Source organism: Panthera onca, chromosome E2 (genome assembly GCF_046562875.1).
Source record: "Panthera onca isolate mPanOnc1 chromosome E2, mPanOnc1 haplotype 2, whole genome shotgun sequence".
NCBI classification, from domain to species: domain Eukaryota; kingdom Metazoa; phylum Chordata; class Mammalia; order Carnivora; family Felidae; genus Panthera; species Panthera onca.
Genome location: NC_138353.1, coordinates 14749478 through 14807607, shown reverse-complemented (window position 1 = coordinate 14807607; position 58130 = coordinate 14749478). Strand labels below are relative to the sequence as shown.

General features: G+C 50.8%; 5 protein-coding genes across 5 annotated transcripts; 2 read left to right on the top strand and 3 right to left on the bottom strand.

Annotated features, from left to right (window-relative positions):
• Positions 1 to 1183: 1183 nt before the first annotated feature.
• On the top strand, positions 1184 to 4580 carry NCCRP1 (NCCRP1, F-box associated domain containing). Its single transcript, XM_060652774.2, has 6 exons — positions 1184 to 1480; positions 2089 to 2151; positions 2236 to 2287; positions 2865 to 2960; positions 3549 to 3687; positions 3820 to 4580. Exons 1-6 carry the CDS (start codon positions 1222 to 1224, stop codon positions 3958 to 3960), a joined length of 750 nt encoding a protein of 249 aa, XP_060508757.1. The 5' UTR covers positions 1184 to 1221; the 3' UTR covers positions 3961 to 4580.
• A 665-nt stretch (positions 4581 to 5245) lies between these two features.
• Positions 5246 to 6644, bottom strand: SYCN (syncollin). The gene is made up of 2 exons (XM_060652775.1): positions 6207 to 6644; positions 5246 to 5377 (listed from the first exon to the last, which is right to left on the bottom strand). Exons 1-2 carry the CDS (start codon positions 6599 to 6601, stop codon positions 5368 to 5370), a joined length of 405 nt encoding a protein of 134 aa, XP_060508758.1. The 5' UTR covers positions 6602 to 6644; the 3' UTR covers positions 5246 to 5367.
• Positions 6645 to 19842: 13198 nt separating this feature from the next.
• LOC132689904 (interferon lambda-3-like) lies at positions 19843 to 36789 on the bottom strand. Its single transcript, XM_081791434.1, has 7 exons — positions 36783 to 36789; positions 35762 to 36010; positions 35545 to 35569; positions 35285 to 35414; positions 35117 to 35200; positions 20083 to 20160; positions 19843 to 19938 (listed from the first exon to the last, which is right to left on the bottom strand). The coding sequence occupies exons 1-7, from the start codon at positions 36787 to 36789 to the stop codon at positions 19843 to 19845; spliced, it is 669 nt and encodes a 222-aa protein (XP_081647560.1).
• Positions 36790 to 38856: 2067 nt separating this feature from the next.
• LOC144614661 (interferon lambda-4-like) lies at positions 38857 to 40556 on the bottom strand. The gene is made up of 5 exons (XM_078439210.2): positions 40173 to 40556; positions 39712 to 39783; positions 39493 to 39636; positions 39167 to 39265; positions 38857 to 39072 (listed from the first exon to the last, which is right to left on the bottom strand). The coding sequence occupies exons 1-5, from the start codon at positions 40338 to 40340 to the stop codon at positions 38974 to 38976; spliced, it is 582 nt and encodes a 193-aa protein (XP_078295336.1). The 5' UTR covers positions 40341 to 40556; the 3' UTR covers positions 38857 to 38973.
• Positions 40557 to 52265: 11709 nt separating this feature from the next.
• On the top strand, positions 52266 to 53564 carry LOC144614685 (interferon lambda-4-like). The gene is made up of 4 exons (XM_078439254.2): positions 52266 to 52433; positions 52822 to 53005; positions 53229 to 53327; positions 53437 to 53564. Exons 1-4 carry the CDS (start codon positions 52266 to 52268, stop codon positions 53562 to 53564), a joined length of 579 nt encoding a protein of 192 aa, XP_078295380.2.
• Positions 53565 to 58130: the final 4566 nt, after the last annotated feature.

The following is a 58130-nucleotide window of genomic DNA, read 5'->3' as shown; positions in this document are numbered from 1 at the left end:
TTCCTCCGCACCCCGACCTCTTGCCCCCACCATCGCCCTACCCCTCACTCCAAAATCCCCAGGACCTCTGAGGAAAGAGGGGTTGGCAGTGCGTAACCCCTGCCCCTGTCCCGGGAAGGGGTACAGGCCCCCCCAAACCCAGGTGGGGTTGCTGCTCCCCTCTCTGCTGCTCTCTCAGGGCTTCCCTGGGGTCCCCCATCTCGTGCCTTCACATCTGTCCCTCTGCATCTCTCTCTTTCTAAAAAAAAAAAAAAAGTTTATTGGGGCACCTGGGGGGCTCAGTCAGTTAAGCATAAGACTTCAGCTCAGGTCGTGATCTCGCGGTCCGTGAGTTCGAGCCCCGCATCAGGCTCTGTGCTGACAACTCAGAGCCTGAAGCCTGCTTCAGATTCTGTGTCTTCCTCTCTCTCTGCCCCGCCCCCCGCCCCCCATTTTCTCTCTCTCTCTCTGTCCCTCTCTCTCTGTCTCTCTCTAAAGTTTATTTATTTTGAGAGAGAGAGAGAGAGAGAGAGAGAGAGTGAGTGCATGCAGGGCAGATAGGGAGAAAGGGAGAATCCCAAGCAGACTCCGCACCATCAGCACAGAGCCCTAAGCGGGGCTCGAACTCACAAACTGTGAGATCATGACCTGAGCTGAAATCAAGGCGCTTACCTGACTCAGCCACCCGGGTGGCCCTGTCAGGGTCCCAAGGGTATGGCCCAGGTGAGGGGGGAGGAGGAAGCAGCAGAGGTAGGACCTCCCCCCACCTCCTACCCTCTGGATGAGAACGGGGTGGGGGCAGGAGGGGGTCTTCCTCAATTGACCTCTGAACCCTGCCATGCCAGGTCTTGATGAGGGCGGGGGAGCCCTGGTATTAGCTCTTTTGTCACACGCTTCTCCCAGGGCCAATGCCTGGGCCCTCGGCCGGCCCCGGGGAAACTGCGGCAGGAGGCTTGGGAAACTGAAGCGGGGCTGGGCGCCTGGACTCCTGGGTCCCGGCGGAGGAGAGGACCCGGACTCCTGGTCTGAAGGGGCAGGGGACTGGGGCCCCGGACTCCTAAGTCTGAGGGCGGAGGGCCTGGGACCGAGGGCCTTTCCCAACACACCCGTCTCTTAAATGCCCGCCGAGCGCCCCGCCCCTCCCGCCCCCAGTTAACCCCGAGCCCCGCGGCCGAGCCCGGCACAGTCGCCCGGAGCCCACAGACCGAGCAGGTGCGCGACCCACACGCGCTCGGCAGCGGGATGGACACCGACCAGCCCGAGAGCCCCCGGGAGCCGCCGTCCCCGCCCCCGCCGCCGTCGCCGCCGTCGCCGCCGTCCCCCGCGCCCCCCGAGTCCCCCCGGCCCGAGCAGCCGTCGGAGGCCTACGCCCGGCAGCTGCTGCTGGAGGAGTGGGGGCCGCCCGGCGGGAGCCTGGAGCTGCCCCCCCGCCTCACCTGGAAGCTGCTGTTCCTGCGGCGGCCGCTCTACCGCAACCTGCTGCGCTCGCCCAACCCCGAAGGTGCGGGACCCGCAGGGCACCCGGCCCCGAGGCCCCGCCTCTTCCGCGGCGCGCGGCACCCTCGCAGCCCTCCGTCTCTCCTTCTCTGCCCTTCTCGCCTTCTCTGCATCCTTCCCCGGCTCTCCCGTCATTGTGCCCCTCTCCGTCTCCTGGCGCCTCTCTTCGTCCCACCTTGCACGGCCCTCTGTCTCTGTCTGTATCATTTGCCCCTGCTATGTCCCCTTGTGTCCCTTTGTCTTACCCCGTATCTCTACCTCTCCCTGCCTCCCTCCGCCTGTATTTCTGTCTCTTTCTCTACGTGCCTCTCTTTCTCTCTCCGTCCCTCTGTCTGTCACACCAGGACGCCCTCCTCCTTCCACCCTCCCTCTTCACCGCACCGTCGCTTCCCACCCCCCCCCCCCCCCCGGACATTCTCAGGGCTCTGGCAAGGCTCTGACTCACACGTCGCTGCCAGGCAGGCCCGGTCTGGCACAGATTCCTGCCCTTCCAGCGGAGCCCTCGGGGGGAGGGAGTCCGGTGGAGGCGGGTAGGGGTGGGACGGGGTGGGTGGGGGGGCGCTGGAGGCAATTTCAGCCTGCCCGAGGCTCCACTCACCTTGTGCATTTCAGGCATCAACATTTATGAGCCAGCACCCCCTACTGGTCCCACCCAGCAGCCCCTGGAGACTCTGGGTGAGTGCTGGTGGCGGCGCCCGAGGGGAGGGGACAGTCCTGGAGAATGTGCTTGTCCTAACGCTCTGCTCCTCCACCTGCCAGGCAACTTCCACGGCTGGTACATTAGGACCGAGAAGCTCCAGCAGAACCTCAGGTGAGCGGCCGGGATGCGTGTGGCCTGCATTTGGTTCCCTGCCCCAGGGTCTGGCTGCGGGACCTAGAGAAACTGACTTTGCCCCTCTGGGCCTCAGTCTCCTGCTCGGTGCACAGGCTTTGGCATAAAAGAATGCTCACAAAACACAAGGGAGGGTCTGGCTGGCTAGGTCCCGCCCGCATGTAGTAGATGTTCAATAAATAACAGGTCTTAGTGTTGTTTTCTCCACTTTTTTCCCCCCGGGAGAGGGAGTCACCAGGCCACTATTGATTCTCCATCAAACCGAGCCTCATTTCTGCACATTAGGGGAGACGGTGTAACTCAGGGCCTCAGTCACACGCGCCTGGGTTGGGATCCCTAAGGCCAGTGACTTCCCTTCTTGAGCCTCTGTTTCTCATCTGCATCCTGGGGTTCCAAAGGAATGGCCCTCAGAGGGGAATAGAGGAAGGCTCAAGGTGCTGACTGAGTGCTCGGCGCCCTTATGTGGGTGCCCTTGATGTCTCTGCGAGGGCGCTAGGACCCCAGCACGTCCCAGGCCTCACCGCCCCCCCCCCACCCCCACTGCCCTGTCCCGCAGCTGGACCGTGAAGCAGCAGTGCGTGGATCTTATGGCCGAGGGCCTCTGGGAGGAGCTCCTCGACGATGAGCAGCCAGACATCACAGTCATGGACTGGTACGTGCCCCTGCCCGGCCAGCCTGTCCCCGCCAGCTCACGGGATGGGCTCCCGGATGTGGAAACCTCACCTTTCCTCCCCTTTGGTCTGAGCTCATCACCAAGGCCGGCTCGCCCGCTGCAGGACCCAGCCCCGCCCACTGCACTAGCCCCTTCGCCCTGAGACTCCCAGCTTTTGAGATGGGCCAGGCCGGAGGCCGGTCCTTCTTTCTGAGATGCTCGGCACCCCCTGTTCTCGAGATAAAGCCCTTATCCTTTGGGGTTCCGTCACGCATGGTTACACAAGAATCCTTTCCTGACTACCCTCGAGCTAGGGCAGACGCATTATGCATTACGTGCCCCCAGACCTCCCCCCTCCCAGCCCCCACCATTCTTGGTTTCACTGGTGACAGGTCTGCCTCCCCCATCAGACTGTGACTCCCGCAAGGGCGGGGTGTGGGGCCATCTTGCTGTGTGGCCAGCACTGCCCGGCCCCGGGTGCACAGAGCGGGTGCCAGTGAGCGTGTGCTGAATGGCCATCAGGGCCAGGGGTTGGGGCCGGGACGTCGGGGCCGCAGTGGCAGCTGAAGGCCTGGACCCCACCCCCAGGTACGAGGACAGCCGGCTGGACACGTGTGTCTATGAGCTGCACGTCTGGCTGCTGGCAGCCGACCGCCGCACGGTCATCGCGCAGCACCATGTGGCCCCCCGGGCCTCCGGGAGAGGCCGCCCCGGCTGCTGGATCCAGGTGAGGCTCTGTCCCCGGCTGCCATCCCCAGACACGTGTTCCTGTTACCTCAGAGAGGGCAGAGGGCAGGGTAGGGTAGGGATCGCAGGTCCCTAACAAGGACTTCTCCCCTAACCCTGGGTGCTGCCACAGGTGTCCCACGTGTTCCGCCAGTATGGCCCTGGCGTGCGCTTCGTCCACTTCCTGCACAAGACCAAGAACCGGATGGAGCCTGGGGGGCTGCGGCGGACGAGGGTGACGGACTCCTCCGTGTCCGTGCAGTTCAGGGAGTGACTGGCAGACTCCGGGCCTGTTCTGACCCCCGGTGTCACTTGTCCACAGCCTTGACGCTTTACCCGATCCCTTGGCACCTCCCTGACCCTTCGGCTCTGTGGCCTTCTCTTCGCACCTCCCTGGTGCTCACCACCACCTGTTCCCTTAATCCCTTCATGACCCCTCAGCTTCTCCTTGATCGCTGACCACCTCCTGGGCCCCTTATTCCTGCCTGGCCCTCGGCTCCCCCCTTGGCATCTTCCCACACCCTTGGACGTCTGACTCGTTGGCATTGCTTCCGCACTCTCTGAGCTCCATGAGGGCAGCGGCCACTTCCTCCTGAGTTAGTGCTCGACAGGCAGTAGGTGCTTCGCGCATCCTTGTGGATCGATGAATAAATGCGTGTGCGCGGGGATGCGGAGTCTTTTCCCTGGCGTTTGCTTCTTCAGAATGTCACTGAGTTCACACCGTGATTTTCCAGCACCCCACAGCCCCTGTGCCCTTCGCACCTCCCTTGACCGCTGATCTCTCCACATGTCCCCAGTTTACAGCCTCTTGGGGCCCCCACCTGCCTCTTCTCTGGCATCTCTTAGTCTCAGACTGTTCCCTTCTCCCCGCACCCCCAAGTTCTCAACCCCTAGAGCCGTCCCCATATCTTTTCCTCCAAGACCCTCATTTCTCCGCCTCAGTCCTCCAGAGCCCCCGAACCCAGCAAGGTATGGTATCCATCCGGGGCCATCGTGCTGGGGACAGTGGCGGGACAGACTGCAAATCTGAACTAAAATTTTTTCCATGTGTTGGGGAAAAAGAGATTGAAAGTCTTTAACCACCCCTAAACCCGGGGCTCTGGCCAGATCACGCAGGAGACCCCGGTCTTAGCCTGGGCAGGGTCCTTGGAGGCCTCCTGCTGTTCCATGCGTGAATCCTGAGGGAAACTGGAGGTCCCTGGCAGGCCAGAACAGTTGGGGGTGGGGCGGGGGGGGGGGGGGGGACATTCAGGGGAGGGCTATCTACCAAAAAGTGTGGGAAGCATTTGAACGTTTAACAGTCAGCCAACGGTACATGTCACACGCGTGTCCTGTGGATGTGTGCCTTTGTGCACACCTAAATCCATGGCAGAATCTATGAGTATGTCCCCACCTACAGCATTGTCCCAAGTATAGGCTGATGCAGGCCTCACCACCCTGCTCTCTCCCCCGACCTACCCCCCCACCCCCCGACCGCCCTTTCCAGGGTGGACTTGGGCCCCAAGCACGAGTAGATGGCAGGCAGGGTAACTTCACAAGCACACTCTATATTGCAGGGAAGACAGGGTGGGGAGGGGGCAGGAAGAAAGTTCTCTCCTCCTGGGACTTGGGGCCTTCAGCATACCCCAGGTGAGGGGCCTCTGCACTCTGTGGGGGTTGGACACGAGGTACCTCTAAGGCATCAGTAACACCTGCAACAGAGTCAAAAATTGTCACCAGCGGGGGATGCCAGGGTCTCAGAGATCCAGGGTGTGGGGGCTTCCGAAAGCCTGAGATGGGGTGGAGGGCTGGGGCTGGGCTCTGAGTTCAGGACCTAGGTGTCCTGGGAGCTCAGGGCGCTCTTGTAGGGGGAGGGACCCAACAGGTGGAGAGAGCTCTGACTCGGTGTAGGGCCCCAGGGTCTGTGAGCTTGCATGCGAGAGTGCAGAGTGGGCTCAGGGGCCTCCAAAGTTGGGTCTGGAGGACTCCAGAACCCTAGCAGGGCCTCCTGGGACTGGTTTCCAGGGCGGAGGGCCATCTAGAGGGTCTAGGTGGATGGGGAGCATGAGGGTAGCTGGGGGCTTCCTGGAACTGGGTTTGGGGTCTTGCAGTGGGTCAGTTTAGAGTCTGGGAGTCCCAGAGTTGGGTCTGGGAGCTCCAGGACCCGACGATCTGGGGGTTGGACGACTGGCTTCGGTTCTGGGGGCTCCAGGGTGAGAGGATTGGTGGCTCCCCATCCCCAAGCCAGGCCTAGGACTGCCAGGCTCTGGACGGATCCGCAGGTGGAGGATTCAGGAAGGTGGGAGGCGGGCTGGAGGGTGGGGTCAGCTGCCGAGTCCGGGAATCCCAGAGCTGGGTCCGAAGGGCATGGCCTTGCTGGGGGCAGGGTGCGGGGAGGGGAAGGGGGTCCTCCGGGATTGGTTCTAGGGATTGGTTCTAGGGAGTCCCCACGTGGGTCGGGGGCGCCGCGTAGCGGGGGCGGGGGGGGGGGTGCGGTTCGCGCTTTGGACGCGGAGGCGGGGCCGGGGCGCGGGCAGGCACCTGCAATAGAGCGAAGCGATGGTGTTGGACCAGTCTCCGAAGATGCCCTTGCGGAACTCTTCCAGGCGCGGGTAGGCGCCGGCCGAGAACTTGCGCGTCTTGCCGGCCTTGCCGCGCAGGGACCACACGGTGAGCTCGCAGCGCGGGGCCACCACGAGCGAGGAGGCGGCGTTGTTCCAGTCGGCGGGCAGGAAGGGCAGGTCGGTGCCCGGCTCCACCGACAGCTCGGCGCCCCCGCAGCAGTTCTCGTAGTAGGGGTCGCTCTTGTCGTAGAGCTTGGCGCACGTGCGCGTCCCGTCCGGCCTCTTGAGGTCGGCGGGCAGCGGGCAGGCGGCTCGGATGCCGGGGACGGCCACCAGGGCCAGGGCCAGCAGCAGGGGGCACAGCGGGGACATGGCGACACTTCGGGCCGCGTCCCCTCGAGCTTTTATGCGCCTGACCCGTGGGAAGGGAGAAGCTGCGAGATAAGGACGCCCTCCCTCGCCTCCCCCTCAGGGAGGCCTTCCTAACCGAGGCCGGAAACCCACAGCCGATGAACACGAGATGGGCAGATTTGTATACAACCTAGTAACTTTCACGTGGCAAACGTTATTTTTAAAAAGTCGATTAACAGGACTTGAGGACGAGTCTCTTGTAACAGGAGGGCAGCATAGCCTTATAGGTATAGGTACGAAGAGCTCTAGAAAACGGACAGGGATTGGAAACCAACCCCCCCTCCGCCCACTTCCAAATAAAGAGAGGTCAACGGAGGGCGGGGTGGGGGTGGGGGGCTGGGTTTCCAGGCTGGGCAAGTCCCCTTGTCAGGACACAGGACCTTGGGAAAGGAAAAGCTGGAGATAAGGAGAGAGTGGCCCTGGAGGGAAGGGAGAGGAGGGGAGGAGAGGAGGAGAAAGATCCCACTCCCCCCAGAACAGGAGAGATTCCCAACCAAGGTTGGAAACCCAGAATCTGTGAATTAGACATATCAGGACAACACTTGGTTTTTACCACCTCAAGGCAAGTATAAAAAGGTTTGGGGGTGGGGGTGGGGGGTGGGAGATCGCAACACGTGGGACAGTGTATCAATGATAGCTATAATATATAAAGAGTGCTTACAAATGGACAAGAAGATATCAAACGACCCCCTCCCCAAGAAAGGCAAGCCTTGGAAGCGGAGAGGGGAGGAACAGGAGGCTGCCACAACCTCCTCCCCATTTCCCAGGAGCCAGAAGATTTGCTTAAGAAGACTGGAAATCTTGAATTTATAAGATAAACAGAGGACCTATTGAGCTGTATAACATGTAAACCTTTTGTATAGCAACAAACACAGCCTAAACAAAAACCTTTTAACCTGGGAAAAAGTAGACAATTCTTGTAACATACAGTAAGCGGTGACCAATCACAAGCAGAAATGACACAAGCCGAAAGGAAACTTAAGGAGCAGCAAAGGAAGGGAGGGTAGGCTGGGACCTCACAGGGGGACAGGGAGCTGGGCATCTGAGGGCCTGGCCAAGACCCTTCAGAGACTTTGGAGTTCCTGGCTGCCTGCCAGGCGAGCACAGAGTGAAGAGTGGATGAACCCATCAACAATCAGTGTTTCAAGTCTGTGGCTCTGTGGGTAAGGCCAAGTCTGGCCTTGGTTTCCTCATCTGTAAAATGGGTGATATTCCGGGCACCTGGGTGGCTGATTGAGTGTCTGACTCTTGATTTTGGCTCAGGTCATGATCTTACAGTTGGTGAGATTGAGCCCCCTGTCGGGCTCTGTGCTGACAGTGTGGAGCCTGCTTGGATTCTCTCTCTCTCTCTCTCTCTCTCTCTCTCTCTCTTTCTCTCAAAATAAATAAACATGAAAAAAAATTTAATGGATGATACATTGTACAATAGGATTGTTATGAAGATTACAAAGGGTGACGGAAAGTACAGGGGGAGGGGGTAAGTGAACGGCCTACAGAGCCAGGCTGCCTGGGGCCAAATCCCAGCTCCTCTTTGAGCAGGGCCCCAGGGGGACAACGATGGGATCCACCTCAGGATGCTGGCATAAGGGGTCAGTGAGTTAGTCCCCGTGACAGCACTAACGGTAGGGCCCTTGCCAAGTGTCCTGTGGGCATTTGCCATCACTGTTACTACGTCGGCCCTGAGCACGGTGCCTGGCACACAGTAAGAGCTCAATAAACACAAAGCAGCACAAGTCTGCTCTTCTCCCCGACCAGCTCGCCCTGCCGCCACCCCCGGGGCCCCCAGATGCTATCTCCCCGCTTTGGCCAGGGTCATGCAGGGGTGAGGAGCCAAAGGCTAGAAACACTTGGAAGTAGGTTCAAAGTTTTCACTCTTGTCACTCTGTTGAGTGACTTTGGGCAAGTGAACTCACCTCTCTGAGCTTTGGTTTCCTCCTACCTTCAATGGGATGATAGAAAAGGACAATAGAAATTTACTATGGGGCGCCCCCGGGTGGCTCAGTGGGTTGAGAGTTCAGCTCAGGTCATGATCTCGTGATTCGTGGGTTCGAACCCCGCGTTGGGCTCGGTGCTGACAGCTCAGAGCCTGGAGCCTGCTTCGGATTCTGTGTCTCCCCCTCTCTCTCTGCCCCTCCCCCACTTGTGTGCTCGCACCCTCTCTCTCTCTCTTTCGCTTTCTCTCACTCTCTCAAAAATACACGTTAAAAAAATGTTTATTTATTTTTGAGAGACAGAGACAGAGCATGAGCGGGAGAGGGGCAGAGAAAGGGAGACACAGAATGGGAAGCAGACTCCAGGCTCTGAGCTGTCAGCACAGAGCCCGACGTGGGGCTTGAACCCACAAACCGTGAGATCATGACCTCAGGCGAAGTCAGACATTTAACCGGCTGAGCCACCCAGGCACCCCTAAACATTTAAAAAAAGAAAATAACTATATAAAGAAATCTATAACTGACATAATTAAATCTTATTCATAAACATTAGGAACAATCCACATAATTTTTATTTATACATATAATATAAATACTTAATCTGTAATACTGAACAAAAACATTATCAATATAAATATATAAAGCACAAAGTACAGTGCCCGGCACAGGGAACAAGCTCCAGAGACGGGAGCAGTTATGACTGTCTTATAATGATGATTTTGAGACCCTGGATCCTGGCCTGGCCCTGCCCCAAACCAGAACCTGGATCCTTCTCCCTCCTTTCCTCCTGTGAGCCCATGAAATCTAATCTCCAGCCGCTAACTTCCCAGCCGGCCTCCTTGACCTCAGGGACACAGAGCCCCCACCCTCCCAGCTCTGCATGGGTCCCTGGACGCAGGGATGGAGACAGGAAAGCATAGTGCTATTGGAGAGGGCCACGAACATCAGACACTGTAGCGACACGGGACAGCAAGGATACCCTGATGGGGAGACAGACCCAGCGACAGGACCCCTGGCTGTGGACCGTAGCACACAGCCAGCATCAGAGAGAACCCACGGAGACCCAGAGCGAGGGCACGGCATCCCCAATCCGGGGACACATACACGGGCAGGGGAGGGGAGGGACACGCTGTGACACAGTCGACCACTGATGGTCACTGAGACTCACTGGTGAGTTCTAGAGAACAGCACGCACTCAGCGCAGACACATGCTTGGACACAGTCGGGGAGAAACTCTGTCCCCGCCCCCGGACAGAAGCACACCCACCATCAACAACAAGCCCCCAGCCCTCAACCACTCCCGCTCTACACCCCATGAAATCTCCAAAGCACAAAAGTCCATGCACATTTCTGATGTCCCAGAGTGAGCACCCACAGGCATCTTCACCCAGAAACAATTTCCTTACTGTTTATTAACACAAACTGGGCAAATAGTAGAAAAGTAAACATCTCCTTTTTTCCTTTTTTTTTTTCAAAAAAAAAAAAAAAAAATGGAAGAATGCCCTGCCCTTGAGGAACCCACGAGCCCTTGAGAAAGTCGATCAATAATTTGAACACAATGTGAAGAGAGTTAAAACGGGGCATTGCAAAGGACTCTGGGAATACAGTGCAAAGAATAGCCAGTTTCCCCCTTAATATCCACTGGTATATTTGGATTTGTATCATCAGGAAAAAATCTTTTCAGAGCTCACAACCTGAATGCCACATTTTTCACAAGACCGTAAAAAAGGAGATTGGTGTGCACGTGAAATTGCCACCAGTAGAAAAAGGAAGTATTTGTCTCAATCAAGGTGGTGCCTGAACACAGACAACATTATAGGTGGCACACCGTTGAAATGAAAATGCTGTCTGTTGCATAAGTACAGGAAAATATTCAGATCAGTACTCAAGTTCAAGTTCACACTGGATCAGGGGAACTCACTACGCTTCTGCAATGATATGTCACTGGTGGGAGTATTTCTGTATAATCCTTAAGGGCTAATATGACCACCCCCCCCCCCCCAAGCAGCCATAATCCTATGGTTTGGAAATAGAGATTCTCAGAAGTGTGGTCCCCGGATCAAGGGCATCAGCATCCCCCGGGGACTTGTTAGAAGTCAGTGCAAATTCTCAGCCTCACCCAAGTTGGATGAATCAGAAACTCTAGGGGTGGAGCCCCACAATCTGAGTGTTAAATGCCCTCCTGGTAATTTGATGCCTCCTGGAGTTTGAAAAAACGCTGGGTAGGGTTTTGGTCTTCTAAGTCTCCGCAGGTCACTGACTTTATTACATCTAGAATTTTCTGTATTGACACCTCAAGTTTTTCAGCTTCTATAAGACGTATTTCACAGAATTTTCCTGATTAAAAAAAAACACGTTAGCCATAGAAAAAGGGACAGGTCTTGGGGGTCCCAGGGGGAGCCTCATAAGGCCGTGCCTGGAACCAAATGCCTCACATGAACTTGAATCTTCTCCAACACAGACAGAAGGTCAGTCATCATCCAACTTCAGGACGTGGCTGAAGACCGTATTCTCAGCTACACCGGCCCCAGGTGAGGCTCCTTGTTTCCAAGCCTCCCTTGGATCCCATGGCCCCCTTGCGGTCTAGGTCAAGGCTACTCAACCTTCACTGCGCCGCAAATCGCTTGGGGAGGGAGGGGGGAGGGTCTTAAGAAACCGATCCAACAGGTCTGGGTGAAGGATCTAGGCTCTGCATTTCCCGCGAGCTCCCGGGTGCCGCCAGGCTGCTGGGGGCCACTGAAGAAGCGTCTCTCCCCGGCCGAGACAGGTGTAGCGAGAATGCAGCTCCAAATATGGAACCTGTCACCAGGAGGTCGTGGCAGGATTTGGGAGGTGGGCAAGGCCAAGTGGACGCCCGGGCAGCGGTTAGATAGAAAGAGAAACTCCAATGAAAGTTCAGGAGGAAGGCTGTGGAGGAAGCGAAGTCCGAGACTCCTCGGGGCTGGAACAGCGTTGGCCCAAGAGTCCCTGCAGCCGCGGGTGCGGGTGCGGGTGCGGGTGCGGGTGCCGGTGCGGGTGGAACCCTGGGCGGAGCCCGAAGCGGGGCGGGGCTTCGGCGGCTGCGGGACGGGTTAGGGGAGGCAGGGAGCCCTCGCGAGGTGGCGCCAGAGCACGGAGATTCACCAGGCAGCCCGGGCGTGCCGGCGTCCAGGTTCAAATCCCGACTCTGCCCTTCACGAGCTCCGTGCACTTGGGCACGTTGAACAACCTCTGTAGACTTCAGCTTCTTCGTGTGTGAAGTGGGGCTAAGACACGAAAGCTAGTTGTAGCTTCTTAGCTTTGAGGCTTGCATGGGACGTTTCCTTTTTATTGCTTATATTCGTCGTTGGTATATTTTTTTGAGAGGGGGGAGGGGCAGAGAGAGAATCCTTTTTTTTTTTTTTTTTTTTTTCAGAGAGAGAGAATCTTAAGCGGGCTTCATGCTCAGCACAGAACCCCAGACGGCCCTGGATTCCACGACCCTGGGTTTATCACCTGAGCCTAAATCAAGTGTTGGTAGCTTAACCGACTGAGCCACCCAGGCGCCGCCACCATTACACTTGCATGGGGACTAGGCATTAGAGCATGGACATCTTGGGGGGACAGTTACTCTGCCTATCGCAGATCAGTATTGAGTTTTACTATAAAGGAGGAGTAGTCTCTCTTATATGAAGAGAGGCAGTCGCCCAAGCTGTCTGGGGCTCCAGTGTCAGGACCCAACCTCCTTCTATACTGTGGCTCCATCGTCAATATGTGGGTTCCTCTTCATGGTCCAAGATGGTTGCTTGCGCTCCATCCTTCACACCCACAATCCCAGACAACAGGTGGACAATGGGAGGGAGGGAGGCAAGAGTGAATGCCTTACCCTTTAGGTCTTTCCCAGAAGTGCCACATGACACTGAACTTAGCTCCAGGGGAGCACATGATGCCACACGAAGATGAGTCTTGACTCGGGTTAGCCATTTGCCTGCTGACAGACCAAGTTTCCTGTTCCTAAAGAAAGAACAAACATTGAAGGATTGTTACAAAGCTTGAGTAAGAGGCAGGTCGAGGGATGGCACGAGAGGCGGATAGGGGACAGATGTCCAGGAGAAGAGAAAAGGGGATCCAGCCTGTCCACAGCCTGGGTGTGGTAGAGAGAAGGCTGACCGCGGTGGGCTGATTAACGGCCTCCAGAGATATTCTGGTACCAATCCTGGAAGCCGTGAATGTGACCTTATTTGGTAAAAAGAGACTTCGCAGATGTGAATGCGTTACAGATCTTCAGATGGGGAGACTGTCCGGGATTACCTGGGTGAACTCCAATCGCAAACACATGTCTTTGTAAGCGGGCAGTCGAGGGAGACTTGACCACAGAGGAAAAGGTGTGACAGCCGAAGCAGAGATTGGGGCGCTGTGCTTCGAGGATGAGGAAGGGGCCCGAAGCCCAGGAATGCAGGCCACCAGTGGAAGTTGAAAAAGACGAGGAAATGAATTCTCCCCTGGATCCCCCCTGAAGAATCAACCCTGCCGACACCTTGATTTTAGTCTTTGAGGTCTCGTCTTTACCTTCTGACTTCTAGAACTATCGGAGAGTGAATGCTGTTGTTGCGGACTACTAAGCTTGTGGCAATTTGTTACACCAGCCATAGGAAATGAATGTGGTGACTCTGCCCTAAAATGTCTCATGTCCCCTAGGAGAGCTAACTGGGGCAAGAGATCCCCTGAGGAATTGGGTGTTGGCTAAAGTCACAGTGATTATGGGCCCAGCAGCTCCACTTCTGGGTATTTACCTGAAGAAAACAAAACACAAATTCAAAAAGGTATCTATGCCCCCATGTTCATCACAGCCCTATCTACGATAGCCAGGTCATGGAAGCACCCTAAGTGACCACCAGTGGAGGAAAGGATAAGGGAAATGTGGTATAGGTACACGATGGGATGTTATTTGGCCATGAAAAAGGGAAATCTTGCCATTTGCGACAACCCAGGTGGACCTTGAGAGCAACATGCTGAGTGAAATAAGTCAGACAGAAAAAGACAAATAGCGTAGGATCTCACTTATGTGTGGCGCATGAAAACAACACACACACGCACACACACACACACACACACACACACGCAAAACCGAACTCACAGAAATAGAGAATTGGTGGTTGCCAGAGGCAGGGCAGAGGTAGAATGTGGACAAAAATGGGTGGAAAGGGGCAAAGGCACTGACTCTTCGTTATGAGATAAATGTCACGGGATTGTAACCACAGCATGATGACCACAGTTAAGAATGCTGCAGCCCATATTTGAACATTGCTAAGATAGATCTTAAAAAGTCTCATCACAGGAAAGAACATCGTAGTAATGTACGGGGACGGATGTTAACTAGACCTAGTTGGTGATTATTCATACGTACCGACGTCGAATCTTTATGTTGTATGGCTGGAACTAATATAATATTCTATGTCTACTATACCTCAAGTCTTGAAAAAGTGATCGTGGGGGTAATTGGCTTTACTAATGAGACAAAAAGACAGTGCCCTTGGGGAGATTGCATTCCACGTGGGGAGACTGGCAATAAGCAAAAGAAAATAAATGAAATGATTGAATGCCACATGGTGTACATGCTACGGAGAAAAGTTAATCAAGCAGCAGGCATGGAACAGAGTAGGAACAATTTTGAATGAGTGGTCAGGGAAGCCTCAGGAAGAAGCACTCGAGCAAAGACTTGAGGAGGGGAAGGAGGGAGCTATGGCAATGCTGGGGGAGGGTGGGGGAGCATTCCAGGGAGAGGGAACTGCCAGAGCAAAAGAATATTTAAGAAATGGTAAGGAATTCGTGTGGCCAGAATGGAGAGAGGTGGGAAGAGAGAGGAGTAGATGAGATCAGGGAGGTCAGGGGAGCAGGTCATGTGGGGCCTTATATGAGGACTTTGTCTTTTACTCTGAGCAAAATGGAGCCAGGAGAGAGCAAGGGAGGTCCTGGCCTGACTCAGGTGTTCACAGGGTCCCTCTGGCTGTGTTTGGGGAACAGACTGGGAGCCCAGGGAGGAGGCTGCTGCCATGGTCCAGGGGGAAGACGGTGGACAAGACTAGGTGGGGGCAGTGGAGAGAGTGAGAAATCGTCAGATTCAGCATATACTTACAATTAGAGCCAACTGGGTGTACTAACCAGATGTGAGAAATGACAGAAAAGAGAAGAGCCAGGGATGATTCCAAGGTCTTTCGCCTGTGGGTCTGGAAAGATGAGCTGCCACTTACTGGGCTGAGAAAGATTATACAAACAACAGGGTTAACATGAGAAGAGCAGGAGTTACGTTTGGGGCATGATAAGTTTGAGAAGCCCATTGGACATCTAAATGAAGTTGTTCGGTAGTCACTTTGATGTATAAGCTTGGAGTTCAGGGGTGAGGTCTGAAGATCAAAATTTGGGAGTGGTATCAGTCACTTTGTGCTGTGTAATAAATAATCACAAATATCTCAAAACCACAATAACCACTTCCCGAGCCCAGCATCTGCAGATCAGCCGGGGGTGGCTCTGATAATCTCTGGCAGATTCCGGCCAGGTTCAGATGGGTGGCTCTGCTTCAAGCTGTGGGTCTGGCTGGTTCAGATCCGAGGCCAGCCTGAAGGACAGCAGCAAGCCAGGGGAGCTCTTCTCATTGCCATGGCCAAAGCCCAGGCAAGTGGAAACCCATGAGGCTTAGCTTAGCTTGAGAACGACACATCATCACTTTTAGACATACATCATTGGCTTTAAAAATCCACATGACTTGGTCCAAAATCGAGAGGCAGGGAAGTAAACTCTGTCTTCAGTGAGGCCATGCCAATGATGTGGATTTGGGGGTGCGGGGGAGAATTTGCAGCAAGAATTCAATCTGTCCCAGGAGCCATGACTGTAGAGGCTGGTTCTGTTCTAAAGCCATGAGAATAGCCAAATCCATCACAGATTGAGGAAAGATAAAGACCAGGATGAGCCCTGGTATATTCCAATGTCTATACGTGGGAGAGGAGGAGAATAATCAGAAAATAAGACTGAGCAGGAGCCACCAGAGAGGTAGAAGGAAAATCAGGCAAGTGGGAACTAGCAAAGAGTATGTTACACAGAACAAAGAATGATCACCTATGTCAACGATTGTGAGTAGATCATGAAAGATTGGACTGAGAATCAACCACTGAGTTTAGCAATATGGAGATGATTGGTGGGCTGGAGAAGAGCTGAATCTGTGGAGTGGTAGGATGCTGTCCCTTTTCTTCCTCTGGATATTGCCAAGAGGATGTAATGTCTGGAACTGTAGTAGCTCCCGTGTGACCATAGTTGGCCTAACTTAAGGGTGAAGCTAAAATGCTGAGAATGGCAAGGCTGAGAGATAGGAAGAATCTGGATTATTGATAACATTACTGTGAGTTCCTGAATTAGCCAACTCTTGGCCTATTTTACCCGTAGACCTCTGGTTATATGAAATTACAAATTCCTGATCGTTTTGAGTTGGGGTTTTCTATTATTTAAGCAAAAAAAAAAAAAAAAAAAAAGTCCTGATAAACGTATTTGCATTTAATACACAATGGTATGGTTCTTTTTGTTCTACAACTATATGTGATGTTACAGTATTTCGTTTAAAAAACAACCGGGACACCTGGGTGGCGCAGTCGGTTAAGCATCTGGCTCTTGATTTCAGCTCAGGTCATGATCTCATGGTTGTGGAATCAAGCCCCATGTTGTGCTCCCCTCTGAGCATGAAGCCTGCTTGAGATTCTCCCTGCCCCCCCCCCCCCGCCCTGCCCTCTGTCTCTCCGCCCCTCCCCCACTGGCATGCACTCTCTCACGCGCTCTCTCTCAACAATAAAAACCACCACCACCACCACCATTACCTATAAGTGCTGAAGATGTTAACAGGCATTCATCAAGATCCAAGGGATGGAAGAAACCACCCTGCTCTGGCAGATAGCGGTGTTCAGAACCATGGAGAGCAGCCAGTGGCGCTGCCTTCAGGGTGCAGTAGACTGGCTCTTAGAGGGGTTTCCGCTGGCCAATCCCTTTCTATGGATCACTATTCAGAAGATGGCAAGGGGACCTTTAGAATTAGAGTTTTTGTTGCTATTGGCTTATGAGGTGGTCCAGTGTGGATCTGAACTTGAGCTGTTTTCTATGCACAAGAACAAAGCTAATTTGTCCCTGTCCTTGAAATTAGAGTTGGAGATATGACTTTAGAATATATTAGACTGCCTTATTCAAATTATGTTCTTACATTTATTTGTTTGTTTGTTTGTTTGAGAAAGAGAGAGAGAGAGCACACAAGGAGAGAAGAGGGGCAGAGGGAGGGAGGGAGAGAGAATCCCAAGCAGGCTCCACGTTCATCATGGAGCCCAATGTGAGGCTTGATCCCACAACCCTGGGATCATGACCTGAGCTGAAATCAACAGTCAGACACTCAACTGACTGAGCCACCCAGGTGCCCCTGTTCTTACTTTTTAAAGTGAGGAATCCATTTATTGGGAGGGAATTAGAAATCTCTGCCCTATTGACCTCAGTCTTGGTTATGTCATTTGTTTTGTCCAATGAAAGTATGTGTACCATTTTGGAGCAGATGCTCTAAGAATAGACCACCATGTACTGTAATCTCTCTACTCTAAGACCAGCAATATCCCAGTTAGGGCTACACCTTTATCCTGGATCCCAGTGAGGAGCTGGGACTCAGCCTACCCATGATAGTCATATTGAATGAGCAATAAACATTTGTTGTTACTAGCCACTGAAATTTGAGAATTATTTGTTACGATAGCATAACCTGGCCTACGTTGACTGATACAAGAGTAATCAGCAAGAAGGTGGTTGGTGAATTCATGTATGTATGAATGTATATCATGTATATAGAAATGTATGTTATAAGTCCAGAGAGACCATAAAGAGGGAAGCGAGAAAAGGGACAGGACTCTGAGAAGCTCTAGTATTTAAGAGGTAGGAAGAAGAAAGAGAACCAGAAAATGTGACTGAGAAACAGCAGCCAGAATTTGAAGGAAGATAAGAAAAGTATAATATCACAAATATCAAAATGGGAGAGAGTTACAAGAAGGAATTGATGAAGAATGGGTTCTATGCTGCTGAGAGGCCATCTGGGGTGAGAACTAGAGAGGCAATCACAGGATTTAGCTGTGAAGAGATTGTTGGTGTTGAGTGGAGCTCTTGGGGCAGAAGCCAACTGTAGGGGCTATGGAGACTGGGGTAGGTAAGGAAGTGGAGCCAATGGAAAAAAGATATGGAGAAATAGTTGGAAAGAAACCTATGGACTAAGAAAGGTGAGCCTGATGATGGGCAAGTACTTGTAAAGAAGGTTTTGAAAAATAGAGGACAAGAGAAAGGTATTTTATGGGGGAGTGAATTAAGAGGGACCAGGATCAGGCACTGGCCCAAGTCAGGCAGAAAGACACTTCATCCATGGGGACTGAGGAGCAAGGTAGGAGAGTGGTGTAGATGATGAGGAATTTCTACCTTGCAGCTTCTGGAAGGTAGAGGGAAAGGTAATCTGTATGGAAAGAGAGAGGAAGTGATGGAGTAGTGAATATGAGAAAGAAGAGATTTGAAAGAGCTGGAGTGAAACGTTCCAGATACAGATGTAAAGAAAGAGTGGTGTCACAGAGATGGGAGTGGGCAGAAGAGCCTGGTTCCCCAGACTGCAGCCCCAGATTATCCATCTTCCTGACTCTCCTCCATGGGTACTGAATGCAAGGATACTTTGGCACTTCATACCAACTGCAGTCCCAGGGAATGATGGTGACAAATAATCCCATGCAGCCAGAATTCTTCAGCTTTGAGGGAAACTCACCTTTCACTTCCACGTGTATCATTAAGGATGTTTTGGCTACAAATAGCAGAAAGTACTAACTCAACTGGCTTAAAAAGTGAGGTGAATTTGTTATCTCTCACACACACACAAAAGTAATGAATATAAACACAAAACTCTTTAACAAAATATTAGCACATAGAATTCAGCAATAGATCAAAGAATTATACACCATGATCCAATGGGGTTCGTCCAAGGATGCAAGACTGGTCAGTATTTGAAAACTAATCAGTATAGGAGCACCTGGGTGGCTCAGTCGGTTAAGCGGCCGACTTCAGCTCAGGTCATGATTTCGCACTCCGTGAGTTCAAGCCCTGCGTCGGGCTCTGGCTGACAGCTCAGAGCCTGGTGCCTGTTTCAGATTCTGTGTCTCCCTCTCTCTCTCTGACCCTCCCCCGTTCATGCTCTGTCTCTCTCTGTCTCAAAAATAAATAAATGTTAAAAAAAATAATAAAAAAACCTAATCAGTATAATCCACCAAAACAGGCTAAAGAAGAAAACTCATGTGATCATATCAATCAATGCAGAAAACACATTTGCCAAACTTCAACACTCACTCATAATTTTTAAACACCTCTTATAAAAATAGGAACAGATAAGAACTTCCTTAAGTTGATAAAGAGCGTCTACAAAGAGTATCTACAAGTTGATAAAGAGTTAACATTACACTTAATGGTGAAAGACTGAAGGCTTACCCTGTAGAAGAGAGAAAATGTGCCTTCTCAGGCCATTCTTATTCAATGTAGTACTACAGTTCCGTCCAGTGCAATAAGGCAAGAAAAGGAAATAAAAGTGTAAAGGGTGGGAAAGAATAAATAAAACTGTTTGCAAAGGACATGACTGTCTGCATAGAATGATGTCCACAGTGTAACATAAATGACTTCTTGGTGACAACTCTGAGATTCCTCCCAAGAGATTTCCACCATGACAACGGTCACTCTGGATTGGGAACCACAGTAGGTTTAGGGGAAGGAACCACAAACACAAGATTGACACATATCCTTAGAAATACTCAGATACAGACCCTAGGTTCATGATAAAGCCCTTGTCCCACTGATCTGACAGCCACAGCCTCCATCCAGACATGTTATGACTTGGCATCACAACTGCTTGTTTAAGTAGCTTGCAATGAAATCTTCCGCTACTTGCAGCTGAAAGCATCCTTAGTGAGCCTGTCACTCCTCACTCATTCTTTCATAAACTCTATCATCCCCTCCCCCCTTCCTTTGCTGCCCCCTCCGCCCATACACACTCAGAGGGCCACAGTCACTTGTGCAATCGTGCAGTCATTTACACAGTCACATACAAACAGGGTCAATGTCACAGACCAATAGTTTATTTTCACACATTTTATGAAAAGCATGAGATAAACATCTTTTGGGGGCTTCATAAACAAATAGGGATCTGGAAGCAATAATCTAGGGGAGATTGTTTGTGTGGCAATAATATCTAAGGGACACGCTACAGGTGGGTCTCAGTGATCAGACACAAGGGTCTTCACTGGTGACACCTTTCAGGTCCCGGATGAGGAGGTAGAAGAGGTTGAACATGACAGAGGCCTCCAGGCAGCTGAGGGACTTCAGTGGGGAGGAAGGGATGGGTCAATGACTATCATCTGGGCTCCCAGCTGTCAGGTTGGGAGGGTGAGGAGAGAGGGGCGGTGAGAAGGAGAAGGGCAAGGGGACAGGTGAGGGCAGGGGTGGGCCTGACTGTCCCCTCACCTGCAGCTGCCGCAGCTCTCGGGGCCTGGGGAAGAGGCAGGGGCAGCAGGTCCAGGCCTGCGGGGCGAGTGACTCTTTCTGGAGAGCAGAGGCAGAGGTGGGCCCCGGCAGGAGCAATGAAGGGGACACTCACAATGGTGTCCTCCCTCTAGGGCCCCGCACCTGGCTGCATTCCCGGCTCCTGAGCCTCTTTCACCAAGAGAAGGAGGAGGCTGCTGCCCTGGGATCTGTTGCCCTGGGGCCTCAGTCTCCCCTTCCGGGTGCCAGCTGCAGCTCTGTCCCCGGTGACGATGACAGTGCCTAAATTTCCACGTCCTCCTGGGAGCTCATTCTTGCCTCAGCTCTGTGTCACACCATGTGGCCCAGACAGACGGGCCATCTGGGCTGACATGGCAGAACACAGCCCAAGGTTGTCTGGGGAGCCAGGGGAAGCCCCAGGCTGGGGAAGCTGGGGGGCAGAGCGGGGCCAGGGGAGCCTGGGGAGGGGAAACGGACACGGGAAAGTGACCTCCTGAGCTGGACACTCCTCAGGGCTGGGGCGGCCTCAGCCCCACAGTCAGGGGTTACAGGTGTCCGGGTGGGGTGGGGAGCTCATCTCTGCAGGCTGCCCAAGCGTGGACAGGAGACAGCGAGGGGATACCCAGAAAGCATCTCCACGAAGGGGCTGGAGGCTTCTGGAGGGAGGCTGCTTACAGCAGAGGGATGACCCAGGGAACCATGCAGGGGGAAGGGTCAGTAAGGCAGAGACAGAAGAGGAAAGCTTCTCTTGGGCCCCCCTTCACATGATACCAATACGAGATGGGAATGAGCATCTGCTAAGGACTTCAGGTGCGGCTGAGGACGTCAAAGGACCCAACCAATTGTGGAATAAAGGCACTCATTCCTTTATTTCTTTGTTCAGTCATTCAGCCGATCACTGAATCAAGAATGTATTCATGGGGCGCCTGGGTGGCTCAGTGGGTTAAGTGTGGGATCAAGGCTCAACGCAGAGCCTGCTTAGGACTCTCTCTCTCTCTCTCTCTCCCTCTGACCCTCTTCTCTGCTCGTGCTCTCTCTCTGTCTCTCTCTCTAAAATAAAAAAAGGTGGGGGGGGGGCGCCTGGGTGGCTCAGTCGGTTGAGCGTCTGACTTCCGTTCAGGTCATGATCTCACAGTTCATGGGTTCGAGTCCCACGTCGGGCTCTGTGCTGACAGCTCAGAGCCTGGAGGCTGCTTTGGATTCTGTGTCTCCCTCTCTCTCTCTCTCTCTGCCCCTCCCCCGCTCATGCTCTGTCTCTCAAAAATAGATAAATGTTAAAAAAATTAAAAATAAAATAAGCTAAATTAAAAATAGTCATAGGTTCCAGGGACTGGAAACACCTGTGGGGGCCACTATTCAGTCCACCGCTCGTCTGTTGCGAATGGAGACAACAGACTACAAGTGTTGGCAGAGCTTGTGACTTTATCACCAAAAGAAATCACAGATGTTTTCTTATTATGTTATTTTCCAACAGGCATCTTGCAATATTATTTATGCTCATCTCTACTTTCAAGTTAAAGTAGCTATTAAAGCTGCCACGAGTAGCTTTCTATTTAATGCATTAGCGAAGAAGCACATAAATTACCATATCACGGGTTTAAAAAATATTTTGATAGCCGCGTTACAATAAAAATTGGATTTCTTTATCCTGTGTCTTTTCCTTTATTTCGAGAAGCTTTGCAAGGCTGTCATGAGGTCCAATGCGTGAAAATGTTTAAGAACGCCTGCCCTCTGCCTGAGTGGCTCAGTTGGTTAAGCATCCGACTCTTTTTTTTTTTTTTTTGAGTTTATTTATTTATCTTGAGAGAGAGAAAGCAAGCAGGGGACGGGCAAAGAAAGAGACAGAATCCCAGGAGGCTCTGCACCGCCAGCACAGAGCCCAATGCGGGCCTCGAACTTACAGGCTGTGAGATCATGACCTGAGCTGAGTCGGTTGCTTAACCGGCTGAGCCTCCCAGGTGTCCCGAGCATCTGATTCTTGATCTCAGCTCAGGTCTTGATCTCAGGGTCATGAGTTCAAGCCCCCTGGTCATGGAGCCTATGGAGGGGGGCAGGGAGTGAAAAACTGGGTCTCTGGAAAACTGGGTAGAGATGTTCTGTCAACTGGACCACGGCCCTCAGGGCTGTAGGGTGGAAGAGAATTATACTTCCGTGGGGTTTTCTCATCCACTGGTTTCGAGAGTCTCTTTGTTACAGCAGCTCACCCTTTATGCAAACTCTTTAGTATGAATTGTCTAGAGTTGTTCTCACTCGTGGGGGCATATCCAGGATTAAGTGGGGCTTGAAGCTTACACCATTCAGGGGCTCCTTTTGAAAAACTGAATGGATGCAGCCACTAGGGAAAACAGTATGGGGGGGGTGTCCTCAAAAAATTAAAAATAGAACTACCATATGACCCACTAACTGCGCTTTGGGTATTTACCCCAAGGATAAGAAGACACTAACTCAAAAGATATACACACCTCTGTATTTACTGCAGCATCATTTGCAATAACCAAGACATGGAAGCAACTTAAGTGTCCATCAATGGATGAATGGATAAAGAAGGTGTGGACTATATATAGCAAGGGAGTATCATTCAGCTACAAAAACGAAGGAAATCTTGCCATTTGTGATAACATGGATGGAGTTTGAGGGCATTGAGCTTAGTGAAACAAGTCAGAGAAAAGCAAACCCCATATGATCTCACTTCTATATAGAAGCCAAGTATATCTATGTATCTGTATCTATATCTATATCTATATCTATATCTATATCTATATCTATATCTATATCTATATCTATATCTATATCTATATCATCTATATCTGTATCTATATCTAGCTTCTATATACAACAAAAAACAAAAAACTCACAGACACAGAGAACAGACTGATGGTTGCCAGAGGCGGTGAGGGGGATGAAGGTGGCCAAGATGGGTGAAGGTGTTCAAAAGGTACAAACTTCCGGGGTGCCTGGGTGGCTCAGTCAGTCGAGCGTCCGGCTTCGGCTCAGGTCACGATCTCGAGGTTTGCGAGTTTGAGCCCCGAGTGGGGCGCTGTGCTGTCAGCATGGAGCCTGGATCCTGCTTCAGATTCTGTGTCTCCCTCTCTCTCTGCCCCATCCCCACTCGTGCTCTGTCTGTCTCTCTCTCAAAAACAAAGAAACATTAAAAAAAATTTTTTTAAGGCACAAACTTCCAGTTATAAAATAAACAGCTATTGAGGGTGTGATTTACAGTGATTGTAGCTAATAATACTGTATTGGGTCTTTGAACATTGCTAAGAGAGTAAGTCTTAAAAGTTCTCATCTCAAGAGAGAAAGTTATAAGTATATATGGGGATGAATTGAGGTGATCATTTCATAATGTATACAAATATCGAATCATTAAGTTGGACACCTGAAGTTAATATAATGCTATACATCAATTTCATCTCAATTTAAAAAAAGGAAACAGAAAGGGAAAATATTTTTTTAATGTTTCTTTATTTTTGAGAGAGAGTGAAAGGGGGAGGGACAGAGAATCCCAAGCAGGCTGCGTGCTGTCAGTGCAGAGCCCAACGTGGGGCTTGAACTCACAAACCCTGAGCCCATGACCTGAACTGAAATCAAGAGTCGGATGCTTAATCAACTGAGCCACCAGGGGAAAAGGTTTTATTTTGCTTACTTTACACAAACTTGTAACCCTGTGAACCTGCGGAGAAGGCCCCGCCCCAGACTGGGAAGGGCCATGCAAAGGTGAGGCCCTGAAGCTTGGGCTGTGTTGTGAATACGAGTGCCTGGTGATGCTCCGCTCACATCCCTTCTTCAAGACCAGCAGGCTCAGGCCCCAGCGGCTGGGAATGGCTCCCGGCTGCACCCCACCCCCCCAGAGGGGAGTGCTGTCAGCTCCAGGGAACTGCCTTGCCCCAAAATTAGTCCCCCTCCCAGGGAACTGGGCGTGGCCAATGGTTGGCTGACTTAGAGATACCAAAGCCTGAGTCCCTGGCTTCAATTTGGGACAAGTCTGAGGGGCCATTTCAGCTACAGAGCTCTCTGTAGGATGGGCTAATGTCTTGTGGAACTGCCTTGCCCCCCACAATCCTGCCTTCCTCATATTCTTACAGGTGCACCTCCCAAGAGCCCTCCCCAAAAAGCCTTCTGCCCAGGGGTCCCTGGGTGGCTCAGTCGGTTGAGCGTCTGACTTCGGCCCAGGTCCTGATCCCAGGCTTCGTGGGTTTGAGCCCCACATCGGGCTCTGTGCTGACAGCTTGGAACCTGGAGCCTGCTTCGGATTCTGTGTCTCTCTCTCTCTGCCCCTCCCCCGCTCATGCTCTGTCTCTCATAAAGATACATTAAAATTTTTTTTAAGATGAGGTCATTAGGTTTGGCCCTAATCCAATACAACTGGTGTGCTTATAAAAAGAGGGAGAAGAGACACAGAGGAAGAAGGCGGCCATGTGACAACGGAGGCCGAGATGGCAGTGACGCACCCCAGGAATGCCAAGGATTGTTGGCAAATGCCGGCAGCTGGAAAAGATGAGGAAATTCTCCTGCACAGGTTTGCAGACGAAAACCTGAATGGCCCTGCTGACACCCTGACTTTGGACTTCCAACCTTCAGAACTGTGAGACCACACACTTCTGCCATTTTTAAGTCACTCGGTTCGTGGTGCTCTGTTATGAGAGCCCCAGGCAAGTAAAATATTACGTCTATTATTTCTACGTAGAAATGCTAGATCATGACGTCCTGCCGGACGTGTCTTCCAAACTCCGTGCTCAGCGATACCATGTTGGCAGCCTGGTGTCAGCCATCGAAACTGGAAAATGCTACAAATTAGAGCTTTTCTTCTCTGAGAACCAGTCGGTAAACATTTACGGGAAGCCACTACCCATGGCCGTTACCTTGGTTAAGAGGGCACTGGTTACAGGTGACAACTCAGACCTTTTGATAATCGTGGAACACAGAATCTGAATGAATATCGATGCCATTCTGGCCCTTCCGTTCGAGTGGGGGGCATATGGAGGCAGGTGATACATGGCATCCTGACCCAGGTCTCCCTCACAGAACTGTTACAATGGGGAAGGGCTTCTTATAATAGAAATATCTGCAGCTGGCCCCTTCCCATCCTGATCATCATAACTAAGAAACAATCATCACACCCCCGAGGGTATGGCAGAGATCAGTGCCCTCAGACACGAAGAAGGCAAGAGTGGTGATCCCATCATACCCTCATTTAGTTCACTTGCCTGCTCCCTTTGAAGCCCGTCTAGATCATCGTGGATGACAGTGGATGTGCACATTCAATCAGGCATTAGCCCAAACTGCAGCTGCTGTGCTGGACAGGGTATCTTTGCCAGCGAGAATGAACACAGCCTCACCGTGTGATATGTGGCCATTGCCCTGGCAAATGCAGTCTTTCTGTCCCTTATGGAAAGGAGAATCAGAAGCCAGTCGCATTTACTCAGGATGGCCAAGATGCATACTTAATCTGGCCCCAGGGATATGTTAGCCCATCCTGTCCTCTGCCATAACATTAACTGCAAGGACCTAGACCATCTGGACACGGAACGTCATGTTGGCCCACACTTTGACAGCAACATGCTAATCAGATTGTAAGAGGAAGAAGTGACAAGTATGTGGAAGATATCCTCCCGGGGGTGGGAGGGAAACTCTTCAAAGGTCCGGGCACCTGCTCCATGAGTCAAGTCTTTAGGGGTCCAGTGGCGCGGGGTATGTCAGGATGCCCACTTCAAAATAAACTATTGCAAGTCACACCTCTTCCTGCTAAGGAAAAGGCCCAATACCAGTTAGGCATGTTTGGACTCAGCAGACAGCATATGGGAATAATGCTCCAAGCCATAAATGTGAAACAGTGTCAGCTTCGAGTGGGGTGCAGAGAAGAAAAGCACTCTGCAGCAGGTCCAGACTGTGATGTGAGTCCTCTGTCACTTGAAGCATATGATCCAACAGACCCTATGGAACTTGAGGTATCTGTGGTAAGAAAAGACCACTTGTGGCATTTACACAAAACCTCAATGGGAAAATCACAATGGAGCCCACTAGGGTTCTGGAGCAAGGTCAGGGCATCTACAACAAAGTACACTCCATTCATAAAGCAGTGTCTGGCGTGCTGCTGGGTCACAGTGGACAGGAAGTTCAATGTCTCGAGACATCAAGTGACCAATTATGAGCTGTCTGACCCACCAAATCATAAGGCCAGGTGATCTAAGCAGCCATTCATTGTAAGATCTAAGATCTAAGATGAGGCACAGGCAGGGCCAGAGGACAAGTCTGCTTCATGAACAAGTGGCCCAAGCTTCCATGTCATCTATTGCTGTTATATGGCTGCCTATTCCTCTGTTCACATGTATGGCCACACGGCAGGGGGTTCTTTGTGACTGGCCCATGAGAATGAAAGAGGCTAAGTTTGGCCCATGGATGGATTGGCTCAGTACTTGGGTCTAAGATGAAAATAGACTTATGTCTCATGACAGCCCATTCAAGGGTGACCCCGAAAGACAGCTTTGAGAGGAAACCTTGTCAATAGGCACAGCTCCAGGTGGTAAAGCTGATCATCCAGTATGTGGAAATAGAAGTAGCCCAAGGTGACTATGCAAGAATTTATAAGCACTAGCAAATGGCCCTGACGCTTGGTCAGCAGCTTGAAATTAGCCTGAAAAAGACGAGATGACCTCAGATGGGGACATTTGGGATAGAGGTATATGGATGGACACAGGGGAATGGACACACAGCATATTTTGGTTTTGCATGTCAACGCCACCGGAGAGCATCTACTACAGAAGTGACACTAATCAACAAAGGGGAAGTAATGATTTGGCCAGCTGACATCAGCGGCCTCCATCATCAGCCTCCCCAGATCTGCTACCATGCGCACATGAATGGGGGAGCCATGGTGGCAAGAAGAAGGCCATGGATGGGGCCCAACAGCCTGAGCTGCTGCTCACCAAAACTCATCTGGATAATGCCACTGCTGAATGTCAAGCCTGCTAGCCAGAAGCACCGTGGACTAAGAAGACCAACCTGCCACTGGGTGATAAGTTGATGACATTGGATCCCTTCCACCCTGAATAGGACAGTGATTCATCCTCATCGGGATAACCCAGCCAAGGGTTTGCCTCTCCTGACCTCAAGGCCTCAGCAAGAACTACCATCTGAGGGATATCAGAATTCAGATCCACCAACATAGGATCCTCCATAACACCACCACGAATCAAAAGACTTCATAACAAAGGAAGCCCAGCAGTAGGCATGCAACCATGGGATCCACTGGTCCCATTTCATACCTCACTACCCAGAAGATTTGGCCTAATAAAGCTGTGAAATAGCCTCTTAAAGATATAGCTGAGGCTTCCACCTGCAATTGAAATTCTGCAATGGAAATTACTGAGTATGCAGCATACACCACAAATCAACCATCACCATATGGTATTGGTCCCCCAGAAAGTAGAAAAAATGAGTCCGGGATCCAAAGAGCGAATGCAAAAATCGCATTGCTTACCATCATTTCCACTGACGCACCTTAGAACGTCATGCTTCCTACCAGAAAAATTTAGGTTCTGCAGAATGAGAGATCCTGGTTCCCAGTCAAGGGTCCCTTCCACCTGAAACTCAGCAAGAATCCCATTGAACCTTAAGTTCTGATTGTTACCCAGCCACTGCTCTTCTGCTAAGACACCAATGAGCAACATTTTGGCAGGGTAAATTGACCCTGTTGTACAGTGGAGATGGGGAAGCATATGTTTAGCACTCAAGTGATCCACTGGATCTTCAGTTCGGTTAATCTGTTGGCCAGCTTTGATGGGGAAAAAAAATGAATAGGTAGACTGCAGCCATAGATTGAGAAGGTCATGGTAGCAAGGGCCTCACACCACTCTGGGATAAGGGTCTGGGTTACCCATCCAAGCCAGTAGAAGTTCTAGTCGAGGATGAAGGGAATCTACAATGTGTGGTGCAGGAGGGAATAATAAGTATCAGTAACTTGCCTGTGACCAGCTGCAGAAGCAGGATGTAGATCATCCTACTAAACCTTCTTTATCAAGTTCCTCCAGAAGACTGGACTAGCCAGAATCTTGGAAGAACTGTTCCCAGATGGGACAAACTGAGTATATGGAGCAAGCGGCTCGACTAAGACAAGGGGTGGACTGTAGTGGACACTGTGGTGGTCAGAGCCAAGCTGCCGAGAGTGCACAGCCAGGTCCCTCCATGGAAATTTCCATCATCCACTGGGAACCAGCTGGGACTATGTTTATGCTCCAGTTCTTGGTGGAGGGGGGGGGGGTGTCCCACAACCACTAACTGACTGATCTAGAAACAGAAAGGCCTGAACTCCTTGTGTCAATTTGGAACAATTCCAAAGGGCCTTCCCAGCTCCAGAGCTCCCTGTAGGACCTCGTTTTCAAGTGTATGGTGGTTTAGCTTCCCCCTCTACCCAGTCCTGCTCTGCACACTCCCTTGTATGTCTATCTCCTGAGAATCCTCCCCAGTAAAGCTTGGGCTAGGAGGCTCTCATCTCATAATCTGTTTCCAGGAAACCCAGCCAAAGGTGAACTTTGTTAGCTTTATGGCAAATCTGGTTCAGCCCCCTGGAATCTCCCCTTCCATTTCTTTTCTCCTGGTCTCTCCCTTCTTTCTGTCCTCCACATTATCACCAGCCTGGAAGTGGCCTTTGTGGGAATGGTTGAATATGAGAAACTTCTTGATGGGGTAAGAACAGAGCCACCTTCCCTAGTAAACCACAAAAATCAAATGTTTGTAACTATAAAACTACCATTAGTACATGAATGATGTAAATGAAATATAAAAGTGGTAGCTTTATTTATTTTACCAATTTTTCATCAAGAAAGCAAGGAAAACAAAAAACTATGAGCATTTGTTACTTTTGAAAATGCTATTTTAAACTAACCTCTGTCTTTTTATTTCCATATGGCATCTCTCTCCTCCTCTACTTCATTGACCCCCATCTGTGTTCCTGTCTACCTTCATTCATAATTTCAGGGAGAGTCTGTACAGGGGTGTAAAGAAAACCACTGGGTTCTGTCGTGCAATAGTGTTGAAGAACCAGAAATAAGGACGGTCTCAGTAAAAAAAGTTTTACTTTTCACATTTACTTTTGTTGCCCATTTTCTTTTAGAGCCCATATATTATAGTGGTTAAGAGCACGGAGTCTGTCAACAATAATTTGTTTTGGGGCGCCTGGGTGGTTCAGACGATTAAGTGTCCGACTTTTGGTTTCGGCTGAGGTAATGATCTCACAGTTTCATGAGTTTGAGCCCTGTGTTGGGCTCTGTACTGACAGTGTGGAGCCTGCTTGGGATTCTGTCTCCCTTTCTCTCTGCCCTCTCCCAGTCACACTGTCTCTGTCTCTGTCTCTCTCTCAAAAAAAAAAAAAAAAAAAAACAAACCCACAATAATTTGTTTCAAATCCTAACTTATTAGCTGTGTAACATTGAGTGGGCAATTTACCTCTCTGTTCCTCACTATTCCTGGCCTCAATATGTATGTGGATAATAGTACCTACAACATAGGATTATTGTGTGAATTTAAGGACTTCACCTTGGGATAGTGCTTAGAATATGACCAGATCCATTGTGACCTGTCACCAACTTCTTGCTATTGTTATAAAACAGAATGGTTCTCTTTTTTCTATTATTATATTTCATGTCAATTTTTGCCAATATTGACAAGGAAAGAACATGCAGTGTGTGTGTGTGTGTGTGTGTGTGTGTGTGTGTCTGTGTGTGTTAGTAAAGTTGGACCATTCTCCTGCATGGCTTTGGGCAGGGAGAAATCACACAGATTTAGGACCACGGAGAGTGGTACTAATTGGTCTTCTATCCCCTAATACTAGGCACTGGGCAGCCATGGACCCTGGGCAGACATTCACATTCATTCACACAGCATCGTACACACTTAGAGTATTGCATGGAGGGAAATTGTGTCTATTGTGGTCAAACTGTATTTTCCAGCAATCTATCTTATATGCTCTGCTGCAGTGTGACACTTCCACTCCACCATCAAGACTGAGTTTTACTTTTCACCAGTCCCTCAAATCTGGGCAGGGCCTGAGACTGCTGGGACCGATAGAATTTAGTGTCATTTCTGGACATGGCCTTTAACTGGACTCAAGCATTCACATCTTGTCCTTTAAACACTGTTTGGAGGTCAGCCAACCCCATTGTAAGAAGTTCAACTGCCCAGGGAGTGCAATGCTGGGAGAAGTCTGAATCGCATGGAGAAGCCACTTACAGGTGTTCTGGTAACTCTCCCTGCCGAGCTCACAGCCAGCCATATGAGTGAGCCATCAATGGCATCCAGCCCAGTCAAAACTTCAGATCAATCAAATCCCAGCTGACATGTGGTCTGCAACCACAGGAGAGACCCTGAGTGGAATCACTCAATTGAGAGGGAACCAGAGAGGGAGAAGGATAGGACAAGGACAGGTGAGAAGGCCCTGACTACCTTCCCCACACACAGCAATTCTGGACCAATTCTGGTCCAATTCTGGACCAAAAAAAAAAAATTTTTTTTTTTTAAATAACTATTTACAAGCACTGGAGAGAAACTAGAGGCAGGCAGAAACTTGGAGAGGATTCAACCTTTTAAAGACAAGAACGCGGGGCGCCTGGGTGGCTTGGTCGGTTAAGTGTCTGACTTCGCTCAGGTCATGATCTCACGGTCCGTGGGTTCATGCCCCGCGTCGGGCTCTGTGCTGACGGCTCGGAGCCTGGAGCCTGTTTCAGATTCTGTGTCTCCCTCTCTCTGTGACCCTCACCCATTCATGCTCTGTCTCTCTCTGTCTCAAAAATAAAATAAAAACGTTAAAGACAAGAACGCACTGTATGAGATCTAAGTTTACATGGCTTTTCCCCTAGAGACGCATCTCTGTCTGTGCGGTAAGAGGCAGCCAGAACTCAAGCAGAAAATCGTAATCATTCATTTGAGGTGTCAGATGCCAGAGTTTGGAGCTTCCAGAGCAGGTAGAAATTGAGACAAGAAATCTCAATATGGAGGGAGCTCCAGAAAGAAAGGACCTCGGTCTATATATAACTTACCCTGAATTTTCAATGTACTGAAAGAAAAAAAGGCTGTCAACACAGAATTCTATAGCCACTGAAAATACCCTGGAAAACTGAAGGCAAAATAAAATGACTGTTCTCATTCTTGTCATTCAGCAAGAAAGGAGAAAGGAGAAAGAGACGGGCATTGCCATTTCCTTCAAAGGAATGACTCATGAGGTGCTCAGATCACTTTCACTCATATGCATTGGGCAATACCCGCTGCTGTCGTTGCAGGGAAGGCTGGAAAATGTCTTTAGTAGAGCGCTCTTGGATCCACTTAAAACTTAGCTTGTCTCAGTAAAGGAAGAAAGAGAGAATAAGTATAGATACAGCTAGCTGTAATCTTTGCCACTTCTGGTTTTTTTGTTTGGTTGGTTTTTTTGGTCCGTTATGTGATTGTGTGATGGCTGGATCTGTGGCAGCCATTTTATGATCATGATGAGAGACAGTACTGATACACTGAGGAAGGAGGAGTAGCCGGGTGGAAAGAGTCTAGAACCAGTAAGACGTCATGCCCTCTAGACCAGCACTGTTCAATATAAGTATTATGTGAGACACATATGTAATTTTAAATTTCCTAGTAGCCACATTTCAAAAGGAAAAAGAAATATATGAAATAACATGTGACCAATAAATATATGAAAGAAAAAGAAAATAATAGAAATATTCGTTAAATATCATATATTTAAATATATCATATCTGCAAATATAAATATTTATAATATTAAAAAATACATAATTTCAACAGATAATCTGTGTAAAAAATTGTTTTAAGTTTATTTATTTGAGAGAGAGAGAGCATGCACACGAGTGGGGGAGGGGCAGAGAAAGAGGGAGAAAGAGAATCCCAAGCAGGTTCCTTGCTGTCAGCACAGCGCCTGATGCAGGGCTCGATCTCACGAACAGTGAAATCACGACCCGAACCAAAAGCAAGAGTCAGTCGCTTAACCGCCTGAGCCACCCAGGTGCCTCCAGTGTAAAAGTTGTTAAGATTTCAGCCTTTTACGCTGAGCCGAAATTCTGTACGTACATCTATCTATTCCCTGGCTCTGTCCCTCTGTCCTCAGAAAGAGTAGAAGCAGTGGTGTTCCTGAAGCAATCAACCCACCTCGCACCCAGATCTCCGTCTCCAAAACACTGTGCTCCACTGAAAATAAGCAGATCTCCTCGGAGAAGCGGCTCTTTACAGACCCGGAAGGGGCGGGGGGATTACTAAAAATTGTATTCCAGAAAGCAAGGCGGTGCTCAAAGAATGACGGGAACACACACAAAGACACAGGCGCCCTCTTGAACCCTACTGACCTAATCCGGAACAACTGAAATACCAAAATAAAGGATAGCAAAGAATTACAATCCACTGAATAAAATAAGGAGTCATGAGTCTGTGCTGATGGAAATCCATCGGTAAATACGTAAGTGAGGGAGGAGAGAAAAGCTCTTCCCAAGAGTAGAATGCCAGCGAATACGTGTAAAAAGAGAATCGCTGGTCGGTAACTGTCCTAACAGCAGCCGTCAAACGACCACCGTCAATGGATGCCAACATGGACAGGTCAGAGGTAGGGAAGGAATACGCATTTACCTAGTCTCAAAGTCTCCTCACTTACTTGTTACAAAGAGAAAAAGAGTAGCTTTACAGTGGGGAAACTTGGCAGGCCCGATGTGAAAAAAAAAATTTTTTTTTAATAAAAATTCCTCAATTTCTGCAGAATGTTCTATACTTAGAGCACAGCTCAGCTTGCACCAGCTACATTTCAAGTGCTGACTAGCTAGGTGTATGTAGCCTGTGGACCACCCGGGTCAACACAGCTTCACACGAACCCTGCTGTTCCAGACTTCTCGTTAAATACGATGAAAGAGGGGCGCCTGCGTGGCTCAGTCGGTTGAGCATCCGGCTTCGGCTCAGGTCATGATCTCACGGTTTGTGAGTTCGAGCTCCGCGTCGGGCTCTGTGCCAACAGCTTGGAGCCTGTTTTGGATTCTGGGATTCTGGGTCTTCCTCTCTCTCTGCCCCTCCCCCGCTCGTGCTCTCTTTCTCTCTCTCTCTCTCTTAAAAATAAATATTAATAATAATAAAAAAAAGAATCCTGATCTTAAGAGACAGAATCTTAATCTCTTAAGAGAAAATCTTAAGAGCCTCTTAAACTCAGCAGGGCTCAATCCCACGACCCTGGGATTATGACCTGAGCTGAAATCAGGAGTCGGACGAAATGTGGCCGAAGGGGAAGTCAGAGGGATTCGAAGCATGAGAAGGACTTGCCACACGCTGCTGCTGGCTCTGACATGTAAGGACCCGTGAGCAAAGACCACAAAGAGGCCACCAAGAGCTAAGGGTGGATGGGTGTCCACAGCCCCACGAGGGAGCAGGGATCTCAGTCTTACAACTGCCAGGAGCCGATCCTGCCAATAACTTGAATGAGCTCGGAGACAGATTCTTCCCAGGGCCCCGGATAAGAACCCGGCCAGCCGCACTTTGTTCGGCCTCGTGAGACCCACGGCGGAGAAACTACCGAGCCCACCTGGATTTCTGACCCGCAGAACCGTGAGCTAGCAAATCCGTCTTGTTTCGAGAGGCTAAATGTGTGATAATTTGTTATGGCAGAAGAAAAAATATTTCTCTTAAAAAATTTTTTTTAATTTTTTTTCCTGAAAATTTTTTATGTAATTATTAATTTTAAAATTGACATCCCAGTTAGCTAGCATATAGTGCAATAATGGTTTCAGGAGTAGAGGCCAGTGATTCATCCCCTATGTATGACACCCAGTGCTCATCCCAACAAGTGTCCTCCCTAATGCCCCTTCCCCATTTAGCCCACACCCCCCTGCACCCACAACCCCTCCAGCAGCCCTCAGTCTGTCTTCTGCATTTAAGAGTCACTTATGTTTTGGGGAGCCTGGGTGGCTCAGTTGGTTAAGCGTCCGACTCCGGCTCAGGTCATGATCTCACGGGTCGTGAGTTCGAGCCCCACATCAGGCTCTGTGCTGACCCCTTGTTCAGAGCCTGGAGCCTGCTTCGGATTCTGTGTCTCCTCCTCTCTCTATCCCTCCCATGCTCATGCTCTGTCTCTCTCTGTCTCTCAATAATAAATAAACACTAAAAAAGAAACCAAAAGAAAACAAAAAAAACCAACTTAAAAAAAAAAGAGTTGCTTGTGTTTGTCCCCCTCCCTGTTTTTAAATTATTTTTGCTTCCCTTCCCTTATGTTCATCTGTTTTGTATCTTAAACTCCTCTTATGAGTGAAGTCATATGATATTTGTCTTTCTCTGACTAATTTCACTTACCATAATACTCTCCAGTTCCATCCACGTAGTTGCAAAAAAAAAAAATTTTTTTTTTAATAAAAATTAAAAAGGGGTGCCTGGGTGGCTTAGTCTGGTAAGCATCTGACTTCTGCTCAGGTCATGATCTCATCGGTCGTGAGTTCAAGCCCCACATGGGGCTCTCTGCTGTCAACATGGAGCCCGCTTTGGAACCTCTGTCCCCCTCTCTCTGCCCCTCTCCTGCTCGTGTGCACCACCCACCGTGCACTCTCCCAAAAATAAATGTAAAAAAACCCTCACAAACTTAATCCATACAAACACACACACAGTCCCACACCACGAGGAGCGTTTTTTTTTTTCCTCATTTTTTATTTGCACAATGTTTATAAAAAGTAGAAAAATAAACATTTTATCAGGTCCGAGTTTGAGAATTCACGCACATCAATTCATGAATCATGATTTGGTGGCAATGAATTAAGAAAAGTGGGGGATGCATAAGTAATAGCTAAGGTGTTGGGACAGGGTGCAGGTGGCTGTCAGGGGTCACACACACAGGTCTCCGCTGGCGACACATTTCAGGTCCCGGGTGAGGAGGTGGAAGAGGTTGAATAGGACAGAGGCCTCCAGGCAGCCGAGGGACTCCGGTGGGGAGGAAGCGATGGGTCAGTGACTGCCTGTCATCTGGACTTCTGGTTGTGATCAGGCACCGGTCACTCACCTTCTTCGGGGCCTCGTGGAGACACTGCACCCTGTGATAGAGGCGGCCTTGGGGCTGGGGGCCTGCTTCAGACTGAGCCGAGACCTGGGGGCAGAGGAGGGTGGTGTGTGAGGCAGGGCCCGGGACAGAGGGGGACATTAGGGTGGGTGGTCAGAGAGCAGACACGGCCTGGAGCTCGGAGTGCATGTGGCGCAGCGTGTGAAGGGGCTGGTCCAGGATGTCCCCCTGGGACCCATCGGCCACGGTCCCCAGGACCTTCAGCGTCAGGGCCAGCTCAGCCTCCAAGGCGCTCCCACACCTGGGGATGGGAGACAGAGGCAGGTGAGAGAGGACAGGTTGGGAGGGCGAGGAGAGAGGGACGGTGAGAAGGAGAAGGGGAGGGGGCCGGGTGAGGGTGGGGGTGGGGGTAGGCCTGACTGTCCCCTTACCTGCAGCTGCCGCAGGTCCCAGGTCCTGGGGAAGAGGTGGGGGCGGTGCGTCAGGTCCGGGCCTGCAGGGCGAGTGACTCTTCCTGGAGAGCAGAGGCAGAGGTCGGCCTGTCAGCCTGAGGCACGGCGAGGAGACCACCCCAGTAGGACTGGATGGTGCTAACAACAGGAGGTTAAGTTGCAAAAGGACTGGCAGGGTCCCTCAGAGTCTGCCCACTGCAGGGCTGATGGGGGGTTAGCCCAGGGAGGGAAGGGTGCAGGTCCCCCGCTGGGGGAGTGAGGAAAGGTAACCCACAGAGGGAGGGGAGGAGGTTAGCCCGCAGCTCTTGTGGGGACAGAGACTTGAACTGGGCCAAGGGGCAGCCCCCGGCATCCAGGAGGGTCCCGAGGGGCTGGGGGCCGGACACTGCTCCCGTCCCGGTCTGGACCATAGCAATGAGCACCAGCGTGCGTCCCACAGCCGGATCTGTGATACGGAAGGACAGAAAGGCGAGGGCTAGGGCAGCATCAAGGGCCGAGGGCGAGGGCTCTGGGGAGGGGAGGGTCGTGGATGGTGCTGTGGGGCTCGCTCGACTTCATTCCTGGACTCTGGTCTTCCTCAGCAGACGGGGGACTCCAAATGTCAAAGAGGCTGTCCCCCGGGGTCCTCAGTCTTGTCGGGCGTCCTCTTCCGGATCCCAGCTGACTGCTCTGTCTGCGTCCCCCAAGAACTTGCAGCTCTGAGACGTGTCATTCCTGCCTGAGCCCCATGGTGCAGCTTTTAACCTGGACAGATGGGCAATTCCGGCTGATGTAGGAAAAGTGAAAACTTTCACTGCCAGGGGAGGCCCCCAGGGCGGGGAAGCCCAGAGCCAGCCGAGCATCTGGAGCGAAAGAGAAACCGGATTCAGTGTTTGCCTACGCGAAGGTGAGTTCCGAAGGTGAATCCTCAGGGCTGGGGCAGCGCCGGCCGGCCCCACCGGGAGGGGTCACGGTGCCCTGAAGGGACTAGCTTCAGGACTGGGGTGGGAGGGGACAGAGGGACTTGCCTTTCTACGGGACTCCCTAATATAGGGAGGGGAGGGGTAAGGCACCCTTGGTGGGTGGTGCCACAGGGAACTTGAGACTTCCAAGAGGGAGGCGGTTTAGGGGCGGGGAGAAATCCCAGGGAGAAGGCTGTCTGGACGCAGGCAGAGAGAGTCGAAAAGCTAAACATCCAAGAACAGAGAGGACACCAACCCTTCCCCACCTGTCCTCACCTGCCATTGATTGACAGCCCGCATGCACACCTTCCATCATCCAGGCACAGAAAGACCCAGGGATCTGACACTCTGCTAAGGAATGGGGGGTGGGGTGTGCCCAAGGACTTCAAAGGAACCAGCTGGTCACCAATGGTGACAAACGCCTTCATGGATTCACCGGGTGCTTATTCGGTCCCCATTTTGTCAGGCACTGCTCAAGGTGCCAGGAATTGAGCACCGAAAACAAACAAACACAAAACGACCCTTCACAGAGCTTGTTACTAGAGAGGAGTAAGAGACAGTGTCGGGGTTGGGGGTGGGGGTGGGGAGCATGGCGTATGTATTACGTCAGGTAACAGAAAATGGGGGGAAAATAATGCCGAGATGAGAGCAGAGTGCGGGATTAATGAGGCGGCCTGAGAAAGTGACATGTGAGCAAAAGCCTAAAGGAAGGGAGGGAGGGAGCCATGTGAACATCTGAGGGTCGAGCCTTCTGGGGAAAGGCAGCAGCCAGTGCAAAAGGAAAACAGAGACACCCCCCCCTTTTGTCGAACACTTCTGTGTCTCACCAGGTCACGGAAGCTTTGCCACAAGGCAGTATTGAATGCCCGTGAGAACACCAACTGCATATTGTGCTTCGCCTGCCTTGTAAATAGGTAGTAACCTGCGGGGACTCAGAGAGGTTAAGAGACCTGCCCAAGGTCACACAGCAAATAAGTGGTGAGGGCAGGGATTTAGTGAACTTGGTCTGACACCTGGACAGTAACCACTGCAGTCTCTGGCCTTTGTGTAGCTGGGACTTCTGGACCCAGAAGGGATGAATTTTTTGGAGGGAAGGTGTTGGGTCCTTTCTGACACGTGATCCCCGCCTGCAGTCCTTTCCCTCATTGATAATTCCAGAGAAAGGGTAAACAGAAGTCCTCAGTTGGGAAAATCTTTGAGCTCTGATACAGAAAAATGTTTCAAAGCCAAAAGCAGGGATGTACCCCAGTCACCTACCAGGGCATTGTCAATTTCTGTCAGTTGCAAGGACCTTAATGTCAGGGGAGAAGACATTGGATCAACAGCGAATTCTGAAAGTGGATAGAGTATCTCAAAATTCCTAAACTTCAGGCTTGTTTTTCTTAGAAAGGAAGTTCAGTGGGGGTGATTCAGAGCATAGGTTCTGAAACTAAAGGGTCTGGGGTTCAGACCTGGCTCTGACTTTCACTAGCTGTGTGACCTTGAGAATGAGGATCACAGTTAGCAACAAAGATCTCCAGCCCACAAATCTGGACAAGTTTAAAAAGCACAAGTGTGTACTTCTCTGTGTGTGGTTATTTAATGGAGACCATTTATTAAGACCACACTATGACCTCACCTGGAAGCTTTATAAACACTATTTCAAAATACATTACTCATTTGCAAGGACAGTATCATAATGTCATTGCATAGATGAGAAAACCGAGGCTCAGAGAGAAGCAATTTGCCCAGAGTTACTCCATAATTAAATGGCAGGGTCAGAACTGAAATTCAAGTCACCTGATCTCCCTGGTTCAGCATTTTTTTTACTGGACTGTGCACCCCAAAATGGTCACAAGGAAACAACCAATGCAAATGCAATAATATTTAATAATTGGCCATAAATTAACACCCGCAGACAGAATTGCAGATACACACAGGAATTTTGCAAATACAAAACATGAGTAAGTAACAGAAATGAAAAAAACTACAATAATTTAAGGACTTTAGGCCTTTCCACTACCAAATCCCTCAGGGAACGTATGCCGCCTCCCCACTGGGGAGATTCAAGAATCACAGATTCAGACAATCCCAAAGTGGGCGTTGAAGGTTCAAATCAGGGCCTGGGACCTGCCCTGGAAGAGGGGCGCTGGGATTCTGGGAACCACAGAAGTAGAAACTGGTACATGGCACGTGGGAGTCAAGGCAGACTCCAGACTCAAGTCTCTTCCTGCCACACCAGGCGCCTGGAAGATCATGCGTCCCACGGAAATATCGCTGCATCCCGGGGAACTCGTTCTGGCCTTGGGCAAAGCACCCGCACCTCTGGCACCCAGTGCCGGTGGGTCGAGGTCCCGCCAACCGAGGCTGAGGATCTCCCGAGCTGGCTGAGAGACCCGCCTGCTGCAAAGGACCCCCCAGAGGGCGGGGCCCGAAGCCTCCCGCCCGCAGAGCTTCGGGTCCCAGGCCCGGCCGAGCCCAGGCCGGATCACAGACAAGGCCCCGAGTCTGCCACCAGCCTCAGGTCCCACGTGAGCAGGCGCAGGAGGTTGAAGACGACGCTGGCTTCGTGGCACCCAGGCGAGTCCTGGAACCCGGGAAGGAGGCGGAGACGGGCTGAGCCAGGAGTCCGAGCTCCCATCCCGTCTCAGCCTCGCACGGCTCCCCCCCTGCAGACTCACCGCCTCCCCGCCCGCTGCGCTCGCAGCTCTGCGTGTTTGGGGACGCGTCCTCGGTGGCCTGAGGGACTTCCTCCAGGAGCCTGGCCGGACCAGCTCGAGCTGCAAGGGGAACAGGAGGGACGTGAAGACGGCGAAGAACCCAGGGTCCCTGGGACTCTGCCCGTGAGTGACTCTCCCACCGCAGACCAAAGCCCGGATAGGGGGACACCGAGACGACGCGAATCGTGTCTGGGCCGGCTTTTCGGTTCGGGGGACAGATTGGCCTCGCGGGGAGGCCCGGGGGCGCAGAGCGAGCCGGAGGGGCCGGGGGCGCGGGCGGTACTCACGCAGGCCCCCACGTCCCGCCGCGCGGCCGCCAGCAGCTCCAGGATCGGGCCGGTGCCGGGGAACCGCTCCGGGCTCCGCAAGCGGCTCAGCACGGCCTGGGCGTCCTCGAGGCCCCGGGCCACCAGGCGAAGCCGCGCGCACGACTGTGGGGAGCAGGCGGGAGTTAGAAAGGCCGCGCCCACCGTCCGCGCCGCCCCGCGACGGCTCGCCCGCCTCACCCAGGGACGCGGAGGGTCCCTCCTTGGGCGAAAGGAGCAGTTGCGCGGCCTCCAGCTCAGGGTCTCCTCCTCCTGTGGGACAAGGGTCGGGGTGAGGCTGAGCCTCCTCGCTGCGCTCCCCAAGCGCTGGGAAGGCGGGGATTCCTACACGCGGGACGCTCCCGGCCGGGGACGGTTGTGCGGATGGTGCACTGAACCCCGTAGCTCTCGGAAGGCCTGCACGGTGGGCCGAAGGCACCCCGCGGTCGCCTTGCGAAGCCCGGCGCCCCGACGTGGAACCGAGTCGGCCTGGAGGGGGCGCCCTTTGGGGCCTGGCACAGAGGCAGAGCGTGTGCTGACCGCAGGGGCGCCCCGCAAGACGCCGCGGTCTGAATTCTGCCCTGAGATCCGAGGCGCGCCTGCTGGGCGCTGGGACGCAGGGGGCCCTCGGGGACGGGTGGAGAGGTCTGGGCGTCACTCACGTAGCGGTCCCTCAGCGCCTTGACCGCCGCCACCGCCCTGGGGTCCAGCGAGCGGTAGTGTGACAGCAGGCAGCGCCGGGGTGTCGTCACGCCAGGGTCCGCCGCCTCGCCCGCCGTCACCAAGACCCACAGCCCCACGGCCACCGCGGCTGCGCCTCTCGGCCCCATCTCTGCTCCTGCGCAAGGCGAGGCGCCAAGAGTCCAAGCCCCTGCCTCTGCTTGGCGTCGCGCCGGGACCGATGCTCAGAGCGCGGGCCCGAGACACGCCGCGAGCCCGCAGCCCCCTGGTGCCCTCGGCCCGTCTCCGCTCGCCGCTCACCTGCACGCTGTCCTCGGTGCCCCCTCGTGCTGCTGCAGCGCCCGCCTTCCGCTGTCCCTAGGCTGGAGCCCACCTTCGACAGCGACAGCGGCGCCTGCAGGGTCCATGCGGCTTTTATGTGCGGGGCTGGGAGACGGTGAGCAGCCGGACTTCCCCGGAGCCGGCTAAGCTTTCCGAACGTCAGCGCTGGGGCGCCTGCCCGGGGCTGAGGACTTTACCCGCCTGCGGGCGGGTGCCAGCCGTGGCTCGGCCCCAACCCTCTGTCCTGAGCCAACCGCTTGGGTCTGTTTTCTGGACAGCTGTTTGACTTGCGCGCCCGCGCTTGCCTTTCTTCTGCACTCTAGGAAGGAACCGAAAACATAGCTTTTCCTTCCCGTTCGAGGGACAAGAGTGGCAGGTGTCCCCACGCCAGTGCCTGCCCTCAGGGAGCTCCTGGGGCAGGTTTGTAGTGCCCTGTGGGCAGCGGCTTCCTGGCTTCGCAGTCTTGTCTTCCTCTGTTTCTTTTTTTCCAAGAAAAAATTTATTTATTTATTTTGAGGGAGGAGAAAGAGCAGGGGAGCGGAGGGGCGGGTAGGGAGAGAAGGAGAGAGAGAGAGAGAGAGAGAGAGAGAGAGAGAGAGAGAATCCCAAGCAGGCTCTGAGCTGTCAGCGCAGAGCCCCACGTGGGGCTGCAGTAGACAAAGCTGAGATCATGACCTGAGCCGAAATCAAGAGTCCGCACTTGACTGTTGAGCCACCCAGGCGCCCCTTGTCTTTCTCTGTTTATCTTTCTTGTCTCGCCCTGAATATTCCCCCTGGGTTCTCTTGGGTTTTCCTCATCCGGGTCTTTGACAAACTCTCTCTGGTTTCCTTGGCCTGTTCTTAAATGATATGTATTCCTTTGCCAATTATAAATGTGCGTTTGCTGTTGAAAAGTGGAATCACGGGGCACCTGGCTGGCTCAGACCCTCGACTCAGGTCATGATTTCACAGTTGGTGAGTTCAAGCCCCGCGGCGGGCCCTGTGCTGACAGTTCAGAGCCTGGAGCCTGCTTCGGATTCTGGGTCTCCCTCTCTGTCTCTCTGCCTCTCCCTGGCTCGTGCTCTGTCTCTTTCAAAAATAAAATAAACGTTAAAATTTTTTTAAAGGACTTAAAAAAAAAAGAAAAGTGAGATTACATTTTTCTCAGTCATTGTTCATAATAATCGGAGGTAATTTGTACTAAACACTCTCCCTGTGCTGGGCCCTACTTGAAGCTCTTCTCTTGTATTTAATGCTTTATTCTCCCCAGCAGCGTTGCCACAAAGGTCTTTTTATTAGCTGACATTTTATCAGGGAGGAAGCTGAGGGACAGAGAAACCGAGTCCTGCCCGAGCTCGCATAGCTTGGAGATGTGACTTTGGGACTGCCGGTGTTATTATCGGTGATGCTCTACAACCCATATAGACTGGTCTGTGTGCAGAATAGCTTAGGTATGTTTTGGCCAAGTTCAACCAAGCTTCCTTCATGAGACCACCTCTAATTTATTATAATTACGTTCATTAATAAATATTGATAATTACAGGCAAGTTGTGACTCTTTCAGATGTAGGTCTTCCTCAGCATCAATGAGAAAATTGTTTTGTTTTTTCAGTGTTTATTTTCTTATTCAAAGGTGTAAAGGTTTTAAGAAACGTCTACATGGTTGATATGTAAGAACTCTGGGTGGTTAGGCGTCTGACTCTTGATTTCAGCAAAGGTCATGATCTCAAGTTCATGGAATCAAACCTCCCCCCACCCATTAGCTAGGAGCTTGCTGCTTGGGATTCTTGGGGTTCTCTCTCTCTCTCTCTCTCTCTCTCTCTCTGGCTCTCCCCACCCACACATGCATGTGCACGCGCACGAGCACGCGCACATACACACACACACACTTTCTCTTAAAATAAATACTAAAAACAAAAACAAAAACAAGAAAGATAAGAACTCAGAAAAACCATGAGAGAAATTCTATGGAAATGTTAGAAAGGATCCCCCAAAGTGTCCATGCAGCCTGTTTTCCAAGCTTCCATTACCTCTCCCCCACCCATCCCCACATCCCCCATTTCAGTTGGAGATTTGGATAGTTCCGGAAGGTGACTTTTCCCCCTCCCCCATCCCTGGGATGGGATATGTGACCTGGCTGCAGCCCTTTACCACAGTTGTGCCCCTGGCTCCAGTGACTGGGTTTGTCGTGGATACATGACCTAAGCTAGTCCAATCAAAGTCAGACATCTTGGGAGAGAGGCTGTCTTCGACCTCTACTGAAGAAGTCCGAGTGTAAAGCCGGGGAGCTCTTAGCACCCATCTTGGAATGTGTAAGGGGGAACAGCTTCCCCACCTGTGGAAGGAAACCCGAAACGTAAAACAAACAGAACTGGGAGGTTCATGATGTCCTACAGGATCAAACCTTACCCGAAGCCTTCCCTTAACTCCCGCATTCTGGTTTTATAAGTCCGTAAACTGTCCACTGTCCAAGGTGGCTTGAGCTGGGGTTTTGGTTGTTTGCCACCTTATTAGTTAAGGTTATTCATCCTTGACCAATATCCACTGTGGGGCTGAAAAGCAACCACATGTCTCCAAGGACCAAAGAAGTACAAATAAGATTGGTAACAGTGAGAGGAGTGGAGCGCTGGGACAGACTCAGGGAAGCAGACTCAGATTCTGGACAATCAGGAATCCAGCTATGAGCCCCACCAGGCACGTTATTGAGCTGGAGTTACGTGCAGTAGAAAATAACATTTAATACTCTTGTACATTTGTCCCCTCAACATTTCTGTGTTGAAATCCTAATCAGCAAAGATGATGGTATTGGTTGGTGGCACCTTTGGGAGGTGAGTAAGTCATGAATGGGGTTAGTCCTCTTGTGAGAGAGACCCTACGGAGCTCCCCATCTCCCTTCTAGCACGTGAGAACTTTGCCTCCCAGAAGAGGGCCCTCACCTGACCAGGCACCTTCTCTTGGACCTCCCAGCCTCCAGCACTGTGAAAAAGAAATTCTGGGGGCACCTGGTTGGCTCAGTCAGAAGAGCATGCAACTCTTGATCTTGGGGAGTGTGAGTTTGAGTCCCACGTTGGGTGTAGAGATTACTTCAATAAAGAAAATTTGAAGAAAAAAAAGAAAGAAAACTTAAAAAAAAAATCTGTTGTTTATAAACCACCCAGTCTGTTTTGTGACAGCAGCCAACCGGACTAAGACAAATACCAATCTAATAGCTTTCTTGTGACCCACTCACTGTGTGTGACCCATACTCTGCTAAAAAAAAAAAAAAAAAACTGCTTCAAGGGGCGCCTGGGTGGCTCAATCGGTTAAGCGTCAGACTTCAGCTTTTGATCTCACCGTTTGTGAGTTCGAGCCCCACGTCGGGCTCTGTGCTGACAGCTTAGAGCCTGGAGCCTGCTTCAGATTCTGTGTCTCCTTCTCTCTGCCCCTCCCCAGCTCACGCTTTGTCTCACTCTGTTTCTCAAATATAAATAAACATTAAAAAATATTTTAAAAAAATGCTTCAAGCATTTTAGGAGCAAAAACCAAAAAAGCTGTTTGTGAGTCCAACTCAAACATGATTGAGAAATCGGGTCAGTCCTACGTTGCTGGTAGGAACGTAAAAATGGTAGAACCACTCCGAAAAACAGGCTGGCGGTTTCTCATAAAACATGCAACTGATAGGTCCAGCCAGCAACTGCTCTCCTGGACCGTCACTCCGGGGAAATGAAAACGTATGTCCACCCAAGAAGCTGCATGCAAATGTCCATAGCGACATTAGGAAGAGCCCCAAACTAGAAAACAGCCAAGATGTCCCTCAAAGAGTAAAACAAGTTCTGCTACATAGATACCAGGAAGCAGGGAGGAATAATTGATACACGAAAAGAAACCTGGATGAATCTCCAGGGAATTACACTCCGTGAAAAGAGCCATCCCAAACGGTTACACACTGCATGATCTTACTTATAGAATATTTCTGAAATGACAATATTTTAGAACTGGAGGCTAGATTAGTGGTTGCCAGGGGTTAGGGACAAGGTGGGTTGTGGACAGGGACAGGCGGGTGTGGTTATAAAAAATAAAAGCAACTTGGGGATCCTTGTGACTGAGTTGTTTTGTCTTGACTAGTGGTGGATACATGAAGCTACACATGTGATAAAATTGTGTGGAACTAAATGCGCACACACACACACACACACACACACACACTGTATATGAGTAAAACTGAGGCTGAGAGAGAGGGAGAGCACAGGAGGGTCAGAGAGAGAGAGGGAGAGAGAGGATCCAAGCAGGCTCTGTGCTGTCAGCATGGAGCCCGACACAGGGCTCTATCCCACGACCCCAATCATGACCCGAGCCGAAATCAAGAGTTGGACACTCAACCAACTGAGCCACCCAGGTGGCCCCAGGATCTCTCAATAAGATGCGTGGATTGCATCAATGTCATTTGCCTGGTTGTCATATTGTACTATAATTTTGTAAGATGTTTTCACTTGGCGGGGGAGGGGAAAGAGCGCATAGGCTCTCTCTTGTATTATTTCTTACAATAGTATGCCAAGCTACAATGATCTCAATAACAATTCCAATGAAAAAATACGCCGGATAAAAATGAAAATTATCTGAAGCAGGTGACATGCTCACATGTGCAATCTGGGCAAAAGTGGGCAGGTTAAGGGAACCAGCACCAAGGGGTGGTGTTGCACCCAGAGGCTAGCAACATGGAGAGCTCGTCTATCCATTGAGGCGCGAGGCTGGGACAGAGGAACAGTAACACAGCCACTGTCAGACATCAGTCCTGCACGGAGGGAACCAGGAGAATGGAGAATAGATACCCCAACCTTGTTCACCTCCCCTCTTCAGTCTCCTGCTGAACCCAACCTCTCCTGGGCTGAACCCAACCATGAGCCAGAGCTCACCGATGCCGTGTCTCAGGGCTCAGTACAGGCTGAAAATAGATCTGGTCAGTGGCACAGTAGCAGAAGGTTGGAGGGCCAGCCCAGCGTTTTACTCAGCCATATCAGCAAGTCTAGAGGTCAGATCAACAAGCTCTAGCTCTTAGAAAGCTCTCAAATTTTTTTTCATCCTACCAGGAGTTAAATAATGGATGAGCTAGCATTTCCCCCATATCCAATGAGTTGATTTTAGTTTTTTTTTTTTTTTTAATTTTATCTTTAAGCAATCTCTACACCCAGCCTGGGGCTAGAACTCACGACACCAGGATCAAGAGTTTCATGCTCCACTGACTGAGCCAGCCAGGTGCTCCGAGTTGGTTTTAATTTTTAATTACTCAGGTAGATTTCCTTCTCCTTGTAAGGAATTAAAATATTACTGATAAGGTTAAATATTCCAAGGATTATCTCCTCAGTTCCCATGCCCTCCCCAGAGATACCCCACTATCTATGAATCTATTTGAATACCTTTTTACACATTTTCAGGTACGTGAAATAGCTTGCAAGGCAATATGTAATATTTGTGTGTGATTGTGTTGATCCTTTTTATTTTCACATAATTTCAGATTTGCATGCAGTTGTAAGAAATAATACAAAGATCCTGTGGGCCCTTTACCCCGGTTCCTCCTGATGGTAACATCTTGCAAAAGTATAATACAGTTTCACATTGATACAGTTAAGACACAGAAAATTCCATCACCACAAAGGTCCTTCCTGTTGGCTTTTCAACAGTCACAGTCAAACCCCTCCATCCCCTCCTGAAGCCCTTGTACACACTAGTCTGCTCTCCACTTCTTTCTTTCTTTCTTTCTTTCTTTCTTTCTTTCTTTCTCTTTCTTTCTTTCTTTCTTTCTTTCTTTCTTTCTTTCTTTCTTTCCTTCTTTCTTTCTTTCTTCCAGAGAGAGAACAAGCAGGGAGAGGAGCAGAGACACACTCAGCACGAAGCCCAGTGCCGGGCTCGATCCCACCACCCTGGGATCGTGACCTGAGCTGAAATCAAGAGTCAGATGCTCAACTGACTCTGCGACCCAGACGCCCCTATCTGCTCCCTGTTTCAACATTTCTGTCATTTTAAGAATGTCATATAAACTGAGTCATAATTCGGGGGGATGGGCTTTTTGCACTCTGCATAATTCTCTGGAGCTTTCCACAGATAGTTGCATATCAAGAGTTTGTTTCTTTTTATTCCTGAATGTTATTCCATGGTACGCATGCACTATAGTTTGTTTAACTGTTTAACTGTTCAAGGACATCTGGATTGTTTCCAGTTTGGGGCTGTTACAAATAAAACTGCTATAAACGTTCACATGCAAGATGTTGTAGGAACATAAGTCTTCATTTCTCTGGGATAAATGCCCAGGAATACAATTGCTAGGTCATGTGGTGGGTGCATGTCTGGTTTTTTAAGACACTGCCAACCCTTTCTTCCAGAGTGGCTGTACCATTTCTCCATTCCCGCCAACAACGGGTGATCAATCTCTCCTACATCCTCACCAGCATTTGATGTTGTCGTTATTTTCTGGTTTAGCCATTCTGATAGCTGTGTAATGAGTGCTCATTGTGGTTTTCATTCGTATCTCTCTAATGTCTAATAGTGTGTCTTTTCATGTGCTGATTTCCCATCTGTGTATCCTCTTTGGTGAAATGTCTCTTCATGTCTTTTGCCCATGTAGACTGTTTACGTTTTGTTAAGCTTTATTTAAGTAATCTCTACACCCAACATGGGGCTCGAACACACGACCCAGAAATCCAGAGCTGCCTGCTCCACTGACTGAGCCAGCCAGGTGCCCCTGGACTGTTTAATTTCTTACTGCTGAGTTTTGAGAGTTCTTTGTATATCCTAGATACCAGTCCTTGATCAAATACGTGGTTTGCAAATATTTTCTTCCAGTCTTTAGCTCGTCTTTCCATGCTCTTAGCATGGTCTTTCCCAGAGGAAAAGTTTTCGATCACCTCCAGTTGATGAATTTTCCTCTTATAGACTGAGCCTGTGTCAAGTCTAAAAACTCTTTGCCTACCTCTGGATCCCAAAAATGTTCTTTGTAAAATTTTTTTTTTCACTAAAAGTCTTATAGCTTCATAGTTTACATTTAAGTCCATGATTCATTTTGAGTTAATTTTTTATTTTAAGTCTGAAGTTTAGAGCAAGGTTCACGTTTTGGCTCCAGCAAAACGGCTGGCTTTTGGTGGGAAAGCCTACTTTTCTCCACTGAACCGCTTTTGCACCCGCAAGTACTTCTGAACACAGTAGTGTATTGTTCAGCAGTGTACTTTTTTTTTTTTTATCTCAACTCTGCTTCCACTTGGCGGTGTGATCTTAGGAAAGCTCTTCCCTCTGTCTCGCTCTCTCTCTTTCGAGTTTTTATTTATTTTGAGAGAGAGAGCGTGAGCATGTGCGCATGTGAGTGGGGCAGGGGCAGAGAGAGAATCCCAAGCAGGTTCCTCGCTGTCAGCGCAGAGCCCCACGCAGGGCTTGATCTCATGAACCCTGAGATCATGACCTGAGCCAGTATAGAGTTCGACGCTCAGCCAACTGAGCCACCCAGGCACCCCAGCAGTGTACTTTTTTTCACTCTATAATATATGGTGAAGATTCTTCCACGTCAACACATATAGATCAATTTATTCTATTTAACTGCTGCAGGCCTCACTTACCCTGGAGTTCATGGACCCCTCCCCCCCCATCACCACAGTAAGACTCAAGGGAGAGTGAACTTGCATGAGAAAAAGATGCATTTTCATCTTCACTAACCTCTGAGAGTTAGTGTTTCTTTCCATTAGGAACGTAAGCAACAGGGCGGGGGGGGGGGGGGGGAGGTGGGGGGAAGGAATGTAAGCAACAAAATACAATCGGATTAGCAGAACCTGTGACTTTGTTGCTAAAAGAAACCGCAGATATTTTCATGGCACATTACAGACGGGGCACATATCTTAACATATCACATGCTCTCATTACTACCTCCCAAGTATAGCAGTCGTGAAACCTACTGCAATATCTTATTACTTAATGCATTAATAAAGAGGCATGTGTATTATTGCAAACTTGTTCTTAAGTTTTGGTAACTGTGTTTCAATATAATAGTGTTCTTCATAGTCCTGTGTACTTATTTATTTACTTATTTATTTTAGTCCTGTGTATTTAATGTTATGCATTAAAAACACATTTGTGAACCAAGGCGTGATTATAGCAAGGTTGCAGGACACAAGATTAATATATGAAAGTCTCGGGTTTTCTTGTATAAAAGTAATGAACAATTTGAATTTGAAATTTAAAACACCATTTATGTTAACACCTCCTCAAAATGAAATACTTAGCTACAAATCTTTTTGAATAAAGCATGCAGCCCTTTCATATTATTTTTTAAATAATTTTTTAGGTTTATTTATTTATTTTTTTTTTTTCAACGTTTTTTTTTTTTTTTTATTTATTTTTGGGACAGAGAGAGACAGAGCATGAACGGGGGAGGGGCAGAGAGAGAGGGAGACACAGAATCGGAAACAGGCTCCAGGCTCCGAGCCATCAGCCCAGAGCCTGACGCGGGGCTCGAACTCACAGACCGCGAGATCGTGACCTGGCTGAAGTCGGACGCTTAACCGACTGCGCCACCCAGGCGCCCCTATTTATTTATTTTTTTTAACGTTTATTTATTTTTGATACAGAGAGAGACAGAGCATGAACGGGGGAGGGTCAGAGAGAGAGGGAGACACAGAATCCGAAACAGGCTCCGGGCTCTGAGCGGTCAGCACAGAGCCCGACGCAGGGCTTGAACTCACGGACCGTGAGATCATGACCTGAGCCGAAGTCGGACGCTTAACTGAGCCACCCAGGTGCCCCAAGGTTTATTTATTTTTTGAGAGAGAGACAAAGAGCGAGAGGGCTTGAAGGAGGGGCAGAGAGAGAGAGAGAGAAGGAGAGAGAGAGAATACCAAGCAGCACAGAGCCTGACATGGGGCTTGATCTCACAAACCATGAGATCATGACCTGAGCCACGATCAACAGTCAGACACTTAACTGACTGAGTCACCCAGGCACCCCTTAGCTACAAATCTTAGTGAAATATGAACAAAATCTAGGTGAGGAAAACCACAGAACTCTAATGAAAGAAATCGGAAGAGATCTACAGAGATACTCCATGTACATGGATAAGAAGACTCGATATTGCCAAGATGTCAGCTCTTCCCAAATTAATCTCTAGTTTCAACACAATCCAAACAAAAATCACAGCAAGTCATTTGTGGATATTGACAAACTGAAAATCCATACAGAGATTCAAAAGACCCAGAACAGCTAACGCAACGTTAAAGGAAAAGAACAGAGTGGGAAGACTGACACTCCCCGACCTCAAGGCTCCCTATAGAGCTGCAGTAATGAAGACAGTGTGGTGTTGGTGAAGGGCTGGGCAAATCAGTGGAACAGAGTGGAGAGCCCAGGAATGGACCCACACAAATACAGGCGATGATCCTTGAGAAATACTCAAAGGCAAATCAATGGAGACAATAGAGTCTTTTCAACACAGGGTATTGAAACAAGTGGACGTCACGTGCAAAAAAACACACGGATCTACACACAGACCTTATGTGTTTCACAAAGTTAATTCAATACGTGTCATAGAGCTAAATAATAAAATGTAAAACTATGAAACTCCCAGGACACCGCACAGGAGAAAATCTAGGGGACCTTGGATTTGGTGATGACTTTCTAGGTACTCGGCAAGCACAACCCATGAGAGAAAAAAATTGATGAGTTCATCTTTAGTCAACTTGAAAACTTCAGCTGGGAAGAGAATGAAAAAATTGCTCCCTCCCTTCTCCACCAGCCTTGAGAACCACGGCTTTGACAAAACCTGGAAATAACATCAGTGCCCACCAAGAGGGGATTGGTTATTAAATGATCCCTTTAGACTGGAAGCCTGAATAGTGGTCTGTGTGGGATGTTTTCCATTGCCACTCCAGCCTCACTCTTCCCTCCTTTCCAACCTGTGCCAGACCCCAGGAGGCTGACCTTTGGCCTCAGTTGGGTTCAGCCAATTGGAAGCCTCGCAGTAAGGCCAGGGCGAGGAAAGGAGAGTATTCATCCTCTGAGAGGTGAGAGTATATTTTATCCCCAGGCTTCCTCCCTGCAGGGCCACTACGATTTGTCTATCTGTCCATCCTGTGAACAAGATTCTCCTTCCCAGGCCAGGCAGCCACTCCCTCCTCTCCCCTGTCCCTTCAGGGTTAAGGATGACAGATCTCTCCCCCATCCAGGGCCCCAAGGCCGTTCACTACCCTTAGCCCTTTACTTTCACTCCCCAAACCCTTTGTAGATACTCCTGGTATTAAGCCCACCTCAAATTATCCTAAATTGATTGGGCCATCTGTTTCCTGCTGGGGCTCTGATACAGTATAATTAAAGATGCAGAGAAATGCAAATGACAGATACTCGTAAGACATAAAAAGCAGGCTACCAAACTGTACACAGCCTGGTTTCAATTTAGGAGAAATTACTCCTAGAAAGAAAGAAGAAAAAAAAAAAAAAAAGGAGGGGGGGAAAGGAAGGAGAGAGAGCCCTTCACAGAATTGCTACTAATTGACAAAAAGAATTACCTCCAAGAAGTGGGATTAAAGACTTCCTTTAACTCTCCAAGTCGTATGTGTTTGTAGTGATCGAATCTTTGAATGTGTTACTTTGGGAATCCGAAAACATATGTGCAAACAAACAGGCATACACTTTCCACACACTGGAAACACGGTTCCAGAGCCCGGATGAGGGGGAGAGGTAGGTAGTGAAGTTAGAGGCGGGAATTTTTTTCTCCTTTGTGCACTTCTGTATTTTCCAAGCTTTCTCCCATGAATCTGCATTGCTAATTTTATCAGAAAACAAAGTAGTAGATTTTAAACTAAAATAAGGAGATTGAGACAGACAGTGAAATCCTAGGCTGGATGTTTGTCAGCAAAAGGAATCAGAGGCATATGGAGTTAGACGAAGTCAGAGACACAGACAGGAAGGAGAGACAAAGGAGGCCTCTCCAGACGGAGGGGGGGGGAAAGAGAAATGGAATGAGATGAACAGAGATGGAGAGACAGAAGGGGACTGAATCAGATACTGCGGGGGGGGGGGGGCAGCAATTATGGCTTAGAGAGAAAGCCCTGGGGCTGGACTCTGGGCAGGTTCAAATCCAGCCTCTGTCCACTTACTGTGTATCTTGGGAAAGTTCCTTCACTTTACTGTGCCTCAGTTTTCCCATCTACAAAATGGAGGCAATAGTAGGACAGCCCTTGCAGACCCATTGGAGCATTAAATGTGACACCTGCATATCGATGACTTAGAACAGGGTCTAGTACCCAGTAAGTGCATTATAAAGGCCGCTTAGTATACTAGAATGGAGATAAGGACACCCAGGCTGATGACAAGAGGAGAGGATTCAGGCGGGACAGAGACCAGAAATGGTGGCAGATCGTGGGGCCGAGCCACGGCTGGCACCGGTCCGCAGGCGGGTAAAGTCCTCAGCCCCGGGCAGGCGCCCCAGCGCTGACGTTCGGAAAGCTTAGCCGGCTCCGGACGGGGAAGTCCGGCTGCTCACCGTCTCCCAGCCCCGCGCATAAAAGCCGCATGGACCCTGCAGGCGCCGCTGTCGCTGTCGAAGGTGGGCTCCAGCCTGGGGACAGCGGAAGGCGGGCGCTGCAGCAGCACGAGGGGGCACCGAGAACAGCGTGCAGGTGAGCGGCGAGCGGAGACGGGCCGAGGGCACCAGGGGGCTGCGGGCTCGCGGCGTGTCTCGGGCCCGCGCTCTGAGCATCGGTCCCGGCGCGACGCCAAGCAGAGGCAGGGGCTTGGACTCTTGGCGCCTCGCCTTGCGCAGGAGCAGAGATGGGGCCGAGAGGCGCAGCCGCGGTGGCCGTGGGGCTGTGGGTCTTGGTGACGGCGGGCGAGGCGGCGGACCCAGGCGTGACGACATCCCGGCGCTGCCTGCTGTCACACTACCGCTCGCTGGACCCCAGGGCGGTGGCGGCGGTCAAGGCGCTGAGGGACCGCTACGTGAGTGACGCCCAGACCTCACCACCCGTCCCCGAGGGCGCCTGCGTCCCAGCGCCCAGCAGGCGCGCCTCGGATCTCAGGGCAGAATTCAGACCGCGGCGTCTTGCGGGGCGCCCCTGCGGTCAGCACACGCTCTGCCTCTGTGCCAGGCCCCAAAGGGCGCCCCCTCCAGGCCGACTTCGGGCCAGGTCGGGGCGCCGGGCTTCGCAAGGCGACCGCGGGGTGCCTTTGGCCCACCGTGCAGGCCTTCCGAGAGCTACGGGATTCAGTGCACCATCCGCACAACCGTCCCCGGCCGGGAGCGTCCCACGTGTAGGAATCCCCGCCTTCCCAGCGCTTGGGGAGCGCAGCGAGGAGGCTCAGCCTCACCCCGACCCTTGTCCCACAGGAGGAGGAGACCCTGAGCTGGAGGCCGCGCAACTGCTCCTTTCGCGCAGGGAAGGATCCTCGGCGGCCCTGGGTGAGGTTGGCGAGCCGTCGGGGGCGCCCGATCCCCGAATTTCCCGGGCACCTGCGCGACGCTGGAGCTGCTGGCTCCACGTCCGCGCGGCGGGACGTGGGGACCTGCGTGAGTACCGCCCGCGCCCCCGGCCCCTCCGGCTCGCTCTGCGCCCCCGGGCCTCCCCGCGAGGCCAATCTGTCCCCCGAACCGAAAAGCCGGCCCAGACACGATTCGCGTCGTCTCGGTGTCCCCCTATCCGGGCTTTGGTCTGCGGTGGGAGAGTCACTCACGGGCAGAGTCCCAGGGACCCTGGGTTCTTCGCCGTCTTCACGTCCCTCCTGTTCCCCTTGCAGCTCGAGCTGGTCCGGCCAGGCTCCTGGAGGAAGTCCCTCAGGCCACCGAGGACGCGTCCCCAAACACGCAGAGCTGCGAGCGCAGCGGGCGGGGAGGCGGTGAGTCTGCAGGGGGGGAGCCGTGCGAGGCTGAGACGGGATGGGAGCTCGGACTCGGAGCGCTGAGCACCGGCAGGGGAGTTGGTCCGCAAGCGAATTCCTGGCTCAGCCCGCCTCCGCCTCCTTCCCGGGTTCCAGGACTCGCCTGGGTGCCACGAAGCCAGCGTCGTCTTCAACCTCCTGCGCCTGCTCACGTGGGACCTGAGGCTGGTGGCAGACTCGGGGCCTTGTCTGTGATCCGGCTGGGCTCGGCCGGGCCTGGGACCCGAAGCTCTGCGGGCGGGAGGCTTCGGGCCCCACCCTCTGGGGGGTCCTTTGCAGCAGGCGGGTCTCTCAGCCAGCTCGGGAGATCCTCAGCCTCGGTTGGCGGGACCTCGACCCACCGGCACTGGGTGCCAGAGGTGCGGGTGCTTTGCCCAAGGCCAGAACGAGTTCCCCGGGATGCAGCGATATTTCCGTGGGACGCATTGCTCTATAATCTTCCAAGTTTGTTGAAGAAGAAACTTCAAACCTTGGGCGACCTTGGGCACTGTCCCCCCACCCCCATCCCCCAAGCACCTAGAGGCAGACTTACTTATGTCATTGCCTGGGTTACTCTGACCCGAGCAGGGCCGGGCCTCTGATTTGAACCTTCAGCATCTCCTCTGAGATTCTATGAATCTGCATCTTACATCTCCCCGCCTGAGCTGGTCTCATTTCTTGAGGGATTTGGGGATCGCAGATGTCAGAGCTCCCAGGTATTGTGATATTTTTGGATCCTCCTATTCATGTGTCCTTCTGCTTGTATGCGCTGTGTGCCTGTGGTGGTGATTCAGATTCTCCTGCTGTTCACTTTCACTTATTAAATGGTGTTACACTTACTAGTGCAAGCAATCGTTTGGAGATGGTGTGAGGCAGAGGAAACCAGACTTTGGACTCAGACCTGAATTTGATACCCAGACGGGACGTGTATTTGCCCAATGACTTTTAGTAAGATACTAGCCTTTTCTGGCTTTTAGGTGTTTTTTTTTTTTAATGTTTATTTTTGAGAGAGAGAGAGAGAGTGGGGGGGGGCAGAGGTAGGTGGGGTGGAAGGAGGGGGTGGGGGCAACAGAGGATCCAAAACAGGCTCTGTGCTGACAGCAGAGAGCCGGATGCGGGGCTGGAACCCACCAACCGTGAGATCGTGATCTGAGCCGAAGTCCGTCGCTTAACCCACTGAGCCACCCAGGCGCCCCTGGGGTTTTAGATATCCTCATCTGAAAATGACCTGCTGATATTTCTCTTTGAAAGGTTCATTTGTCATCCATCCATCCATTCCATCATCCGCTCGTTCTACATGGATGGTATTTGTTGGTTGCCAGTTATTTACTAGGTATTGGGGATATAGAGCCACAGCCATGTTCTCAGGGAGCTTCAGACTGCCGAAGGAGCTGATCCTAAAAGTTTGAGTAGCAGAGAGGAGGCCAATGTGCTGGAGTCCAGAGCTCCACAGAAGGGCGGCTGGGAGTGAGATTAGACAGGTTGGACAAGGGCCAGGTTTTATGGTGTCTGTGAGTCTTTGAAGTGCTTGGATTTCCGGGAGTTTACAGAGGGAGGCCTTGCAGCGTTTTAAGCCAGGAAGCCACTGCTCCAATGTATGTTTCTAAAAGTTCTGGCCTCATCAAAGGAGAGGGGACTGGCTTGCCTAAGAGTGGTTGAGGGAGTCTAGGGGGGATATGATGGTGAGTTAGACCTCAGCAGGGCAGGGAAGATGGTGATATGTATTCATAACTTTTGTGGATTAGAAATAATATATACAAAGCAATTAGCACCTGACCCGAGAGGTGGAAATATCTCCAGCATGATAAAGGAGACAGAATGGTTGTAGTGGTTAAAAACGTGAACTCCGAAGTCAGAGAGATCCTAGAATCTCAACTCCGCCTACTTAGTTACCGCGTGATCTTGGGCAGATTACTTCAACTCTTCATTTCCAATTGATAAAAGAGTTATGATATCTTTCCTCAACAGGTGGTTGTGGGAATTAAAAGCGTCCAGTCATATCAACTGCTAAGGCATAGTCCCTGGCACAAAGTAAGGACTCAACATTAAGTCAATTTAGCGTTACTTTTTAAAAAGCTTTAACATGTAAACTGTCAAACAAGAGAGGAAGTATTATCCTAGGGTCTTATCTGTAAAATGGATAAAGGAGACATAGCTGTTCCCAGCCCCCCACAAATTTCTCATGTCTTTTTGGCAGATTTCTTCCCCCATGTTATTCTTGGGTGAATCTTGATTGACCTAAAACCAATCATGGGATTCCCATTCCTCTAGGGATTAGCATAGGCATGACTATGTTCCTATGTATATCAACCAGGTTCTCTGCAGCACACCAATGTCATGGTTGAATGAGACATTTATTTAAGCAGCGATGTTCATGGTTAAAGGAAACCAACAAAGAGAAATATCCCAGGCCCAGCCAATGGCCAGAAGCTATTACCATTCCTAAATCAGAAAGGACGTGGGAGGGAGTGATTATCAGTCCCTTGACAGAGAATCTGGAAACCTACTTCTGCCAGCACACAGCCCAGCAGGGATGTAGACAGGGGAGTAAACACCCAACTGCTCTCCCTAGCCCCCACAACTCTCTACTGACACCTCCCATGGGCTAAACCCGGCTGGAAGACAGGAGGCAAGCGACTAGGTTACAGTTGAGGTAATCCAGATTCCGAGACCTAGAACAGAGCAGACAGTGAATCTAGATGAGAGAGGACATGTTGCGTGGTGATCCCGTTCTGGCAGATGATGAGGGCGATGTGCCTTGAGGGGAGACAGGTGCTTGTATTGTTTCATGTGGGAGGCTGATAAATGGTTCTCCAAAAGATATCCACATCCTAAAACTAATCCCAGGAACCTGTAAATGTGACCTTATCTGGGGAGAAAAATGGTCTCTGCAAATGTGATTGAATTAAGGAAGACGTGAGGTGAGACTATCCCAGATGATGGGGGGGGGGGGGCGCTAAATGCCATGGCAAGTGTCTTAGAAGAGCAAGACAGTGGGAGATTACACACACGAAAGGGGAGGAGGCAGGGTGCCTGGCTGGCTCAGTAGGTGGGGCGTGCGACTCTTGGTCTCAGGGTTGTGAGCTTGAGCCCCATATTGGGTGTAGAGATTAGTTTTTTAAAAATCTTAAAAAAAAAAAAAAGAGGAAGAGGCAATGTGACCACAGAGGCAGAGGTTGGAATAAAGGGATGTGGCCACAAGCCAAGGAGACTGGCAGCCAGCAGAAGCTGGAAGAGGCAAGGAGGATTTTCCCCTAGAGCCTCCAGAGGGAGCATGGCCCTACTGATAACCTTGATTTTGGCCCAGTGATACTGATTTCGAGCTTCTGGTTTCCAGAACTGTGAGAGATTGAATTTCTGTCTGACACCACAAAGTTTGTGGTAATTTGTTACGGTAGCCATAGCAAATTCACAGCATTCATTATAGAGACTAGAACCTAGTCTCGTTAATTTTTGCAAAAAGGGTTTTATTACAGGATGTTAAACGGCTGACAGAAATGTCAGGAAGGTTGAACAAATAGATTCTGTATGGACCATTCTGGTACCACTTCAAGAGCCAAACCATAGATTGGGCTTCTCAAGGGCCCGCTTCTTTTCTATGATCAGGACCTGGACTGCTTCATTGGGAATTGGCTTCCACTGGCGTGTTCAGGAAGACAGCACAACCAGAAGTCTGTCCCAGTGGGACAGCTGCCATCAGGAAATGCCTGTGATTAGAAAGACCACCACAGAACGGCATAGCCTTTCATGATGGCGGAGCCATCGGGTGAGTGGTTTCTAGCTCATGTCCACCATTCAGATCTTGTATGAGGGCATCTGACTAGACAAGCTCAAATGGAAGAAGGCAGACCCTGGCTGCAGGGGTGTCTGGGAAATGTAGTTTTTAAACCTTCTAGCCTCTGCAAGCATCAAGGCATAAAAGAGGGAAGTTGAAATGGATGTTCAGCACCAACCCACCACATCCAAGACAGGTTTCCCAGCAATTACCAGGAAACACAAGGAGATCCCTTCTTCCCCTTCTTCCCCTGAATGTCTCTGTGTCTCTATAAGATGCCTGGAACTTCAGCAGCCATCTTGAGACCATGAGGGTCTGAGAACAAGCTAATTCCCTTTAAAAAAAAGCAGATCAGAAAGATGGAAGGAATCTAAGTCCTCCATACTTCCTTTTTTTAAAGTTATTTATTTATTTTGAGAGAAACAGAGATAGCGCAAGCTGGGGAGGGGCAGAGAGAGAAGGAGAGAGAGAGGGAGAGAGAGAATCCCAAGCAGGCTTTGCACTGCCAGCGCAGAGCCCAACACAGGGCTTGAACTCATGAAACTGTGAGATCATGACCTGAGCCAAAACCAAGAGTCAGTCACTTACCCAACTGAGCCACCCAGGAGCCCCTACATACTTCTTTTTTTAAAATTTAGGGGCGCGTAGGTGGCTCAGTCAGTTGAGCATCCGACTTCGGCTCAGGTCAAGATCTCACAGTTCATGGGTTTGAGCCCCACTTTGGGCTCTGTGCTGAAGCTCAGAGCCTGGAGCTGCTTCGGATTCTGTCTACCTCTCTCTGTCCCTCCCCCGCTCATGCTCTGTCTCCATCTCTCTCAAAAATAGATAAACATTAAAATTTTTTTTTAATTTATTATTATTTTGGGAGCATCTGGGTGTCTCATTTGGTTGAGTGTCTAACCCTTGGTTTCGTCTCAGGTCATGATCTCATCGTTCATGAGATCAAGCCCCGCATCAGGCTCTGCAATGAGAGCACAGAGCCTGCTTTGCATTCTCTCTCTCCCTCT

Excerpts from the sequence above, each read along its gene's own strand:
- NCCRP1 (XM_060652774.2), top strand. The coding sequence starts at position 1,222 with ATGGACACCGACCAGCCCGAGAGCCCCCGGGAGCCGCCGTCCCCGCCC. Across the intron at positions 2,152-2,235 it reads GCAGCCCCTGGAGACTCTGG|GCAACTTCCACGGCTGGTAC; the intron begins GTGAGTGCTGGT and ends TCCACCTGCCAG. Across the intron at positions 3,688-3,819 it reads GCCCCGGCTGCTGGATCCAG|GTGTCCCACGTGTTCCGCCA; the intron begins GTGAGGCTCTGT and ends GTGCTGCCACAG.
- LOC132689904 (XM_081791434.1), bottom strand. Across the intron at positions 35,415-35,544 it reads GGGACCTGCGGCAGCTGCAG|GTGTGGGAGCGCCTTGGAGG; the intron begins GTAAGGGGACAG and ends TCCCATCCCCAG. Across the intron at positions 35,201-35,284 it reads ACATGCACTCCGAGCTCCAG|GTCTCGGCTCAGTCTGAAGC; the intron begins GCCGTGTCTGCT and ends CTCTGCCCCCAG.
- SYCN (XM_060652775.1), bottom strand. The coding sequence starts at position 6,601 with ATGTCCCCGCTGTGCCCCCTGCTGCTGGCCCTGGCCCTGGTGGCCGTC.
- LOC144614661 (XM_078439210.2), bottom strand. The coding sequence starts at position 40,340 with ATGGGGCCGAGAGGCGCAGCCGCGGTGGCCGTGGGGCTGTGGGTCTTG. Across the intron at positions 39,784-40,172 it reads AGGCGCTGAGGGACCGCTAC|GAGGAGGAGACCCTGAGCTG; the intron begins GTGAGTGACGCC and ends CTTGTCCCACAG. Across the intron at positions 39,266-39,492 it reads GGCGGGACGTGGGGGCCTGC|CTCGAGCTGGTCCGGCCAGG; the intron begins GTGAGTACCGCC and ends TTCCCCTTGCAG.
- LOC144614685 (XM_078439254.2), top strand. The coding sequence starts at position 52,266 with ATGGGGCCGAGAGGCGCAGCCGCGGTGGCCGTGGGGCTGTGGGTCTTG. Across the intron at positions 52,434-52,821 it reads AGGCGCTGAGGGACCGCTAC|GAGGAGGAGACCCTGAGCTG; the intron begins GTGAGTGACGCC and ends CTTGTCCCACAG. Across the intron at positions 53,328-53,436 it reads GCGCAGCGGGCGGGGAGGCG|CCCGCCTCCGCCTCCTTCCC; the intron begins GTGAGTCTGCAG and ends TTCCTGGCTCAG.